A 72,089-nucleotide genomic window follows, 5' to 3' on the forward strand; every position below is an offset into this window, starting at 1 on the left:
GAGGGCACTCAGGATTTTTAAAAACTTACCACAGGGTTAAGAAGGAATTTTTTTGGGATGGCCTTAAATCAGATATTCAAAAGTTTGTGGCAGAATGTTTGGTTTGCCAACAAAATAAAGTTGAAACAATTAAGACACCGGGTCTATTACAACCTTTATCCATTTCAAGCCAACGTTGGGAGGAGGTATCAATGGATTTTATCACAGGTTTACCCAAGTCTGAGGGAAAGAGTGTCATCATGGTGGTAGTTGACAGACTTACCAAGTATGCACACTTTTGTGCATTATCACATCCATTTAAAGCCAGCACAGTTTCTACTGCATTTATGGAAACAGTTCAAAAGCTACATGGAAACCCAAAGATTATTGTAAGTGACAGAGATCCCATTTTCACTGGAAATTTTTGGAGACAATTATTTTGTTGTCTTGATACTCAGTTAGCTCATAGCTCATCTTATCATCCTCAATCTGATGGGAAAACTGAGATAGTAAACAAATGTTTGGAAGGATATCTTCGTTGCTTTGTATCTGATAAACAGACACAATGGGTCAAATGGTTGCCTCTGGCTGAATGGTGGTATAACACTTCCTTTCATACAGCAACAAAAATGACCCCATTTATGGCACTTTATGGGTATCAACCACCATCCATCACATCATATTTAAGAGAAAATTCTAAGGTTCAGGCAGTGGAACATCACATTGAACATCAACAACAAGTCCTCCAACTCTTAAAGGATAACCTCGTGTTGGCACATAATAGAATGAAACAACAGGCAGATCAACATCGCAGTGAAAGAAGTTTTGATGTAGGTGATTGGGTATTCCTACGGCTACAACCATATAAGCAAATGTCCCTCAAGCAAGCTAAGAAGGATAATAAATTATCACCAAAGTATTATGGTCCGTACAAGGTGTTGCAAAAGATTGGTACTATGGCATACAAATTGGAGCTTCCTGCAGCTTCTCGATTGCACCCAGTTTTCCATGTTTCATGCTTAAAGAAGGTTATAGGCGACAAGCTCCCAGTTCAAACAATATTGCCAGAACTTGACGAGGAAGGAAAAATTATATTAGAACCAGAAGCAGTTATAGAAACAAGAACTCGACAGCTACGAAATTGATCAATTTCAGAGTACCTTATCAAGTGGAAGAACTTATCCGTTGAAGATTCCACATGGGAGGATGAGAGTTTTATGCAGAAGTATCCTAAACTACTCAAGCGTTGAGGACAACACTTTTTTGAAGGAGAGGGGCATGTTGGGTCCCTATAATACTAGTGATTACCCCATTACTATTGTAGTTATACCCCTTATTTATATTGTTGTGCCCCCATTACCCCCATATTGTTATTAATTTGCCCATAGAATCCCTCTATTGTTATTTTTGTGGCTTTATATTATTATTGTTAGGTCGGCTGGATTATATTGTGACTCCATAGACTCCTATATATAGAAAGGAGGTTTTGTCATTTGAATCATTGAAGAATTATTCATTTATGTAATGTAAAGGAGGTTGCCCCTCGAAGAGGTAGAATTCTAAGGCGTGGATCTCTCTTTTCTATCTTTTTGTGAGCTGGTTTAATTAGATATTATCTCCATTGTCGCCTAGGTACAACTACTAATAACATGGCTGAACTAATGGCTTTGGAGCAATGCCTGGATTTTCTAAGTCAGGATAATTGTTGCAATGTGATAGTAGAAGCCGATTCAGAGCTATTTATTAGCTCAGGGAAAAGAATTAATAGTGGAACAGTGCCAGAGAAAGTCTCCAAACACTGGAAATTAATCAGGGTTTTCCAAAGAATTCAGGATCACCTACAAAACTTGTGCACTGTCAGCTTACAACATGTTTGTAGAAAGGCCAACAAACTAGCAGATATGCTAGCCAATCAAGTGGTCAACAATACAAAATTCCAGGTTTCAATGGGATGGCAGGAGTTGAGACGAAGCAGATTAAAGAATCTTTGCAGTGAACAAGAGGAGGAAGATAGGAGAGTGTTGAGACACATAGCCATGGAGGCTAGCTATTAATTTCTTGGCCTTCGCATGTGCTTTCAACTTCAAGCTAACAGGTCCTTGAGGAGGGGAAGAACACGAATGAGTGATAGATACTTGAGTAGCAATGAGGCAGTTATCATTGTTCTTCAGGGAATGCATATTTAGGCTACAAAGAAGAGCATATTTGGAAGGGATCCCTATTTCATCGGCAGCTAGAATCTTTGCTTTTTTGGCTCTTGGAGACAAAAACCACTTCCTTGTCGATTTTTGGATGTTCGCACAACTTTAACAAGGAAAGTGGTTTTAGAAATTTTGCAGCGATCCCATACATATTCCCACATGTGGTAGAGGGAGGATTTGGAAAACCACCCTTCATCGCACATTAATGTCTGGTTAACTTGGGCTATGTGATATTATGGTAAACTGTTAGATCCAGGCATTGGATCAACGGTCATGATTGGTCGTGCAGATTTGAGGAGCGGCAAGTTAAACCTCGGTTGGCTTGGCCATGTGATATCTTCCAGGACTGTAGGTTTAGGCATAAGAATACAAGGCTCAGATCAAAGTATCTCTTCCAGGGTCTATTGGGCGGAAGATCTCGCGGGCTTCTTCGGGAAGGTTGTAATGTAGAGCATCTGATTTTTGGGTCAAGATATACGATTATCTTCCATGCATGTTGTGCAGGGAGGACGACTTAGAGAGATTTCAAGTGCACCGTATGTGCGAAGTTTATTCAACATTACAGACCCAAAATCAGTTCAGTCGGGTGTCCATTTTTTCATCAGGTTCATTTTGAGAATCAAAGAATGTACCCTTCTCTGACCCAATATGATTCTCAACAGTTAGTTCTTTCCAAACTGTTCGGGGGGTTGTGGCATTGGTGTGGTTTTTCTGGTAGTTAATGGGCCCTTGGCTTGGCTCCCAAGACTTGAGTGGATGGTTAATGTTTAACCCTTAGGCCTCATTAGGTAGTTGTTATATATGTAACTTGTCTCTTTGTTTATAATGAAAAGAAGGTACGACTCTTGCTTCATAAAAAAAAAGTCTCAAATATATATACTTCACCTATTTTATTATTTTATATAAGGGGAAATGGGTCCCACAAATTCCATTCAAAGCCATCATCCCAAATGCAAAAGGATCTACTCTAAGATCTCGACGGAGTGGTGTTCCCCAATGTTGAGGTAGACATTTCGATCCTTCAATAGAAGCTAAAGAAATTGAATGATCATATGGGCAATGTTATGAACGATCTCAAGAAAAAGATAGAAAAGATAGGTCAACGCCTTAGTATTCAGCCTCTTAGAGGGGGCAACCTCCTTTACATTACATAAATTAACAATTCTTGGATGATGCAAATGACAAAACCTCCTTTCTATATATAGGAGTCTAAGGAGTCACAATATAACCCAGCCAACCTAAAAATAATAATATAAATCCACAAAAATAACAATAGAGGGATTCTATGGGGCACAATAATAACAATATGGGGATAATAGGGGCACAACAATATTAATAAGGGGTACCATTACAATAGTGATGGGGTAATCACTAGTATTATAGGGACCCAACATGCACCTCTCCTTCAAAAAATTGTTTTCCTCAACCCTTCAGTAGTTCTGGATACCTATGTATAAAATTCTCATCCTCCCATGTGGAATCTTCAGCGGATAAGTTCTTCCAATTCATAAGATACTCTGAAATTGATCGATTTCGTAGCTGTCGAGTTCTTGTTTCTGTGACTACTTCATGTTCCAATATAATTTTTCCTTCCTCATCAAGTTCTAGCAATATTGTTTGAACTAGGAGCTTATCACCTATAACCTTCTTTAAACATGAAACATGGAAAATTGGGTGCAATCGAGAAGCTACAGGAAGCTCCAATTTGTATGCCATAGTACCAATCTTTTTCAACACCTTGTATGGACCATAATACTTTGGTGATAATTTATTATCCTTCTTAGCTTGCTTGAGGCACATTTTCTTATATGGTTGTAGCCGTAGGAATACCCAATCACCTACATCAAAACTTCTTTCGCTGCGATGTTGATCTGCCTTTTGTTTCATTCTATTCTATGCCAACATGAGGTTATCCTTTAAGAGTTGGAGGACTTGTTGTTGATGTTCGATGTGATGTTCCACTACCTGAACCTTAGAATTTTCTCTTAAATATGATGTGATGGATGGTGGCTGATATCCATAAAGTGCCATAAATGGGGTCATTTTTTTTGCTGTATGGAAGGAAGTGTTATACCACCATTTAGCCAGAGGCAACCATTTGACCCATTGTGTTTGTTTATCAGATACAAAGCAACGAAGATATCCTTCCAAACATTTGTCTACTATCTCAGTTTGCCCATCAGATTGAGGATGATAAGATGACCTATGAGCTAACTAAGTACCAAGACAAGAAAATAATTCTGTCCAAAAATTTCCAGTGAAAATGGGATCTCTGTCACTTACAATAATCTTTGGGTTTCATGTATCTTTTGAATTGTTTCCATTAAAGGAGTAGAAACTGTACTGGCTTTAAATGGATGTGATAATGCACAAAAGTGTGCATACTTGGTAAGTCTGTCAACTACCACCATGATGACACTCCTTCCCTTAGACTTGGGTAAACCTATGATAAAATCCATTGAAACCTCCTCCCAACGTTGGCTTGGAATGGATAAAGGTTGTAATAGACCCGGTGTCTTAATTGTTTCAACTTTATTTTGTTGGCAAGCAAAACATTCCGCCACAAACTTTTGAATATGTGATTTAAGGACATCCCAAAAAATTCCTTCTTAACCCTGTGGTAAGTTTTTAAAAATCCTGAGTGCCCTCATAAGGGAGAAGTGTGCAATTCCATAAGAATCTTTTGTTTTAGCTGGGAATTCTTACAGAGGTATAAGCGATCTTTGTACCATAACGAATCATTTTTCCAGCTAAATGTATCAGACGTACTGGAATCTTGTTGTAACTTTCGAATAAGTTCCCACACTTCTTCGTCATTCTTCCATTCCTACCTTGCTTCATTTATCCAATCTGGTTGGATAATAGAAATGGCGCACAAAATTGCTTCCACACCCTCATCCTTTCTTGAGAGTGCATCTACCACCACATTTTTCGTCCCTTTTTTGTAGATGATTTCAAAGTCATAACCCAACATATTTGTGACCCACTTTAGTTGCTCTTCAGAGGATAATCTTTGTTCTAAAAAGTATTTAAGGCTATCATGATCCATTTTTACCTTGAAGTGTCTTCCCTTTAGGTAGGGTCGCCATTTCCTAAGTGCATGGAGTATTGCCAAAATTGCCTTCTCATAAATAACTTTGTGTAAACAATTTCCCTTGATTGGACCACTTTCAAAAGCAATGGGTCTTTCATCTTGCATTAGAACAACACCAATTCCATTTCCTGAAGCATCAAATTCCACAATAAAGGTTTTTGTAAAGCCCGATGTAGCTAAGACTGGTGCTTGCCACATTGCCTCTTTAAGATGTTCGAAGGCATTTGTTGCTTCCAGAGTCCATGAAAAAGCATCTTTCTTCAATAATGTTGTTAGAGGTTCTGCTATTCTCCCATAATTCTTAACAAACTTGCGATAATACCCTCTCAACCCGAGAAATCCTGGCAGATGCTTTATGGATGTGGGGATTTTCCATTCCTTAATGGCTTTAATTTTGCTAGGGTCTACCTTAACCCCTTCATCAGATACAATATGACCCAGATATTCCACCTCTTGGACTCCAAAGAAACATTTGCATCTTTTTGCATATAATTTTTTTCCTCCAATAGTTGTAGCACCCTGTCAACATGTTCAACATGATCCTTCCAAGACTTGCTGTAGATTAGTATATCATCAAAAAATACTAACACAAATTTTCTAAGGAATGGTTTGAAAATTGAATTCATCAAACCTTGAAATGTTGAAGGTGCACTGGTAAGGCCAAAAGGCATGACCAAAAATTCATATTGATCCTCATGAATTCTAAATGTTGTTTTCGGAATGTCTTCAATCTTCATTCTACTTTGATGATATCCTGAACGAAGATCCAACTTGGTGAAGTTAATTGATCCATCCAATTCATCAAGTAATTCATCAATGACAGGAATGGGAAAGTTATCTTTAATGGTGAGCTTGTTGAGCTCCCTATAATCCGGATGCATGTGCCATGATCCACCCTTCTTCTGCACCAATACTACTGGAGCAGAGAAAGAACTTTGACTCGGTTGAATTATACCAGCCTCTAGCATTTTTGAAACCATACGGTCAATTTCACTCTTTTGGGCATAGGGATATCTGTACGGCCTGATGTTTGGAGGAACACTTCCTGGAATCAGATGAATAGCACGATCATGATCACGCATAGGTGGGAGACCTTTGGGAGTCTCAAATACCTTGGAATGATTGTCCAGGAGTTTTTTGAGATCTGGAGAAATAGATGATTCCGATGTGGAAACATCTAGCGAACATAATTGTGCAATTACACCCCTTTGTTCCTTTTTTAGAAGCTTTGTCATAACATTAGAGCTGATTATCATTCCCGGTTTCCCTGCAATACCCCTTAATTTAACTTCCTTTCCTTCTGTAGAAAATTTGATGAAAAGTTCTTGAAAATTAAAAGCTATTGTACCCAAGGATTGTAGCCATTGGACTCCTAGTACAACATCAACACCTTCCATTGGAATGGAAAGCATTGGGCTAGTCAATACATATTCTCCCATGGATAGCTTCATATTATGGCACTTTCCAGAGCAATTTATTGTTCCTCCATTTTCAACCATTACTTGACACTCTGGTGCTGGATATAAGAAGCAATTCAATTCTTTTGCTACCTTACAATGAATAAAATTGTGCGTACTTCCTGAATCAATCAATAGTATTACCTTTTTCTTCTTGATTTGTCTTTCTATCTTGATGGTTTGAGGAGTGGTAATTCCCGCCAATGCATTACAAGATATGGTTGGATTCATGTCTTCTTTATCTAGGCTTTGTTCTTGGAGTATATCCTCTTCTTTTGACCCTTCTTGCTCGTTTTCTTCTTCCTCTTCACAATCTATGTAGAGTAATTTCTTCTCAACACACTTATGACCTTTAGTGTATTTGCTATCGCAACTGTAACAAAGCCCTTTTTCTTTTTTTTCTTCCAATTATTTTGGTGTCAACCTTATAGGTTGTGGAAGACTAGGGGAAACAACACTTCCGTCTTTATAGTTGTGAGTGGTATGCTTCCTGGTTGCTATCATTTTGCTTTCCATTTTTCTTGCTAACTTGAATGCCTTCTCTAATGAATTAGGTTCCCAAAGGTGAACATGATGTTGGATATTATCCTTTAAATACCCTATGAACACATCAATCCTATGCTCCTCTTGAATATTTTTTTACCCTTATGTTAAATTTTTGGAACTCCTCAATGTGCTCCATTATTGAACCCTTTTGTTTGAGACTTATCAATTGGCTAAAGAAAGTGTTTCTTTTTGTATCCTCATAATCTGCTATCAATTCTTCCATAAAAATTGCCCAAGTGATAAATTGTTTACGAGAGCAAAGCCATTGATACCATACAAACTGATTTGGTTCCAAATATAAAGTTGCAACACGTACCTTTTGTGTGTTTTGCACATTATTGAGATCGAAAAATTGCTCCATCTGTAATATCCATGTTGCGGGATCCTTGCCATCAAACTTCCTCATATCGATTTTTGGAATATGGTGGGTCTTCGATCCAACATTAGAGTCTATGAAATCATGATTAACATTTCTTTTGTTCTCATCATGAGTTTCCTTTACTACCCTTTCACCACTAGTAAGCATTTCTTGTAGAAACTTTGTTAAATTTGTCTTCAAATCTTCCATGTTTGTCTTCCTCTTCTTCATGAGTCATGCTAGAGCTTTCAGGTTCCTTACTAGCTGTTTTCATTTTATTTCCCGAGGCATTAGTTACCGATAATAATGCTCTACTATGCCCTTTGAATTCCTTCAAAATAAATTTCAAACCAATCTTAAGAAAAAATTTAAAAGAATCTACACACCTTTTTTCACTTTGTAGGAGCTTGTTATTGCCTCTGATGTATCTCTGTACATTCAAATCATCCAGTTCTGTAATTATGACCTGCAGTAGTCCCCTTTGTCCTCTTTCCAATTCCACCAGTCTGATTGAAATTGGATTCTCCAAGGAAGATTTATGCAGAATCTCCCACAGTGATCTGATTATAGACTAGTTCAGTAGAGTGAACTTGTACGACGTGCCACGAGTCACTGTTTTGACCTTTGGCTCTGCAAAATATATACAAGAAACTACAACCTGTCCTCTCTCTATACCTTCTTACAATATTTCAATCCGATTCTCAAAGAGAAAGTTATGACGATTTTCCCCAGGTCACCTGTTTGGAATGTAATTCAGGAGTCTGCAAAAAGACCAACTTCCTCAGATCATATCTCCACAAATATAGCGCAAAAGGCACTAAAATTCAAACCTGGGCTTCGGCGCGATGTCTTCTCAAATGGGTTTTTTCTAGCTTCTAAAACGTCACGAAAAAAAATTTATAGTGAAAATGCCATGATGACCTATTTGGAGCAGGGAAACCCTAGAATCCAAAGCTCTGATACCAAATTTTATGAACTAGCTCAAGAAAAAGATAGAAAAGATAGGTCAACGCCTTAGAATTCAGCCTCTTCGAGGCGGCAACCTCCTTCACATTACATAAATGAACAATTCTTGGATGATACAAATGACAAAACCTCCTTTCTATATATAGGAGTCTAAGGAGTCACAATATAACCCAGCCGACCTATCAATAATAATATAAAGCCACAAAAATAACAGTAGAGGGATTCTATGGGGCACAGTAATAACAGTATGGGGATAATAGGGGCACACCAATATTAATAAGGGGTACAATTACAATAGTAATGGGGTAATCACTAGTATTATAGGGACCCAACAGGCAAGATGAAAAAGGAAGACAAGATTACAACAAAAGATTTAATATCAATATAACACTAAAGAATCCTTATGTACAACTGATAAGGAGGATAATGAAAATACCATGTTCTATCTGGCGTGAAGACACAAAGACTGGTGTGAAGACACAAAGAAACTAGGAGCAAAGAGTGACTTCACACTACCACGTCATCATGTAATCCATATTATCAATCTCATGTCATGTTGTGTCGTGAGTCATCACATGCCACATCATTTTGTGGATTATGTAAATTCTATAATGGATAAATATAATGTAAATTGGAAGTCCAATATTCATTCATGTAATGTGAAAAGTCATGGAGGAAGTCAAAAGGTGATAGATAAGTCAAATAGTCATGAGGTTAGTCTACGAGTCACAAGGGAGTCAAAGGATCAATTCACTTGTTATATATACACCCTCATTTTACAATAAAAGGATCCCATTTGGCATCAGGGAGACAGAGTCAGTGCTTTTGGGGAGCAATTCATGGCTCTCATGCTCCACTATTAGAGCTAGTGATGTTCATTGTATTATTCTATCTTTGGAATTTTACTTAATACTTGAAGCCTAATGGTTAGCACGTTTTCATGCATGGATCATGAATATTTGTAAGACTGTTTTTTGAATGTTTATGCTTCATGTTTTTTTTCGCCCATACTAAAGTAGTTGAAATATTTCAGTCATGTTAGTGCTTATCTAATTGAAAATGTGTTGTAATGGTTGTAACAATCGTCACACCTATTTTGACTATTCTACTTGATATTATGTGATTCTTTTTTGCTTGTATGTGCCTCTATTAGTGTGGTACTATCACCTCTCTCTTAGAGGCTCACATTTTCCTCCCTCTGTAGTAGAAGAACCTTCGTACATGCATCTGAACATTCACCAGGAACACTTACTTGCTTTTGACAAAGGCACATACACACTTCTCTCTATTCCTAACAACTAAATACAAGGAAAATCTATAAGAATATATGGGAACCAAGACAATTCTCTTGGTGGGACTCTTATTCCAGATGATGTGAGGTCTAATTGGGAATTCACATCAGGGAGACCACCTTCGTTGATGGATTTCCAACATTGTCAATAGGTTGCAAGTTTCCACTATGTACTACTTCAGTAAATATCACCGTCACCATCCATCAACAATTTCAGCTCCCTCGCCTATCACTATTTCATTCATATATTTCAGAAATCTCATTCTTATCATCATTGTCTCATCTTTTTCTTTGAATGTCACAACAAAATAAAAGCCAAATATAAGAAGAATAATCTGGGTAGCAAAGAAAAAAAATTGGGCTCGAAAATCAATGGGTTTTGTTACGTAAATCAGGTGCCATTTTGAACCTTACTCAATATAATCTAATCATTAATTAATTTTTATTTAATATGTAATTCCCCGTCATCACATCACACATGCATGATGCATAAACCACATGCCTTGAATTCCCACAGAATAACTTTACTACCTTCTAACATTTTATTTTAAAAGAAATACTTAATGAAGTAGTAGTTGTACCTTACCTTCAACAAATGGAATATAGTTCTGCAAACAATTTAATTTTTTTCCTATGTGATGAAGCTCTACTCATGATTGTGCTCACTCATCGCAGACTCCAAATTACTATGAATTAATGAAATCAAATAATTTGGTGAATATCAACATGGATTATGGAGGTTTTAAAGGAAATGGAAGATGTAGACCAAATATTTGGTTGGTTTGGTTGATATCTTGATGTTTATAACCATAAATTCCAAATAATTTCCAATAATAGGAGAGCAAGGTTTTTGCGAAAAAAATCTTGAAAATGGAGCTATGCCTACTCCAAGTAACAACAATTACTCATACTATATTCATAAGAGCCATTATCATTTTTTGATAGCCCAAGTGGACTAAGGCATAGTCCACAAATCTGAGAAAAATAGATGTGAAAAGGTATGAAGGGATATGAGCAAAGTCTATTCCATATGTTAAGAAAGGGGGATAAGATCGAGTCTATAGGAATAGCTATGTCAAAGGAAGAAGGTTTAGTAATCCCAGTCCGAATAAATTAAGTGGAGAACCCCATGACTCATGAGGCAAAGGAATCTCAGAAAACCAATTTTTCCTTCCAACGATATGAAGAATTTGGTGAAATATAGAGATTGGGCTGCTTTGGATCCTCCCAAAGGAAATTAAGGAAGCCATAAATTTTGTTACCATGTTGAAATGATTTGAAATAAATCCTTTGTAAAGTGTATGGCTGATCAGATTGATATTTCATTTATCATTATATGAATCGTTTTTCATATCTTATATGTTATTTCAACTATACCATTAAACATAAAACAAATAGTGCAAACCCTTATTTAGATAAACACCAAAGGGCCACATGCTTTTCTTTTGAGGTTGGTATTATTTTAGTTTCTTAGTTTCAGCCTTGATTTGATATTTATTTAAATTTAAAATGAAGAAAAATGTATTTTTTTGGTATAGTATAGTTGGATTTTTCTTTTTTGGTTTAAATAGATAACACCAATTCTTTGAAATAGACCACACCAGCGGAGGAGACAAGTTGGTTTAAGAGTAAAATGAATTTTATTAAATATAGGGACCAATAATTTTTTAAAATTGAATAAATTTTATTAAATACAAACCATAATAATTTTTGAAATAATGAAATAGAATAAATTTTATTAAATACAAACCACAATAATTTTTGAAATAATGAAGATGACTAGAGAAGTTTAAAAAAAGAATAGACGTGTGGCAGGTGTCATACGAAAAGATATTAAGGAAATACTTAGTTTTAACCAACATGTCTAGATTGTCTTGGTTGATTAATGTATTGCTCCATGTCATTTGGGTTTATTAAGTTTTTTGGTGTTTTTTAATTATTTCTGTTTATTAAGATTTGTAGTTTTTTGGATAAAAATTAATGGGTCTAACATGTTCTTACTTTGTTAAGTAATTTGACTTGGTTGATTAATGTATTGCTCCATGTCATTTCGGTTTATTAAGCTTTTTGCTGGCTTATAATTATTTCAATCTATTAAGATTTGCAGTTTTTTGGATAAAATTTAATGAGTTTAACTTGTTCTTTCATTTTGATTTTGGTTTAGTAAAGTCTTTAGTTTCTATGATTCAAATTTTGACTAGGATTTAATAGATTGAACTCAGCCATATAATTTTATTTCACTTTCTTTCACTTAAATGTAAAATATACCCTTGACTATATCACTAATCAAACCTGATGTTACTCTCAATTGCCATGCATAGCCATATTGAAGTAGATGTTGCTATTACTCTATCTTCGTCAAACTAAAAGTGAAAATCTATTTACTTAAATTTAGATTTTTCACTTTTCATAATCCTTAGTTGATTTTTTTTTTATTGTTTTTAAAGTTCATCATTTTTGATCGTTTTAAATTTTTTTAAAATAATGATTAGATTTTTTTATAAAAATAACGTTCTAAAATTTATTATTTTTTATTGTTTTTAAAATTTTTGAAATAATGATTAGAATTTTTTATAAAAATAAGTGAAATTTAAATTGGTTTGTTATATTATTTATAATTATTATTAATTATAATTTAAATTGAAATGGATATTGGTAAATGTTGTTGTAAACGTATTTCATATATCAACCTGAGTGGTAAATTAAGATATACATGTAAGAGTGGTGACAAAGAATTCTGAAATCTATCCATCCATGACATATACACATGCTAAAGGGCATGCACATTGACATATATATGTAAGATTAGTGCCAAAGGATTCTGAAATCTATCCATTAGGCACTTTTGACATGCTAAATGACTTGCACACCTGACTAGTCGTTATGTTAGGAAAGGATTATCAAGATCAATCTATACATCACTGTGCTCAAAATCATTAATCAAAAAACTTTGACTTTGCATTCAGAATGTGAATGCATGTCCAGAAAAATAACTAGAAATGAATTAAATAAGTCCCTCGAAATTTAATCGATGAAATCTATATAGTAAATTCACAACTTTTTTCACACAGAACTTGGAAAACACAAAACATGATACACAAAATATGTTAATGTAATACACACACAAAATATATTAATGTAATACACTGGAAAACACAAAACAAAACATGATACACAAAATATGTTAATGTAATAGACTAGCAGTGCATTCAAAACTTTACAATACATTGGAAGCAAAACATTATTGTCTTTCAATCAAAATTGGATCTAACAATTAGAATAAACGATAAACAAAATTTTACTTCAATTCCAACTTTGTATTTTGTAAGCTTAATTCAGTTAAAATATTCAAGTTTGACAAAGGAGATGAAATGGGATGTATTGCGTATTTATTGTGGGATAAAAATTGTTCCCAATAGAAAAATGTATATTTTATTTTTAGATTAATAACATATATTAGCCCCGGATGCGGGTGATATATGAGATGGGACGGGCGTGGGTGGTAGGCCACGTGCCGACCTTTGGCCATCACGTGGCACCCGCGGTAAACACTAGGAAAGGATGCAGATGGTTTAAGGTAAAGAGGCATGGGACAATAATTGCCTGGAGAGGTAATTCGGCTCAAATGATGGCAACAGTTATGGCGGATGTGATCCCGAGCAGGGTAGGTGAGGATGATAGGGATAAAACAGGGTATGAACATGGAATGTTGATGGTTATGCAGACGACTAGCCTCTCTGTCTTCGTCGAGATATCTTCTCCGTCTGACGGGCTCATCACTCGTTCGACTCTGGTAGCAGAGAGTCTGGTTTATCCCGCGGTTTGTTGGAATTCTTTTCCCTCAATGGTGGGACCTCGACAGCGTATTCTTAGCTGTCGAGGCACTTCTAGAGGGGGAGTCTCTCGCAGGCATGACAGGGACAATGTTGGCCATTGCTGCCACTGCAATATTGCTCGCTCTACTGGAGCTAACCCCCTCCATTCCAGTCAATTCTTGGATGTAGGGGCTTCGAGCTCAACTACCTTGCCAGCCTTCGGCTCCGCCATCTTCAATTTCACTAGCTCCACAAATAATCCACGGATCAGCGCGCATGTCTCTATCATGTTCATCGAAAATGCCCAGGAAGATGATGACTCCCTGGATGAACAAAGGCAGCGGACGAATGTCAACCCGAGGCAAGTAGCGCAGGCTCCTGAAGCTGATAAGGAGCAGGAGGTAAAGGGACTGGCTTCAGACCCGGAAAATGCTAAGCAAACTTAGAACGTTCAAAGGACAGAAACTGGGGAAGGGGTAGCGACATTTCCCACCGATGCTGAAAGAGAAGCCTATGGCTGGTGCCAGATTGAGGAAGAGCAAATGGATGAATGAAGACACGTGCACACATGGTTCTTTTGGCTCTTCGCCTGGTCTACTGGTCTTATTTGATGTTTGTCTTTGGTTCAGTTTTAACCACAAAGCTTATGGTCTCTTTCGCTTTCTGTTTTGTCATCTCTGTATCGGAATTTTTGTTAATGGATCGGGTAAGGACAGTCTCCCCTGCGAGGGATGCAATGGCTGGTGCCCATGCGTGGGCTTGCTCTGGTGGTCAATATCCTTTTTGTCTGATGCCCCTGCGTGGGCTTGCTCCTTTGGTCAGTCTCGGTTTTTAGTCTGGTGCCCCTGCGTGGGCTTGCTCCTGTGGTCAGTTTCAGTTTTAGTCTGGTTCCCCTGCGTGGGCTTGCTCTTGCTTCTGTGTTTGGTACATCATCGGCTCTCAGGTGTCATACCCAGAGCCTGATTCTCACTGGTTTCACCATGATGTATTTTCGACCTCTGTACATAATTTAATAGTTTAGTTTTTCACCGAGAAAAAAAATAACATATATTAGATATTTTATATTCTATTTATTATAATATCATGAACTACTCTCCTGGTTTATCAATATTATATATTTAAAAAATCATAATTTATTTTAGAGTGAAAATATTTTATATATAATTTATTTTAATTTAATTTTATAATATGTTTTTCATTTAAATTGAAAAATTGTAAGGGAATAACTATATTTACAGTAAATCTCAACATTTTATCCATTATTATTAGATTCCAAAATTTTAATTTTGTTATCAACAATTATTAGATGTATAGTAAGGACAAGGTACTTTGAATATTCTAGAATATTATTAATAATAATAATAAATCAAAGGTTTAGATTTGTCTTGAAATAAATCATGTCATTTCTCCCAAATTAATTAAAATGATTAATTTAAGAAAATGTTATATCAATACATGTCATATCAACATGCGTTATACATGAGTTATGGACGAGTTATGGTTTTTTGGGTATGTATTATTAATAATCTATGGTATTAGTCATTGTATTATAAGAAAACCTATTTCCAAGTTAAGAATCTCCAGGATAAAGTGAGCTTGATTATTCATAGTTAGGAATCTTGTTACATATTTCTTAGATGTATTTGTTTGACCCATATATTGATATTTTTTAAATAATAATAATATAGTTATTTTTTAGAATTATCTTTCGATCATGACAATGTGAGATGTATTATAAAATAAGTATTTTGATGCACATATATCACATAAAAAAAATACATCTCATAAAACAAATTAATATAATTTAATAAAAATTTAAAAAACAATATAATTTACTATTTTTTTTAGTAAAAGGTTAAGCATACACCATCTTCATATTGCTATTATTTTTATATATCAATTATTTTTTAAAGTAAAAAAATCTGATTTTGTATTGATATACATCTAAATTAACAAAGATGTTTCAATTAAAAGGTCTTTAGCTAATATACATTTAAAAGAAAAACTCTAATTACCTATAGTTCTAAGAAAAAAGGGTAATGACTTCCAAATACAATATGCTTTATGTGAAAATTTTCGATTAAGTGTTAAATTGCGTTAATTCAGAAAAAATATCCCTTAAATCCTTATAAATTTGGAAAACAAAAAGAAATAACTTGACACATGATTACATCACTCTAGTTCATTACTTAGTTTCTATTGTCCTTATGACTGATAACAATGCCCAACATCGTCCAATAAGTTGGTTGGTTATAGTCTTAATCAAAATTCCCAACACCATTCAATTGGTTGGTCGGTTATATTATAACAATGCTTTGTCATAGTTCTTTCTGTACTTTAGGTTGGTTAGTTATCGCTTTTATCATATATAAGATTTTTTTACATCATCCAATTGGTTGGTTGGTTATTACATTTAAGGGAGCTTTTTTGTTCCCAACTTTTGGCATTTTTGAGAGGATGATTTACATAGGAGCTTAGTATTTAGGGAAATAGCAAGATGACAGTCACTTTTGAGGCTTAGGAGAGAGAAATTGAGGGTGGAAAATTCTCATCAACATTTGAAGACTTTTGAGTTTTGTTGCATTATTATTATTGTTGCTAATGAAACCAGAATATAGATGAATACAGTCTCATTTTTTTATAGAAATACTCCCCTATAGCTTGTAGGATTTGGATTTCCCTTGAAGGCACCATCGAGGCTTAATTTGATTAAATTATGAGTGTAAGACCATTATGAGGGGAAGGAGGAAGGTCATGAGGGAGGGGGGGACTGGAATTGGGTAGGGGAAGAAGGAATATTGGTAGCAATGAGAATAAACACTTTAGAGTCATGGAATTTCCAATCTGAGGTCAGCCAATCGAGATGAGGATGGTTTCATTGAGATTACAAATAAATATGTTCCAAAGAGAGAGGCTGAAGTTCTAGGAGTTGCAAAAGATATTTTGATTGTGTTCTTTCTAGAGAATTGAAAGTAAAAATATGGGTGTAACAATCCACAATCTATTGAGAATGGGATTGTCAAATGGGGAAAAAAGAAGATTGTTGATTATGTCTAGGGGGAAAGTCATCACTTGGAAGGGTTTTCTAAGGATAAGAGTTCCAAATATCCCATGCCAAAGCATAAGAGTAAAAAACATGTTCATGGCTGTTTTGTTGCCTTGACATAAGAAGCAGAGCAAGGGACCAAGATCACCCCTATAGAGAAGCTTATCCCAGGTTAATGTTTTCCTATGGAGGAGAATCGAAAGGAAATAATTTATCTATAGACAAAGATTATTCACTATATTTTACACCATACCTATTGATTTCGAGTGTGAGTCTGATTGGTCACAAGGAAGTAAGCTTCTTTGATGGCGAAGGAACCTTGTGGCCAATATCCCTAGTGAAGTTGGTCCAGATCTTATGAAAGGTGGATTCTCTAAGGTATAAATGTTTATTTTAACTATTTAAGACCTTCGACTAATAAGGGGATGTCCTAAGAGGAGGGAGATCTCCCTTGATGATAATTGGTCTCTAGAGAAACATTTTCTTAGTAATCAAACACAAGAATTTCCTCAGAGATTGCATAAGATAGTGTATATGTTGAAGATTTTTTATGAAGAAAGTTTTGAAAATTGATGCCATGAATCATCCTAAAAGTGAGTAGTTTTTCTCTTCTTGTCTTCTCGAAAGCATTGTTCTTCTACTAAATGTTTTCCTTTAAAATTTAGATTCTAGATTTTTGAGACTATTGGTAAGATAACTTTGCGGATGCATTGTTCATTAAGAATGTAGTTGTTGTATTTACTTGACCATACTTTCTTCCATAAGTCGTGACCTTCTTACAACTAGCACCACCAAAGTTTGGCTCCTTAAACAATGCTAAAAAAAATTAAATCTTGGAGGACTAGTCTACCTAACTTTTTGGAGAGACATAATTTCTCCCAAGGAACTGGTGCCCATTTTTCTCCTCTCTTTGCTCCTCCCCATAAGAAATTTTGTTGAAGGACATGGTTAAGGCATGAAGTACAAATTTAAGGAGGATGGTTCTGCTATTTATGTTATGTGAGTGGAAATTACAACTATATAATTGTTTGACAAACATTTGAATGAGCTTAGACCAAATTTTAGTGTGCAGGGAATTCAAAGCTAAAGGTTTCCTGAATAGCTAATGGGTAAGGTGCTTTCCTTGAAACCTAAGATATTAGTGAGATGACATTGAATAGTAGGGGGAGTATTGAATAAAAAGGTTTTAGAATTTTTTTAGTTTATGTCCATGCCTAAGGTAACCATGAAATCATCTAGGAATTTTCAAAAGGCTAATGCTTCTTGGATAATTGGAGCATGTATGAACATTGTGACATCCACAAATTACTGGTTCAAATATTCTCATTAGAATTGGAGAAGTGTAGAACCTTGATGCCACCAATATTAACATCTTGTTTTAGGGATCATCTTATCCCTTTGACTATCAGCATGAAGATAAAGGGGGAAAGTAGACCACCCTGAAACATTTCTTTAGAAGGTTTGAAGGCCTTAGAGGGAGATCCATTGATTAAGATAGAGAATAAGGTTGAGGAGATAAGGGAGAGAATAATCTTGGTGTAGGATTCTAAGAATCCAAACTTTATAATAGTTTGAGAAATGCAAGACTATATTAATTTATCAAAATATTTGGATAAATTGAGATCGATGAGCATACCTTATTTTTTTGAACGATGGAGGGAATGAGCTAGATCTTGAGCCACTATTATCCTATTAAAAAATTATCTTCCATCAACATAGCAAGTATGATTCAAAGAGGAAAGTGATGCAATAAGTGGTTTAAATGATTAGAAATGACTTTAAATATAATTTATTAGATAATGTTTCAAAATGACATAGGACAAAAAACACTTGGATACTCTGGATTGAATGTTTTGGGCATGAGGGTAAGAAGAGTACCATTAAGGGAAGGTAGGACAACTTTTCTTAATCAAGATTTCTCCAAAACTCTCTGGATATCCTCTTTTATGAATGACCAACATGTCTTAGATAAATTAATGGTAAATCCATCAAGATTTTCTGCTTTGTTATGGGGCATTTTGAAGATGGTTTCTTCTACTTCATCTATGATAATAAGATGAAGTAAAGATTCATTTTTTTGTAGACTAAGGCATGGATGTAGTAGGTGATTTTGTTGATGGATTTAGATCTAGAGGGGGAAGACTTCAACAAGATGTGTTCGTAATAGGAAGAAATACTAACTTCAATATCAACATGCTTTATAAATTCTATTTCCGATTCTATTATTAAGCGTGGAGTGATGGAAATTTTTATAATTTTTCTCACCTTCTTTGAGCCATCTGATGCATAATTTCTAATGCTATAGAATTTCCTCTTGTTTTCTCTAACCTTAGAGATGAATGATGAGGGGCACTTCCTTTGTTACAAGGTCTTATATTCTATCACCTATGATTATTCGTTATTACATTTCACTAGTACAAAATGGGTAATTAGTTACTAAAAACGACTAAACATTACATATAAATGACCATTTTTCATCCAGTGACCAATAGTGGCTAATTTACAGTATCTTATAACACGACCAACTTTTAGTCGTTTTTAGCTTAGTCATTAATTGGTTGTCTCAATTTTATAGTCTAGTAGTATAATTAGCCATAAATTTGGTCTTTAATTTAATAATTGATTTAGTAATTTATTGTCACAATTAATGACCAAACACATAACAAAATATACTGCTATATCATACCCCAAGAATACCAAGTAATGACAAGAGAAAAATGACCAAAATGTTGGTTGTGTTATAAGATACTATAAATTAGCTACTAGTAGTCATATATAAGAAAATTTTAGTCATCATTTAAAACCAATTAATGACCAAATAAATACAACTAGATTTGTGTCGTGTTATAAGATACTATAAATTATGTACTACTAGTCATATATATGAAAAATTTAGTGATCATTTGTAATCACAAATTTATCATTTACAATAATCATTTATATTTTTTTGGTAATTTCATACTCATTATATAAATGAATGATTTAGTAGTTTCTATTCATTTAATTTATTTTCATTAATAATCATTATAAACGACTAATTTAGTCGAACATTCATTTTATTTTTGTTCGTCATTAATCAATATAAACTACTAATTTAGTAGTCTTAGATTGATTTTATGTGTTTATTATTAATCAGCATAAATTAATTAGTGTGGTTTTGCAACTAAATTAAAAAAAATCATACAATATGCATGTTCATCTAATATGAAAAGGAAAAGTTACATTTGATAATTACAATACTAAAAAATATTAAGTACAACTATAAATAATTTCAGCCATAAATTATATTAAAATAAATTTCAAAAATTACAATATGAGTTTCCAACATAATAGTGGTTGGACTACAATTTACACATGAAATATTGTTTCACCACTTCAAAATATTATCATTGTGTTGTCAATGCATTTCAAGTGAATTCACCAACTCTATAGAGTTGACCATCAGTCTATACGTGTGTGTCTCACGAAAGATTTTAGCTATAAATAGTGTCACTAGTCTGGTTCCTTATTGGCTCCAAAATGCCTTCCACTCCACCAAGAGCCTGAATAACATTTCTTCAATAATTATTTAGATTCCACAACCTCCTATCATGTTGTTGTTGAGTCCACCAAAATGGATATTGTTTCAACACCTGATACTATTTGAATATTGTTCATACCTTCCAATATTTTTTATAAGCTAGTGTGCGTCTGTTTTTTTGAAAGGGAGTATTAATGCCATGAATACCTTTGTTCCATGAATCTTGTAATATCCAAGCAGAAGAAGTGTTTTACACAAATTAGGTTCAATATTTATAAAGAGAATCCAATAGAAATCATGCATAAAGATCTTCAAGAGTTAATCATTTATTCTGAGCATGTGATTCCTACCTCTTTAAAGCATATTCGGCCCAAGCACATTGAGAGTCTATGAATTCACTCTGCCATAGACCATATTTCTATCTTAGCACACAAATTTGAACTTTCACTTTTAAACAAATTCAACTAGAGAAAAATTTCCTACAATTACCTATATGTATTAATACAAATTTGGAACAAGTTGACCTTCCTCATGACTCATACCACTGCACAAGTGTGTAACTCCAATATCCATTTGTAGACTATAATGTAGGTCACATTGTTGGATTAAAATATGGCCCATAGATAACATTCCATTCCCTCCAATTTCCTTGGATGTATAGAAGATAACAAGAGGGAACCAAATTTATGGAACATAAATTTTCAAAATAACATTCAAATCTAACCAAAAAATTTAATTTTATTGAGTATTTCCTTTATTCATATTATTTTACCTTTCCTATGAAAATACACAGTATACATACTTGAATCTTGGAGTTCAAACCAATCTTTATATGTGTTTGAATTTTATTTTCACATTTGACAAGGAGATCAAGAAGCTTAGGTGTATGCACTATTTCTTCATAAAAATAGGTGATGATCTCTGCACCAATCAAATAAGACAAACTGGTATGTAATAAATGTCTAAAATAAGAAAATGTATTCAAATTGACAATATAAAATAACTTAGAGCATCATGCAGGTAGAGGCCTAAAAAACTAGTACAATTGAATATGAAATAACTAGAAGCACTTACCTATTAGTGTAGTATTCCATTTGTTCATGGTTTAGGTAAAGGTTGTTGACCTTGATGACATGAGGATCTACATGACACGATTCTCAAACACCTTCATGTGTTCATCATAAACATGTCAGAAAGCAACAACAATGCACTCTTTAGTCTACTCATTTTGCGAATTCGAAACTCCATCCTTCATATTGATAAATGCTTCTTGAGACATTCTTATTTTTGGTAATATTCAAACTTCAAATCCACACCTACAGATAAAAAAAACATAGAAAAAATTATCCTTCAGCCTTTTGCATAAAACATATAACTTATCAATGCATGGAAACAAATAAGCTTGATGGGCAAAGAGTACTTACCTGCTGAAAATCAAAGTAGCCTTGTATTTGCTATAAAAAATAGAAAATATTGTTCTCCTTGTAGAAAAGTAGCTAGGTTCGGTCTTCATAGCGAATGTGTAATTGTGATTTTATGTAATTGATGAAAAAAATAAAGATAAGAATTATTATTATGGTTGTCTCATAGATTTCATGAGCAGGAAATTTTATTCCTAATGGTGGCTCCCATTGTGAGCGTTTAGGATTGAGTCATCTAGTCATAAAAGTCTAACTGAGTCTATATCATGTATGAAGGACCCTTTTTAGGCATGATATAATTTATACGACTAATTATATAAATATAAACAACCCTCCAAGAATAAGCAAAATCTCCTCATGCAAGTCAACTTCAAAGGAAATTAATTATCTCCTCATAATAGTCATGTCGGCTTAACTTCTTCAGGTTGAATTATTTCCATAAAAAACACTATAAATAGAGTCATCCACATTTCAATTTGTGACAGAAGTTTGGACAATAATTTTAGAGGACAATTTTCGGTATAACCACAAAATATTGGGTTAAATCATAGAGATAACTTTGCTAAGGGCAGGACTGGAAATTATAGTGACCACAATTTTGAGCTATTATAGTTTCACTACCATTTAATCTCGTTGCTATCATAGTTCGATGCTCCCATGTTTTGATGTTATTACCATACTACAGTCTCGGTGTAAATATTGTCTTGGTGTAACCACAATATAGAAGGTTCAGTGCTACCAAACTGAGAAGGGATCAATGTTATCATAGTGGTAGTAAGGTAGCAATGTAGTAAGGAGTGTAGGGGAAACAGAGTAGTGCAAGGGTAAGAAGGTAAGGGAAATGGTAAGGACAATTGTACAATCCTCTAAGGTCCTCAAGGAAGATGAAATAAGGAACAATTATGAAGCAGTGAAGAGGAAGAAAAGAAAGAAGAATATTATCAACGAGGTTTGGTGTCTTGGTCTTGGAAGGGAAAATAGGTCAAGGGTGTTGGTCTTGGTATTCGTTAGTTGGAATCTTTATAAGAAGAATTTGTGTGGGTTTTCCTCCAGAAGAGTGAGGGGTTTTAGCCCTGGATGACATCCTATATTTTGTGTCTCTTGTCTCTTTATGGTTTATGAATTAGTAGTAATTTGATGAAGAAGAACACTAATAACCTAAGTAAAAGAAGATCCTAATCTAAAGAAGTAAAAGCACTCACAAGTAGTTACTAATAGAAGAGAAATCATCTAATATCAATACCCCAGATTTCTCAACACTCACATTCTGATGATGTGATACTACAAGGGAATTTATTCTTTATATCCCATAAAACATTGCTCCCAAGATTAAGTAAAAAATATTCAAGAGACCAGACACAGCTGATTTTAGATTTGAGTAATCTCACGTGCCTCGTGATTTTATTGAAAGAAATATAAACGAACCAAAGGAAGAAAGAACCCTTTTTTCATCAGCCTCATGCTAGCATCTCTAGGCCAACACTTTTTTTTGTAACCAACCATGTTTTCATTGTTCGTATCTAGATTTTTTGTAAGGTAGCACTGGATAAGATTCATTCACTCTTCATGAGTGAATCTAGAGATAATGTGTAGCTTGTCAATATAACAAGAATACATCCTTATAGGATGACTCGTCTCCACTTTGATATCTTGGTAAGTAATAAATTCATTTGGCATCTATGGAGGACAAACTATTTCACTAACCAAAGTCAAACCAAGGGCCACGAGATCCAAGACCAGACCATTATATTGCACAACAAAGGAGGAAAAATTAAGACCTCGAATTAACCCAGATAAAATTGGTATGGCTCATATATTGGTATGATAGAACAATTTTGTTTTTTGTAGTGACATAATCAAAAATGTTGTGGTCAAGTACCAAATTTCGAAGCCTGCGATAATTATTCATTCAAATTCTAGACAAATAATTGAATCGATTTTTTTTTTTAGTACTCGCAAACTAACAGCATAAAACAAAAAAATCACTTGTTTAACATTGTTAGACCTATTTTTTCAAAGAACTTTTAAAACTTGGTTTGAATCATCGCAACACATTGACCTTCACTAGAATTCCATATATGCTACAAAATATTGATTTCTTCACACCACTTATGTTATACCAAAAGTGGAGGTGGCTCTAAATTTGCAAGTTTGATCTAGTTTGGAAAGAGATGGTGTTTTTCACCTTCATAAGAAATATATTGACCAAGATATGCATCTGTAATTTTCTCAAGTGGTTCAACTTCATACACAGGGATCAGATATTTATACAATTCCATAAACTCACTGCCCACCTACAATGTGAAACACATCCAGTTATTAGAAACCTAGGCAGACAATATCTCAACATTGTTGACTAAGAAAATGGAAGTGATTAATTATACAACTTACTTCTTTGAACGCACGTTGTGTAAGCAGATGACATTTTATATGTGATAATGCCTCATGTGGATTATCATATGCCTTCTTGATAAGAACCAACTCTTCCCTCTATTGTTGATTTAATCAAACATCAACACTATAAGATTCTTTCAATCATTCGAGTGCTAGTATTGGGAGTTTGGTATCATGTTTATATGACAATGGTGGAAAAGGAATGGGAGAATTTTTTTTCGATTCCAACCAATGTACTGTAGTGTTATAGATGGCCACAATTTCCCCAGGTGTTACATAAGGGCTACATTTCAAGTAATTATGTTTCCATTCCTATTACGAAATCAACATAATTGATTAGTAATTTATAAACCTCTTTGGTCTTGAACATTACAAACTATCCATTCAATATAGTTTAGGGGAAATAAAATCATGTCTACACTTATTTCAACCAAGGACATGTGAACCTTCCGAGATTTTGTGACAGACTATCTTGTCCACAGTTGCACCACGCCTTATATGATCACGATTATAATGAGCAACATTAATCCACTAGCATGCTTTTGATTTTACATAATGAAGAACCATATTCTCAATTGGCACTAGTAAGCCAAGCGCGTGGAGTATCAAAGAAATTATATTATTTATAAACTTGAGATATAACAGAGAACATAAATAAATAAAATAGTCAAATTTGTCATGCTTAATTAAAAGCTCTATTACCACATGCACCTTCAATGGGATTTTTTCCTTCAAACAACATCATGATTCAATCAAATGTTGCAAAATGGTGTGAGATTTGTTTTTATTTATGCCCTCTATCACCATATGACAGAGTATGTCAGCAGTTAGATAATACAATCACTAAGAGACTTGGAAATTTCATAACACTAGAATAAACCACAGGAATAAGTAGGGATGTAGAAAATTCAAATCAAACAACCAAATTAGCCACTAGAAAATGAGATAGGAAGAGAAGAAATAGCATTCCCATCAAGGGATAAACAAATATAGAATATTTTAACTTGATCCTATTTACTATCAACATATAAGTGACTTCAATGTAATTAACACATTCCAAACAATAAAAACATCCCTTTCCTATCAGTTATCACAAAAGGAAAAAATTAAAATCACCTGGCATTACATCAAGAACATCATGCATGAAAAATACTCTAAGCTCCAAATAAAAATTACTTTCAACCCTTTTTTTCGTCACAGTGTTTGCAACTCACTTTGAATGACGACCTCGAAACTATCATGCAAGCAAGTTTACAAGCCACCTTTCTAGCAGTGATACTATACCATGTAGGAAAAACAACCATACTATCCACATTGGAACCCAAAATCCACATTCAATTCATTTCCCAACAGGCCCGGTGTTAAAGCAATAATAAATAAAATGCTTTAGATCTTTACACATTCCTATTTTCTGCATAAGCCAATACGGGTAATGATAGATACCATTCGTGTTCCCTACATGTGAAAATTTATATTGTAATCTGTTTGCCAACTAGAAAAATGTACATTTCCTAATCGAAATTGGATATTTGCATCAACAACTAGTTTTGTTAGTTGCAAAATTTCATGACATAAATGGAAAGCACTTCCTAAATATGACTTCTTACACTTCTTCATTGTGATTGTTTTCACGGGATTCTGATTAAAATTTTAATCAAGATGAAAATAATTGAAGTTATTTCAATAAATAGGAAGATTCATCATATAGTAACCTTGTCTACAAACTTAAATGCCATCTTGTACCTAATCTATCTCAACTGTCTGGAAAAATTTGGTAGCTTGTAGGGAACAAAACAAGTCTTCCTTCTTTTGATTCTTTGGAGGCTTGTGATGATGTTAATTCAACACAACATTTTAGGAGCTTCTGATAACTCACAAAAACCTGCATTGGATATGTGGGAGGACTACATGACATGAAACATTCAAGTAATCAAAACCATGGTAAATGAAAAACACAACTAAATAACATGAATATGTGTCATGCATGATAAATATGCATACCAATATTCCATGTACCAATGAGAAACAAGAGGAATATCTTATTCGCGTTGCATACAACCTGATCACATATTTAATGGGCATGGAGCAAACAATAATGAAATATCAACATTTTTTTGTATCTATGTAGAGTGGTGTATCATGCAACAAAGGTTCCACACCTTCCAGAACAAAAAATTCATCATCATCATCCTCATGAGTCTTCCATTCACGGTTATTAGTCTTGTGAAAGTTAATTGGATGAATCAGAGGATCAAAATACAATGTTGGTACATATGGATCTTCAATTTCTATGTATATCACCATGGGACCTTGATATACAAAAAGCTTAACTTTCCTAGGCATGTTATTTTAGAGATGAGGAAATGCAATTCTATACTCTGCCTGACATGGAGAGAAGATAATATGAATATTAATATCATTTAAGTCACTAAGGACTTCATCACCCTTCTCCATATCTCGGTTCAAAGGCCCAAACATTGGTCCTCCTATTGTTAAAATAGACATGTCAGTAAACTTATGAACTTGATTGCAACAATAATAATTATGAAAAGAGAAAACAAAATAGACGAACAATGATTGACACAACAATTTTCTAGCCATAGACTTCATAATACCTAGGATGCACATGTTCAATGTTTATGTTGTGTAAAATGACTCCATCTAAAAGAGAGAGAAATAGTTTTTATCACTCGAGTCAAAAAGTAGTTGTCCTATGAGATGACGCAAACTTTCCATGATGGAAAGTGATAGCTGCCACCTTCTATAAATAGGCCCATTTATGCTCATTGATGATGATATGTCTGCTAATAATCCTCTCATGCACGATGATCACACATACTGATGAGTTATATTTGAAGGATAGATGAAAATTTTGAAAAAGGTAAGGTTTGTTTCAAACTTGTTAATGAAAAGGGATTATTTGAAAGAAAGGAAGATTAATAATTAGTCAACAATAGCTCAGACTACGAGAAAAGGCCCAAAAGTGTCCAATTCTCATTTGCAACAAGTTTTGATGAAATCGAGCCGAGAAATAAAGCATTGTGAATAGGTGTAATATTAGCCTTGCTGCAGATTATAGATCAAAGTATAGCATGATATTTTCACCCTAAAGCATGCACAAAAAATGAAACAACGTCACTCTTCATTGGAGGCCCAACACCATTTGTGACAGCACCATACCAGCATCATAACAATATTTGTTGCAAGTTATATCTTCTCTTAGATTTCATATATCATAGCAACTTTTAGAGACATGACAAGCACCTTCTGAATACTTCTTTTCTAAATGACCTGATTCAAGATGAAGTGTACCTTAATGAAATGAGAGGTTGAAAAGGTCCTTTATGGGTTGAAGTAACAAATGTGTGAATAGTACTCATGGATTGATGAGTACTTATTGAGTTTTGTTGACACCTAATCCTCTGCGATTGGGTGAATTTGGAATGTGAATAGTCATCAAGAAGATGAACTGATCAGTCACATTCATGTATATAACAATAGCTACCTAATGAAATAAACGAATAAGTTTTTCTACCAAGTCTGGAGTTACTCCTGGCCTGACATGGTATCAGAGCCAGCTCCTTGTTTTAGCTATTATGCTGCTTGTAACTCCTCTGTCCTGACCTCTGCCATATTCACTTTCAGCGTTGCCTCATAACGCATCTGTCCATGAAGCGTTGTACGTTAATTTTTTTTGTAAATAACCTTGCCATACTGCCATACTGACATTTTTATTCATAATACTCTGCGCTGCTCACCTTCTGGACGTTGCCAGAGGCATTGGAGGATTTGTCAGTAGGCGTTGGAGGCAGAAAGAAGCTTCCTTCAGAAATCGATGGAACGATTTTCCTAATCTCTGTTTGCTGTTGAGAATGTGCATTCTTTTTCGATTGAACGCAGATAGAATCTATCCGATTGCTGGCGATTTCAATACTGGAAGCTGAGCCGCACTGCAAGGCTTATTCCTGCAACTGATGAAGAGACGTTGATGGTATCAAAGCCCTTCATGAGCACGTAGCTTTGGCTGCTATTCCTGTATGAGTATCGGAATGACCATAACTTTCTGGTGCTGTCTTCAAAGCTGAGCAGCAGTCCTCGTTTTGGGAACGACGGGGCTGCCGATTACGTTGTTCGCCGGTCAGGAAAGCCGTGTCCACTGCGGGCCCTTACGAGAAGTGACAAGCTGTTGGAAATGGCAGCCTGCAATTTTATTAGTGGCATCAGGTGCGAATTGGAAAGGGCTTCTCAATAGACATTTATAAAAGAAATATTTATTGTGTGATTGTATTTACGCTGCCATCGAAATCCTTTGCCTTCTGCTCATGCATCGAAATCCTTTTGAACCCTGTTCATATAGTTAGAGCATGCAATAGCGGTGGATACCTGTGGAGACTACGCTGCTTACTTTGATAGACAAACAAAACTCTATCTGCTATCTATAAACTAGAGTTTTATACATGTCTGCGGAATAAGGATGATTTGTTTGCTGTATTTAAAAGCTGACTGTTATATGGTATTAAGGCGAAGCACTGAAAGGTGGATGTTCAATTAACGGTGGATGTTCAATTAATGGTGTCCACGGTGCCCGGTGTATTTTCATATCTGTCTCTATTTAAAGTCTGGTCAATATATTGAATGACAGAGATGTGAAATTGTTGTATGGTGAATGGTGTCAAATACATTTTCAAATGCTGTTGTTTCATGTAAAAACATTGGTGGGGTGAGAGAGGCATGAAATTTTATTAAGTTTTTTTTTTTTGGCAATATGTTATATGCTTGAGAAGTGGAAGGTATAACATATATATTGTTTTCTATCAGCATAAGTAATTTCTTTTCAGAATGCATTCAATCATCTCCATGATAGGAATAGTTCTCACTGGCAAGGAGAACTATCCTGAATGGTCCCGAATGATAAAACACACCCTCATCTTCAATGAGTTGTGGAAAGGAGTGTGTGTCGGAGAAGGAGACAATGACCCAGTGTAGCCTACATCAGACAAAGAGCTCGTCATTTGGGAAAACAAGAACAGCAAAGCTTATGCATTAATCGCAGCATCTGTAAATGAAGAAGTAAGTCGACATATTTCATCATATTCAATTGCCTTTGAAGCTTTACAAAAGCTCAAAGAACTCTATGACTCACATTCTGCACTTGAAGTTGTTCAGCTCATGATTAAACTCTTCACTCTTGAACTGAAAAATAATGATCCTCTTGCTCTTGCATCTGAAGTAAAATCCATAATGCATGATATAAAATCCACTAAGGTTGAGCTGGATATCCCTCTTATTGCTTTTCTCAAGGCACTCTATCCTACTTACTCCAATTATCTTGAGTCTTTACAAGCAAATGGAAATCTTAAAGATATAACCTTTGACTCTCTTGTGAAAAAGTTTGCTGAAAGAGAGAAAGCCTTTGGAAAGAAGACAGTCCTTGAATCTTCTGAAGAGACTGTTTTCCTTGCTCATAAAGAAAAATATCTTGCTCAAGATTCTACAAGAGGAATAGGTGCACGAAGAGGAAGAGGAAGATACTTCACAGGCAGGGGGGGCAGACATTCTCAAGGAGAAAAGGCAGATCTGCATTGCATTCACTGCAAACGAAATGGATCACATGATGCTTCTACATGCAAGCTACCATGGGAAAAATTTGAGCAGAAAAGAAACCAGCAGAAAGGTAAAACTGATGATACAGACAAAGGTAAAGCACCTGAATCAACTCACTATATTGAGGCGCAATGTAACATTGGAGTAAATGAAGATTTGTTTAATGCTTCACTTGCTTCTTCGAAAAATGATTGGCTGCTTGATTCAGGAGCAACCTGTCATATGACTCATAGGAAAGATTTTTTTGAAGATTTCACTGACAATGTTGATGGAGCAGTATACTTTGCAGATCAGTCAAAAATCAAGCCATCAGGGCTTGGCACAATTAGGCTTAAACTGCCTGGTCTTCCAGACTTTCTTCTGGATGATGTTCTATATCTCCCACAGCTCAAGAGAAACTTGTTGTCCTTGGTCCACATCCACCAGCAAGGTCACTCCATTCATATGTTTGATAGCAAGCTTGAGGTAAGAAAAGCATCTGACCACTCACTTGTCATGAGGGGAGTAGAAGAAGAAAGGCTTCTCAAACTACAAGGAACCTCTGCTCATGCACAACATTTCTCATATTTTTTCATCATGAAGAAGGTACACTTCCATCAAGTTTATTATGGCATGCTAGATTTGGACATTTAAACTATGACAGTCTCCGCTTATTGAAGAAAAATGGTGTTGCTGATTTGCCTACAATTCCTAGGAAACATAAGCAATGTGATGCTTGCATTCTAGGAAAGCATAGCAAACAGTCTTTTCATGATTCAGATTCAAGAGCACATAGGAAGCTTGAACTCATTCATTCAGATTTATGTGGTCCAATTCCTATTCCTTCTGCAAATGGAAATAAATATATCATGACGTTTATTGATGATTACACCAGAATGTGTTGGGTTTATTTATTGAAGAACAAATCTGATGCTTTTCAAACATTCAAGAATTTTCATAAATGGATTGAAAATGATGCACAATCTCATATTGGGTCTATTTGCACTGATAATGGAAAAGAATATACATCAAATGAATTTGAAAACTATCTTCGCCAACATGAGATCAAACATCAAACAACTGTACCTTATAATCCACAACAGAATGGTGTAGCAGAAAGAATGAATAGAACAATTTTGAATATGGTACGATCCATGCTTTTCTTCAAAAATGTAAAGATAATGTTTTGGGTTGTTGTTGTCCTATGTGCTGCATATATAAAGAATAGATGTCCATCTAATGCTATAAGAAACAAGACTCCTTATGAATTGTGGTATGGACATGTTCCTTTGGTAAAACATCTCAGGATCTTTGGTTCCACCTGTTATGCTTTGATACCAAAGGTACATAGAAACAAACTTGGTGCTAGAAGTCGTAAGTGTATCTTCCTGGGGTATTCAAACACCTCCAAAGCATACCGTCTCTATGATGAAGTAAATAAAAGGTTTGTTGTATCTAGAGATGTCATTTTTCTTGAATCATCCAAATCTGACAATTTTGTTGAGCGGCAACTTGATCGCTTGGATAGATTCACAAAAACAAAATCATTTCAAGAGTTTGATAATCAAATTCCACATCTTTAAGGGGGGATTCCTATACTAGATCAACATGTGGAATCTTCTTCTGAAGAACAATCTCCCCTGCATGAAACTCCAACAACGGATGATGCTTTAAGTGATGTAATTGATAGAATTGGGAGCCTCAATCTTGATTCAGTCCCAACTCAATCAACAGAGCAGCCTGGACCATCTTAGAAAGGTCCCCCAAAGTGGCTGACAAAGACACTTGAAAGTGTTCATCCTGATGAAATTGGAAAAACAGGAACCAAAAATTCAAACCGACAAAATGGAAGTGATGTAGATGACTCTAATTCACCCGTTGATATGGATGTTTCTTATGATTGTGAATTGAACTTGTCTACAGATTTTGAACCAACTTCCTTCAAAGAAGCTGCTTCTCGTGATGAATGGAAAGAAGTGATGAAAAAGGAGTATGATGCCCTCATAAAGAATGGCACTTGGAAGCTGGTTGATCCTCCATCTAGAACCAAACCAATTGGCTGCAAGTGGGTCTACAAGAACAAGTACAAAGCTGATGGCTCACTTGACAAGCAAAAAGCTAGGCTTGTGGCAAAAGGTTTTGCACAAAAGGAAGGGGTTGATTATGCGGAAACTTTTGCCCCCACAGCAAAATGGGCCACCATCTGGACACTCTTTGCACTAGCTGCTCAGAACGGTTGGAAAGTTCATCAAATGGATGTAAAAACTGCATTCTTGAATGGAGATCTAAAAGAGAATGATTTTATGTCCCAGCCTGAAGGATTTGCTGTGAAAGGACATGAACATAAAGTATGCAAACTTGTGAAGTCCTTGTATGGCCTCGAACAAGCACCGCGAGCCTGGTATGAAAAACTAACTGAGCATCTTCTGAAACTCAACTTCAATCATTTTGATCTTGATGATGTAACTTTATTTGTCAAGAAAGTTGGAAAAACAGTTGTGTATCTTGTGGTATATGTAGATGATCTTTTAATGACAGGGAACAATGAAAGCTACATTGCATCCATAAAGAAGGAATTAGGGAAAAGTTTTGAAATGACTGATTTGGGCTATGTTCATTACTATGTTGGCATTGAAGTAACCCAACATCCAAAATCCATATTTCTTTCTCAAAAGAAATACATTGGAGATTTGTTAAACAGATTTGGCATGATAGAGTGCAATCCTCTTTCTACTCCAATGGAACAAAACTTAAAGCTCACATCTATTGAAGGAAAGGAATTTGAGGATGCAACAAAGTATAGACAGCTTGTAGGAAGTCAAATCTACCTCACTACTACCAGACCAGACATTTCATTTTCTGTTGGAATCCTCTCCAGGTTCATGCAAAAGCCTTGTGAGGGACATTGGTCTGCTGCAAAAAGAGTTCTAAGGTACTTGAAGGGAAATCAAGACCTTGGAATCAAGTATACACAGGTGGATGACTTCAGCTTGATTGGATACTCTGATTCAGACTTCGATGGAGACGAAGAAACTGGGGTATCTACTTCAGGATATGCTATGAGTCTTGGATCAGGAGCTGTCTCCTGGAGATCACACAAACAATCAGTTCCAGTAGATTCCACAATTGAAGCAGAATACATGGCAGCAGCTGAAGCAACGAAAGAAATTGTGTGGCTCAGGAAAATTCTTGAAGATTTGCAGGTAAAACAAGTACAATCAACTCCACTCATGATTGATAACACCTCTGCAATAAATTTGGCCAAGAACCCAAAGTTCCATGATCGTATAAAGCACATCAATACTAAATATCATCTTATCCAGCATCATGTTGAGGCCAAAACAATCCATCTCCGTCATTGTTCCACAAATGAGCAAATTGCAGACATCTTCACCAAAGCGCTTGGAAGAGAAAAGCTTGAAAGATTCAGAACGATGCTTGGACTCACCAACATCCCTTTAGATTAAGGGGGGGAATGTTGACACCTAATCCTCTGCGATTGGGTGAATTTGGAATGTGAACAGTCATCAAGAAGATGAACTGATCAGTCACATTCATGTATATAACAATAGCTACCTAATGAAATAAACGAATCAATTTTTCTGCCAAGTCTGGAGTTACTCCTAGCCTGACAAGTTTTGGTTTCACAATGACTGTTGTAGATCATAACCTCTATGATTTATATGGTATTGCTCCTGTGTGTAGATGATATGATCCTTACAGGAAATTTTCAGAATCCCATGCATGATGAAAGAACAAGTTATCTAGTGAATTTGATATGAAGAACATAGTCCTTATACATTACTTTCTAGGTCTAGATGTTTGTTAGGGTATAAGTGGGGTCTTCCTTGGACATGGGAAATACATAGCAACGATTTTGAAGAGATTTTTGATGTTGGATTGCAAACCCTTGGCTACTGGTGTGCTTCCAAATCTGAATTTCTATATTAATTTAGCATCACATTTGGTAGATTTTCTTTGTATACATATTTGATTAGTTCCCTGATGTATCTGATGAATACCAAGCCTAACATATGTTTTGCAATGAATAATTCGACCCTATTCATCGTTGAACTTGAGCAGACTAATTATAAACCTGATAAGCATGTGAATACTTGAAAGTCATAGTTACATATGGTTTGAAGTATATTATGGGAGATGGTGAGTTGGAATTTTATGCTTTTGTTGATAAGAAACAATGATAACACTAAGAACCTTGGAAATCATTATTGAATTCAACATGACTTGGATCTATACAAAATTGATTGGTATGAGAACTAATTTTCTGGTCAGAGACAATTCAACAAAAAATGTAGCATTGTTGGTTGCACTGCACCATATAGACAATTCATCCTAGATGCATGACTCTCTTTCCAACTAAAATTAAAATACCAAGTTATGTACCTTTTACTTGACAAAAACTTTTTCTATAAAATCTATATATTACTATTACTTTTAGACTCAGGTTTAGGTAGTTACTAGTACATAATTAATTAGATATAATTTCAATTATTTCTTGACTGTATATTTTCTATTGTAGAAGTTGAATGCTTCAATTATTTTTAATTTTTTTAAGTGAGGACCTGCCACTTGAATTATATTCATCAGAAATTACAGGTGGTAGAATTTGTTGGGTGGCTAAGCAAGTTGAAATTTAGAGTGTAGTTATGTATAGAGTGGGAGCCAAATGGTAATAATATCCCACTAGAATTTAAATTAAAGTTGTTGAATCTTTCTCAATTCACATTTAGATTGAAAGCATGGAACATTCTAAGGCATGGAAATGACAACTGAGTAACCTCTAGAAGTAATTTTGAAGATACAACACTAACAGAATTGCTAGATAGAGTTGCACTGATAAGATCAAATGCATTTAATTCATCCTCTAATGACCAAAAAAGTAGGTCAATGAAACTCAAAAGTGCAAGTCATAGTGTAAAACATATAAAAAAGTTTATATATATATATATATATATATATATATATATATATATATATATATATATATATATATATATATATATATATATATATATATATATATATATATATATATATATATATATATGACTGAAAGGGAGAAATACAAAAGGCATGAGCATATACAAGCAGAGGGGATCTCAACATATTACTCACTACAAGCTCTTAATCCCCTTGAAAATTTTAATAAGAAGTATCAGCATACTTGATTTAATTATAATGGAAACTGTAAAAGTGGTTGTGATATCTGATATCTAAGAGCAGAGATAACTTGCAACAAGTATTTTTATGATGCTGGTATGATGCTCTCACAAAGGGTGTTGGGCCTCCAATGAAGAGTGACGATGTTTCCGGTTTTTGTGCATGGCTTAGGATGAAAATATCATGCTCTACTTTGATCTAGAAAGAACAGCAAGTGTAATATTACACCTATTCACAATGTTTTATTACAATATCTATATTACCCTACAGCAAGGGTAATATTACACCTATTCAGAGATTGAAACCTCTTTTGACTAAGCTTTAATTCTATTGCACTAAACCCATGATACCCTAGGCTTGACTCATAAAGCTCCAACAGAAAAGAGATGTGGAAGGGTATTCAACTCTATCATCAGTCACAAACCTCACCTTGTACAACTTCTGAGAATGATAGTCACCTGGTTTGTGTTCATGTTTGAACATCAAATTCAAAAAAAAACCACCCCATACAAAGATTCAATAAAATTCACCATTAAATTCAATTATATCTATATAAAAAACTTATATATAATATTTTCAATATTACCTTGTGAATAAGGTAATAATAAATAGTGATATTTGGTAAAGCAGTGTTCATAGTGCTTTATAATGGCAATAGAGTCAATATCATTAATAATGACAAAGTATTAATAGACTTGATATAAAATACTAGAATTTGTTTTTCCAATTCCATCCATAGGATGTCCTTTTCACAACACCAGTTAATGAAAGTAAAGATAAATGAGTAGCAACAAGGTGATGATCAAGAGAAGATCTTAGATTTACAATACACAAATCTCAACGTGAACTTATTTTTTTCTCTTCTTTTTTAATTTATTATATTAGTGAAGATTGCCTTCACATGTTGCAATGCTCTAAAAAATAACTAAAACAAAACCAACATGTTCACCCAGTTAAACCCTCAAATTCACTGGACCAAATGTTGACTCAGTATCCAACTAGTTGAAAAAATTGACAAGGGTCGAGAAAACCAAAAAAGTGTAAAATAGAGACAATATTAGTAAAAATCGACAAACAACGGTTAAGCGAAAAAATTATGATTTCACTATTTATACATAATAAAATCCAGATGTTTGTAACATTGGTTGAGGTAGCCAGTTCCCAAAATAAACCATTCCATACCCACTAGTGCAGATAAAAAGGGAAATTATGAAAAGGAAAAAAATCCCTCCAAACCCTAAGTGAAAATTATATAATGATTCCCCCTATTTTCCCCACAACTTTATGTTTCATCAATTTTGAATGGATGTCATGTACAGAGCTGCAGGTGAAGATATTTGATTCAAAAAGAGACTAATCATGACAATCATTGGTATGTAGTTATTTATTGTAGGTTTTAGCTAGTAGCAAGACTTATTTTGGACTCGAGACACCATTTAGAGCCTTGATGTTTATGTATTTTCTTTCAAATATGTATTGCACTCGATGCCATTTTGTTACATTTACCCTTACATTCTATATAGCATATAGTAACAAAAATGTGAAGCCTTTTGAATATTTGGTGTCTAGTATTTTTGATTTACATTGTTATACATTATTATATAATTTATATGACAATTTTCATCCTTTATGTATCTTTAGTAAACGAGTTTATTAGATGGTTGTAATCCATTCTGACCCTTGACCATTTTCAATACCAATTCCAACATATAAAATATTGTTTGTTTGTCTTGATCAATACATTTGCAGTGCAGTTCCTTAAAGCCAATCAAATATTGCATAGCACATATCTGCTTAAATCTCATGGACCTTCTAAGCATGATTTCCTTTTGTTAGTGTTAAGCTAACATAAATGCATATATAGATAGGTGTTCTGAATGAAAAATCTTCGAAAGGAATCAACATTATCATTAGCTTGACTCTTGGGTGTTGTATTTTAAAATTTTGGCAAGGTCTTGAAAGCTTTGTTGTTGGATGAATGATATCTTTTGTCTTTAAATTTGAATATTGGTTTATTTGTCATATTTTTGAAATATTCAAGAAGAGGCATGTGAATATATCCACACAAGTGAATGTTGGAAACGAAACTACAAAACTTATGCCACAGAAAGACAGTGGAATTCATGTTGTTAGGCTCCCGCTTTCCTTTCCAGAATCCATTAGATACATAAGAATAAAAATCAACCAAGACCTGAATATAAATGGTGTTTGATTAAAGGGATTCCACCCAATACTATGCATCAAAAAATGGTGAAATCCCAAGGATGCTACTCACCCAAGATTTTCATATAAATGATGTTTGATCAAATAGATTCAATAAATTAGCATGCATTAGACAATGGTGAAATCCCAAGTCTGTTATGAGCGTTACACCCCATCTTCAAGGTTTTCATGTACATAATGCGGAGATCACTAATCACTTAAATTTAGTGATCCGAAATGGTTTTCTTATAAAGTCAAAGTGGCTGGGAAGATTGAAGCCTCTTTTGACTAAGGTTTAATGTTATTGAACTAAACCCATGATACCACATGCTTGACACAAAAATCTCCAATAGAGAATATATGTGGAAGGGCAGTCAAAAGTATCATTAATAGCACACTTCAACTTATACAACTGCCCAAAATCATAGTCACCTGGTTTGTGTTCATGTTTGAATATCAAATTAAAAAAAATCACCCCATAAAAAAATTCAATAAAATTCACCATTCAATTCAAATATATCTATATAAAAAACTTACATATAATTTTTTCAATATAAAATATATCAAATAATAAATATATTAAATTCAACTTTTATAAAACATGATACATAATTGGAAAGAAAATATTGACAAGATTTATTTATTATAGATTCAAAGATATGTTTAGGCCAAAGAATTTACAGATATAAATTCACTAAAGATAATAATTCAAGAAGATTTTATAGAATGAGCTAGAAACAAATGCAAAAGGGTCTGTCTCGATGTATAGAAAAGAGGTTTCAATAAGTGGCACATGTACAATGTAGTTCATAATCTTGGAAAACTGAAGTAGGTTAATGGATAAAAACTTTCTACGAACAACAAGAATGTAGAAAATGACTTCGATCACATCATCCCCAATGAATATTTTTCAAGAAACAAGAAGAGAAACCCCTCTTTGACCATGGATCTATAATACCATGGAACAAAAATGATAACATGTCACATGGAATCAAACTCAAATAAGAACTCCATATTGAATGGCATCAAGGGAAAGCTACAACAATTCAATATTGAATACTACTTTTTGAAATCCCTCCAAGGTTTAGAGCTTTGGTCCAAAAGCCATGGATGAGAGACAAAGGGAAGACCATGAGGGTAGAGAGGGCCCCCACCATCCCATTTCCTTGAAGTGATCAATACCATGAGGAATCTTTGGTCCCCCTCTCTATGAGGGATTAGTTTATATATTTATTTCTATTGTTCTAATAGCATATGATTTAGTGGCTAGGAGCCAAGATACATACAACACTAGCATGTCTTGCTTCTATTATATTTAGTGGCCAACAAACCAGCTATACTTAGTATTATTTTCTTTTGATTATATTACGAGACAATGGACAAGGGACCAACACTAGTGTTCTAAAACTTTGTCTGACTTGGCTTGATGGGCTAGTTTGGTAGAAAATAAACCCTACTTAGCCAGGTAGATGCATGATATTGCCATACATAATCCAAGCAAAAAAATTCATTATTTAATTAAAAAATTAAAAAAAATAAATCATTAAAATGAGCAAATTTCTATAAAGAGATATCCCAACCCTCTATTTGTCTCACACCTTTCTCACAAAGCATTTGTGAGCATTTGCAGTTTTGGAGTAGAGCTGAAATCTTGAAGAGAAATGTGACACTTAAGCTTGGTGTTGGTTTGGAATCTATTTTAGCTAGTTTGTAATGGATTTAGGCAGCTTAGTTAGGATGCTATAATGTATCTTGAAGCTTGAAGGAGTTTTGGACCAAATTCTTGTGCTCATTACCCATTATTTTAATTTCCAAGCATGTTTCCCTCTCTTTAAATTGCAAATGTAGATCCTCTGAAATTTGTCCCCGTTTTTAATCTCCTTCTCTTAAAACTTCAAGTATGTGCCTCCTTAAATTACAAATGCAAATCATTTGAAATTTGTCCCTATTTTCAATTTGAGTCAGACTTTTCAATTTGGACAGGTCTAGAATTATGATACTTTGATTTCAAAAACCTAATGTTATCTTTCAAATTGTAGATTGGAATTTTACCATGGTTTCCACCCTTAGAGTCAAAGCTCCTGCATGGATCCATGCTAATCTGGATGATGTGAAAATTTATTAGAAATAATGCAAGAAAGGATTTAAGAAGGGTAGTGGGAGTGGAAATTCATAGATTTAAAGAACACTTGGATACTGTAAGAGGCCAATTTTCCCCATGCATGGCCCCATTAGAGGAGATTGGACATATTAGATTTGAATTGCAAAACCAGCTTGCAAAATTTGAAGAAGGCAAGGGTAGACCAAAAGGAGATGGTTGTAGCATGTTTCTCAGACTCCAATGCCTATGGAGGCCATTTAGAGTCTCATTGTTGCTAATATTTCTTGGAATCAATGCCATTTTAAAATTTCTTGGTATATTCAGCTTTATCGTGTATATGTATGTGTGCTATGAGAAAAAAATTTCATATTATGTTTCAATGATTTGGAGTCTTATATATTTTTTGGTAAATTGAGTCATTGAAATAATACTAATCTAAGTCGAATTCTTCAAACATTGACCAACAAATAGACAAAATTTCCAAACTTCGTATATGAAATTATTCAAGCCAATGGACTTAATAGAGTATATAATAGTTTTAGTGTGAGGGTTTCTCAACCGAATTTTCAAATAGCATTTAAAATTTTTGAAAATTACTATGTATGAACAAATGACTTACATTATTAAGAAAAAGGAAGAAACCAATGCACCATAATTAGGAAACTTCTCACACTCAAAACAAAGATTTATGTGCTCATTTTTTCTCTTTTTCACCCTACACTGTCTAGCTAAACCATTTGTAGCTCCTAACTGAACTAAAAGAAAAAATGGTCTCTATACCTCCAATGTACAAGTATCTAACATATTTCAATTTGATTTCCCTGGAATTTGTGGAACAACCTTTGAGGAAGCAAGCTTCCCTTCCTCCCCAATCTTCGTTGCATGACATTAAGCCTTAAAGAAGCATTTATCCTCATCAATCTTGACATCGCAGCTAAAAGCCATCTTTCATTTAGAGAAAATGTAGACTTTGTTAGCCTTATATGTCTCATTGTATCCCACAAAAGTGCCCTTCAAACTAGATAGTTCCAACTTGGTTGTATTCTCTCCAACGATATGAATGTATACAAGACAACCACAAACACCAAAATGTGATACTTATGGTTTCTACCCAACGAAATCCATTTCTGGTGTCTTATCCTTCAATATATAGTAAGGTCACATATTCGAAATGTAGATTTTTTTACAACCTACTTATGCCCAAAGACAAATGGGTTGATATATGTCGTGGATCATTGCCTTGGAAGTCTCTAAGATGGGCCTATTTTTCCATTCTAAAACCACATTTTGATGTGTTTTGTAAGGCACTGTCACTCCCTCTTGATCTCTACTTCCTTGCAAGAAGTGTCAAAAATCTTTGGAGTTATATACTCCTCCATTATCTGATCTCAACACTTTAATCTTCTCACCTCTTTAATTTTTCTACAAAATATTTAAACTCTCGAAACATCCCAAAGACCTCATCCCTAGTATTCATGACATAAAGGTGAATCTTCTAAGATAAATAAATGAATCATCAACTAATATTACCTAATAATGATATTGGAGTCATGGTTTCACATACATCTAAAATTTTCCCTCCTTTACAATTTGACTCGGACTTTCTAATTTACAAAAATCTAGAGAAATACAAATCATATTTTAGAAATCTAATGTTGCAACCTCTCTTTTGACAGGATGACAAGGCCCATGCTTCCTCAAAAGAAACTTCATCCGACACATACAGGAAACAAAATTGGAGGGACCTTCCAATTATCTTCATATTTGAGATTAAAGGTAGCTACACTATCATACCAACAACATAGAGCTAAAAAAAACAAAGAAGCAACCTTCAGGAAACTATCGTAGGTCCAAAATGGATCGTGGACATCCCATGCTTAAAACCTTCTAAAAAAAGTTCCCTATCCTAGGTAGTATCCCTACTATCAATATAAATGGAATCCTATAATATTTTAGAACATGATCTCATACCATGTTAAATTTGCAGACCATGGTAAGTAGAGCTACAAGACATCGATATGAAAATATATATGATTCCTAAGAAAAAAAAACACTCTCAAACTCTTAAAATTAAACACTCAAACCTACAACTATCATCACATTAAATAAGAAAAAAAATACACAATGAGATCCAAAGAACTAGAATAGCTCACCTTACTCTCATACCCTGCTTTTATAATCATAGCAAAGGGTCATGAGTTATAGTCAAGTTTGGATTAAATTTGTCCTACTTCCCAACCTGCTTAGAAAATCATGTTAGAGAAAAAAAATCACCGCAAATGCATGCACCCTCCTACTCTAGGCTCATATGTTGGGCTACCATACCAAGAAAATTGTGTTAAAAACACTTTCCAAATATATATAATATATTTTTTACTTCTTATAAAATATCTTTTTTGCTAGTTTAAAAAAACAAACCCATTCTAGTTCTGGAAAAACCACAAATAGAATAAAACTTACTCAAGGTAGTTCAACTATTTAAAGGCTTTAAATTGTCTAAATCAAAAAAATATGCCTCACCTAGAGGTTTTTCTAGTGCACGCTCCACCATATTGGATCTAAAGTTACAAAATATATGCTGCTACAGGTACGTTGTGAAGACACTTTCAGAGAAAACAAGTAGATATTATGTTGGGTCCCTATAATACTAGTGATTACCCAATTACTATTATAGTTATACCCCTTATTTATATTGTTGTGCCCCTATTACCCCCATATTGTTATTTCTGTGCCCCACAGAATCCCTCTATTGTTATTTTTGTGGCTTTATATTATTATTGTTAGGTCGGCTGGATTATATTGTGACTCCTTAGACTCCTATATATAGAAAGGAGGTTTTGTCATTTGAATCATCAAATAATTGTTCATTTATGTAATTTAAAGGAGGTTTCCCCCTCGAAGAGGCTGAATTCTAAGGCATTGATCTATCTTTTCTATCTTTTCTTGAGCTGGTTTCATAACATTTGCTATCAGAGCTTTGGATTCTAGGGTTTCGCTGCTCCAAACAGGTCATCGTGGAATTTTCACTATAACGTATTTTCTGTGATGTTTCAAAATTCATAAAAAAAACCCATTTGAGAAGAAATCGCGCTGAACCTTGGGTCTGAATTTCAGAGCTTTTCGCGTGATAGTTTCGGAGATATGATCTGAGGAAGTTGGTCTTTTTGCAGACTCCTGAATTACATTCAAAACAGGTGACCTGGGAAAATTGCCATAACTTTCTCTCTGGGAATCAGATTGAAATTTTGTAAGAAGGTATAGAAAGAGGATGGACTGAAGTTTTTTGTATATCTTTTTCAGAACCAAATATCGAAAATTGTACACGTGGCACTTCATACAACTTCGCTCTTCTGGAAAGGTCTATAATCAGGTCATCGTGGGAGATTGTGCATAACTCTTTCTTGGAGAATCTAATTTGGATCAGAATGGTGGCATTGGAAAGATGACACAGAGAGCTACTACAGGTCACAAACTCAGAACTAGATGATTGGAAAATACAGAGATACATCAGAGGCAATATCGAGCTCCTACAAAGTGAAAAAAGGTCTATAGATTGTTTTAAATTTTTGCTTAAGCTTGGTTTGAAAACTTATTTTGAAGGAATTCAAAGGGAATAGTAGAGAATTATTATTGTTAACTGATGCCCGAAGGAAAGAAAATGAAAACACCTAGTAAGGAACCTGAAAGCTCTAGCATGGCTCATGAAGAAGAGGAAGAAATGCTACATGATATATCAAAATTACAAGAACAAGTGCAACAAATGTCATGCTCACAAAAGTTAACAGATGCTAAGATAAATGGCGTGGAAGCTAAGATAAATGGCTTGGAAGCTAAGATGGACAATTTGAAGATAGATTTGAACACAAATTTGAAGACAGGCATGGCAGATTTGAAGACAAATTTGACAAATTTTCTACAAGAAATACTTACTGATGGTGAAAAGGTAGTAAAGGAAACTCATGGTGAGAACAAAAGAAATGTTAATCATGATTCCATAGACGCTAATGCTGGATCGAAGAATCACCATATTCCAAAAATTGATATGAGGAAGTTTGATGGCAAGGATCCCGGCACATGGATATTACAGATGGAGCAATTCTTCGATCTCAATAATGTGCAAAACGCACAAAACGTACGTATGGCAACTGTATATTTGGAACCAAATCAGTTTGTATGGTATCAATAGCTTTGTTCTCGTAAACTTGGGGAATTTTTACGGAAGAATTGATAGCACATTATGAGGATACAAAAACAACACTTTTTTTAGCCAATTGATAAGTCTCAAACAAAAGGGTTCAAATGGAGCACGTTGAGGAGTTCCAAAAATTGAACATAAGGGTAAAAGATATTCCAGAGGAGCATAGGATTGATGTGTTCATAGGGTCTTTAAAGGATAATATCCAACATGATGTTTGCCTTTGGGAACCTGATTCATTAGAAAAGGCATTTAGGTTAGCAAGAAAAATGGAAAGAAAAATTATGGCAACTAGGAAGCATACCACTCACAACTATAAAGACGGAAGTGTTGTTGCCCCTAGTCTTCCACAACCTACAAGGTTGACACCACAACAATTGGAAGAAAAAAGAGCAAAAGGGCTTTGTTACAATTGTGATAGCAAATACACAAAAGGTCATAAGTGTGCTGAGAAGAAATTATTCTACATAGATTGTGAAGAGGAAGAAGAAAAGGAGAAAGAAAGGTCAAAAGAAGAGGATATATTCCAGGAACAAAGCCTAGATGAAGAACAAATAAATCCGACCATATCTTGTAATGCATTGGTGGGAATTACCACTCCTCAAACCATCAAGATAGAAGGCCAAATCAAGAAGAAAAAGGTAATAGTGTTGATTGATTCAGGAAGCACCCACAATTTTATTCATTGTAGGGTAGCAAGAGAATTGAATTGCTTCCTATATCCAACACCATATTTTCAAGTGATGATTGCAAATGGAGGAAAAATAAATTTCTCTGGAAAGTGCCATAATATCAAGCTATCCATGGGAGAATATGTATTGACTAGCCCAATGCTTTCCATTTCAATGGGAGGTGCCGATGTTGTACTAGGAGTCCAATGGCTACAATCCTTGGGTACAATAGCTTTTAATTTTCAAGAACTTTTCATCAAATTTTTTACGGAAGGAAAGGAAGTTGAATTAAGGGGTATTGCAGGGAAACCAAAAAAAATAATCAGCTCTAATGGCATGACTAAGCTTCTAAAAAAGGAGCAAAGAGGTGTAATTGCACAATTATGTTCGCTAGATGTTTCCACATTGGAATCATCTATTTCTCCAGATCTCCAAAAAGTCCTGGACAATCATTCCAAGGTATTTGAGACTCCCAAAGGTCTCCCACCTATGCGTGATCATGATCATGCTATTCATATGATTCCAGGAAGTGTTCCTCCAAACATCAGGCCGTACAGATATCCCTATGTCCAAAAAAGTGAAATTGAACGTATGGTTGCAGAAATGCTAGAGGCTGGTATAATTCAACCGAGTCAAAGTTCTTTCTCAGCTCCAGTAGTATTGGTGCACAAGAAGGATGGATCATGGCGCATGTGTCCGGATTATAGGGAGCTCAACAAGCTCACTATTAAAGATAAGTTCCCCATTCCTGTCATTGATGAATTACTGGATGAATTGCATGGATCAATTTACTTCACCAAGTTGGATCTTCGTTCGGGATATCATCAAATCAAAATGAAGATTGAAGACATTATGAAAATGGCATTTAGAACTCATGAGGGTCATTATGAATTTTTGGTCATGCCTTTTGGCCTTACCAATGCACCTTCAACATTTCAAGGTTTGATGAATTCAATTTTCAAACCATTCCTTAGAAAATTTGTGTTAGTATTTTTTGATGATATACTAATCTACAGCAAGTCTTGGAAGGATCATGTTGAACATGTTGACAGGGTGCTACAACTATTGGAGGAGAAACAATTATATGCAAAAAGATCCAAATGTTTCTTTGGAGTCCAGGAGGTGGAATATTTGGGTCATATTGTATCTCATGAAGGAGTTAAGGTAGACCCTACCAAAATTAAAGCCATTAAGGAATGGAAAATCCCCACATCCATAAAGCATCTGCGAGGATTTCTTGGGTTGACAGGGTATTATCGCAAGTTTGTTAAGAATTATGGGAGAATAGCAGCACCTCTAACAACATTATTGAAGAAAGATTCATTTTCATGGACTCCAGAAGCAACAAAGGCCTTTGAACATCTTAAAGAGGCAATGTGCCAAGCACCGGTCTTAGCTACACCAGACTTCACAAAAACCTTTATTGTGGAATGTGATGCTTCAGGAAATGGAATTGGTGTTGTTCTAATGCAAGATGAAAGACCCATTGCTTTTGAAAGTTGTCCAATCAAGGGAAAGTTTTTAAGCAAAGCTATTTATGAGAAGGAAATGTTGGCAATACTCCATGCACTTAAGAAATGGCGACCCTACCTAATGGGAAGACACTTCAAGGTAAAAACGGATCATGATAGCCTTAAATACTTTTTAGAACAAATATTATCCTCTGAAGAGCAACAAAAGTGGGTCACAAATATGTTGGGTTATGACTTTGAAATCATCTACAAAAAAGGGAAGCAAAATGTGGTGGCAGATGCACTCTCAAGAAAGGATGAGGATGTGGAAGCATTGTTGTGTGCCATTTCTATTATCTCTAGATTGGATAAACGAAGCAAGGGAGGAATGGAAGAATGACGAAGAAGTGTGGGCACTTATTCGAAAGCTACAACAAGATTCCATTACTTCTGATACATTTAGCTGGCAAAATGATTCGTTATGGTACAAATATCGCTTATACCTCTGTAAGAATTCCCAGCGAAAACAAAAGATTCTTATGGAATTGCACACTGCTCCCTTAGGAGGGCACTCAGGATTTTTAAAAACTTACCACAGGGTTAAGAAGGAATTTTTTTGGGATGTCCTTAAATCAGATATTCAAAAGTTTGTGGTGGAATGTTTGGATTGCCAACAAAATAAAGTTGAAACAATTAAGACACTTGGTCTATTACAACCTTTATCCATTCCAGGCCAACGTTGGGAGGAGGTTTCAATGGATTTTATCACAGGTTTACCCAAGTCTGAGGGAAAGAGTGTCATCATGGTGGTAGTTGACAGACTTACCAAGTATTCACACTTTTGTGCATTATCACACCCATTTAAAGCCAGTACAGTTTCTACTGCATTTATGGAAACAGTTCAAAAGCTACATGGAAACGCAAAGATTATTGTAAGTGACAGAGATCCCATTTTCACTGGATATTTTTGGACACAATTATTTTCTTGTCTTGGTACTCAGTTAGCTCGTAGCTCATCTTATCATCCTTAATCTGATGGGCAAACTGAGATAGTAAACAAATGTTTGGAAGGATATCTTCGTTGCTTTGTATCTGATAAACAGACACAATGGGTCAAATGGTTGCCTCTGGTTGAATGGTGGTATAACACTTCCTTCCATACAGCAACAAAAATGACCCCATTTATGGCACTTTATGGGTATCAACCACCATCCATCACATCATATTTAAGAGAAAATTCTAAGGTTTAGGCAGTGGAACATCACATCGAACATCAACAATAAGTCCTCCAACTCTTAAAGGATAACCTCGTGTTGGCACAAAATAGAATGAAACAACAGGCAGATCAACATCGCAGTGAAAGAATTTTTGATGTAGGTGATTGGGTATTCCTACGGCTACAACCATATAAGCAAATGTCCCTAAAGAAAGCTAAGAAGGATAATAAACTATCACCAAAGTATTATGGTCCGTACAAGGTGTTGCAAAAGATTGGTATTATGGCATACAAATTGGAGCTTCCTGCAGCTTCTCGATTGCACCCAGGTTTCCATGTTTCATGTTTAAAGAAGGTTATAGGCAACAAGCTCCCAATTCAAACAATATTGCCAGAACTTGACGAGGAAGGAAAAATTATATTGGAACCAGAAGCAGTCATAGAAACAAGAACTCGACAACTACGAAATCGATCAATTTCAGAGTATCTTATCAAGTGGAAGAACTTATCTGCTGAAGATTCCACATGGGAGGATGATAATTTTATGCAGAAGTATCCAAAATTACTCAAGCGTTGAGGACAACACCTTTTTGAAGGAGAGGGGCATGTTGGGTCCCCATAATACTAGTGATTACCCCATTACTATTATAGTTGTACCCCTTATTTATATTGTTGTGCCCCTATTACCCCCATATTGTTATTTATGTGCCCCATAGAATCCCTCTATTGTTATTTTTGTGGCTTTAAATTATTATTGTTAGGTCGGCTGGATTATATTGTGACTCCTTAGACTCCTATATATAGAAAGGAGGTTTTGTCATTTGAATCATCAAGGAATTGTTCATTTATGTAATGTAAAGGAGGTTGCCCCGTCGAAGAGGCTGAATTCTAAGGCGTTGATCTATCTTTTCTATCTTTTCTTGAGTTGGTTCCATAACATATTCTAACAATTTGGAGGAGATTTATCACTTTTCTTCCCTTGAGTAGAGTTTTCATATTTCGTTTCAATTATTTAGGGTCTTATATATTTTTTGGTAAATCAATTCATTAAAATAAGATCAGTTCGAGTCTGAGTTTTCAAACATTGACCAACAAATACACACACTTTCCAAACATCGTATACGACATTATTAAATCCAATGGACTTGATAGACTATATATTAGTTTCAATGTTAGGGTTTCTCAACTGAATTCTCAAATATAATTTTAACATTTTGAAAATTAGTATTATTAACAAATGGCTTACCATTTTCTTGTTAAGAAACTGGAATAAACAAATGCACCATAATTAGTAAACTTCTCAAGAGGATGACACACTGAGGATTTATGTGATCCTAGTTGCTCTCTTTCCCCCTACACTGTCGAGGTAAACCATTCAAGCCTCCTAACAGGAGTAGAAGGAAAAATGGTCTTTGTATCTCCACTATACTGGTATCTAATTGATTTCAATTTGATCTGACTAGAATTTGAGGAAAAACATTTGAGGAACTAATCTTTTCTTTCTCCCCAATATTTGTTGCTCGACTCTAAGGCCTATCCTCCCTCTCTAAAACCACATTTTGATGTGTTTTGTAGGGCACTATCAACTCACCCTTGATCTCTACTTCCTTGCAAAAAGTGTCAAACTCTTTGGAGGTATATACTCCTCCATTATCTCATCTCAACACTTCAATATCCTCACTTGTTTTATTTTTCTAGAGAAAATTTAAAATATCTAAATTCCCCAAAATGCTCATCGCTGGACTTCATGAAATAAACATAGAGGTTCTAAGAGAAATAACTGAATCATAAATTATTGTTACCTAATAATGAGATTGAATTCATGGTCTCTCATACATTTGAAATTTTTTGTCCGTTTCAATTTGACTTAGAATTTCTAATTTCACAAAGTCTAGAGACATGCAACTCAGATTTTAGAAATCTAGTGTTGCAACCTCTTTTTTGACAGGATGCCAAAAGCCATGCTCCTTCAAAATCAACTACAACCGACAGATACGAGCAACAAAAATTGATGGGTCTTCCAATGATTTTTCATATTTGAAACTAGAGGTAGTTACACTATCACTCCTACAACACAAAGCTAAAAAAAACAAAGCAACAAACTTTAGTAAACTATCATAGTTCCAGAATGGATCTTGGACATCCCGTTCTTAAACCTTTTAACAAAACTTCCCTATCCTAGGTAGTAACCGTACTATCCATATACATGGGACCCTAGAAGATTTCAAAAGGTTCTCTCATACTATGTTAAAGTTGCAGACCATTGTAATCAAATCTACAACACATTTATCTACAAATACATATGATTCATGAACAACAAACAAAACTATTAAACACTCAAACTTACAACTATCATAGCATTAAATAACGAAAAAAATACCATGCACCCCAAATGCATGCACCCTCCTACTCTAGACTCATATGTTGGACTACCATGCTAATAAAATTGTGCTGAAAACACTTTCCAAACATATGAAATATTTTTTCTACTTCTTATAAAATAACTTGTTTTCTAGTTTAAGAAAAATAAACATACTCTAGTTCTTGAAAAACCATAAATGAAACAAAACTTGCTTAGAGTAGATCAGCTATTGAAATAATTTCAACTCTCTACATCAAGCAAATATCCTGCACTGGGAGGATTTTCTAGTGCACTCTCCACCATCTTGGATCTAAAGTTAGAAAAGGTGTGCTAGTAAAGGCACTTTGTTAAGACACTTATAGAGCAACCAAGTTGACATTCTAACAATTTGGAGGATATTTATCACTTTTCTTCTCCTTTTCCTACCTCTATTAACTCTAGCTTACATGTTATATCCTTAAAAATCCTAATTTCCAGAATTAACAGAAATGACTCCCATGAAAATTGAGGATGGACTTGAAGTTCTAGGTATGTTTACGTGGTTCACAGTCCTTGGAGAATGGTAATTGTTACATCTAAGGAATACTTTCACTGTGTAGATCCGCCCGAAGGAGTTAGTTCCTGTCGTATCAACCATGGATCTTGACCCCAATGGTGTTGAGTAAATTGGAATCATGACCTCTCAATAGTAGATGTGTTTTACTAACCGAGACTCTACCAACTGATCTAACCCATGGGACTAATGGTGGTTTGATTTTGGTTTTTCCTTGTGGTGTGCATGAATGGTGCGATAAAATGAGATCATAAAATCATAACCAACCATTGAATGAGGGTTAACCAAAGTCAAGGCCCTTTCCTGCATTTTGTTTAATATATTGAACATTCAGCTGAATATCTAGTTTTGGAATGATATTTAGTAACTCAGGTAACTGGAAAAATAGTGTAGAGCAAAGATTGAAGGCAAAAAAAATACATACCTCAAACATTTTGATGCATGTTTGATTTCCCCTTAGCTGAAAGTGCTTCTACATTTACACACGCATGGGTTGACAATGGCAGGACTTCCCGCAAATGCCAACTATGAAAAATTAGCTTGTCGGTGCGATGATTCCATATCAAATACACAGATCGATATGTATTATTATTTATTTCCAAAAACAACCACCCTGAATTCTTTCTCCCTGTGATTCCTCGCCTTTGCCCTCTTCTTCCCAATCCACCCACCCACAAAAATAGAAAATATCTTATTTTTTCATCTATCATCACAATTCAAACCTACACCCTCTTATGACTTCTACCTTGAGTTCTTCCTCCCTGTGATTCCTCATATTTTTCTATTCTTGCCAATCCACCCACACTATCTTACGACTTTTTCATTTCTTTTTCATTCATTAATGGCATATCTGTTAATTTCAAACATAAACTTTATCATGGACCACCCTCCTCTTTCTCACTTTGGAACAAGACTCTCTTTTCACAAGTTTTGCAAATGGAGTGGTCGGAATTTGAAATGTGAGCCACCATTAAATGGTCTTTTGTTTTCTAGTTATGATATTCTGGATAATGGGTGAGGCAGGTTTTCATCTTTTAATTAAAAAAAACATTATTTAAATATAAAATGGAAATTTTGTCTCCCTAATAATAAATTTATTTTGGGATATTAAAAATGGGAAAATGTTATTCTTCTAACTCGTATTCAATTCTTGCTTACAATATATTTTTTATTCATGAATTTACTATTGATTACATTTCTCTATGAATCAACTCTTGATTGAGGTTGGCAAGGTATCAATGATATCATTCCCAGTTTTGGATTGGAGGGTGATACAAAATGTTACATGTAAATATTGAAGATTGATAACGAAGGGTGATATAAATAGTTACATGATTGATAATGAAAATGATGACAAGAACACATCTCCTTATCAACTCAATGGCATCTACCTCAAACACTCGTCGGGTTCCACCCATAGATTGCACAAGGCCTTTGGATTGCAAAGCAAAACAAGGAAGTCAATGATTTCAAGGGAGAAGTATAGAAACAACACCTCTAAATATCATATATTCTTGTTAGGTGTTTTCTATAACCAAGCTCAAAGGATTTCTCTCATGTTTTATGTGCTTTTCCCAATAAGTCAACCCCGTATACCTACTTCAAAGGCACATTATCCTACATAACTTAACAACCTTCCAATGATGGCAATAGGAATATGTATTCTGATGATGTCAGTCTCCATGTTTTTTTTGTGTATCGTATTGAGGCTGATAGACATGTGTCTTATGTTTATGGAAACTTGCATGTGCATTGCGTTGATGGTATTGACCTTATGTCTTTTATTGATATTTCATTGAGTTATATGTTTACAGTGGTGAGCTCTTCGTATGGGCTTGGATCTTTTTCTCATTGTGGCTCCTAGTGGCTTTACGTTCATTGAAATGTATCCTATTGTACACAATTAAAATGACTAACATAAATCATTGATTCATATTATTGTAGTACTTGTTAGGTGGTCATTTTTCTGCTCCTAGACTAAATTAGTCATTCACGTTAGTCATTTTGAGTTTTATTACTTATTAGGTAGTCATATATTTTATCTTCATATTAAACTAGTCATTTTTAGTTGGGTCACTTAATATTGCTCATTTTTGGTAGCATTTCACTTGGAAAGGTTGTGACAACTAACTTGTTTAGTCACCTAGTCACCAATTTCTTATTTTCTACTAGTGTTTGTTGCATGCATTCTTCTAGTGGTCCCTGAGTTTGAAAGATGTTCCCAAATTTGTTCTTATTGTAGATTTTGATACAAATTTTGAGGTATTTGAGTTTTTACTAATTGAAATTCATGTGAAAGATTCTATTTAAGGGAGCTCCTATCCACCATGTTTTGGAATTCTCCAAAAAACATGATTCTTAGATCCAAAAGCATTGAAAATGAAAGGTCAAATCATAGGCCTAGTTTTGATGTCAATACTTAGAAGGATGGTCTATTAATCATAACCTCTATAAGGAAGGATGGAGGATTATAAAAGGAGATCCTTTTCTATGATACTTTTATAAATAACGAAGCAATCTAGTCTAGAGGAAACATGGTGCTTTCCTTTACATCGATTGTTCTAGGTGAAAGTTCCATTGATAGTAACTAGATCCACTAGTTTAAGGATATGGTTGGACTATTTGAAGAAACCAACCTCCTGATCGAGCCTTTGAATACCTCCCATTTTTACAGAGATAAATGTTATCATATTAAATTTTACCACAATAATATGAAGGTTACCTTTCATAATCCATCATGGTCACTTTAGAGCACAAATAAAGTCAAATATTTCACCCACAATATGTGGTCCATAGAAATTGGATATATATCCCTCTTGATTTGAGCCTAAAATTATGAGTTTGGAGATTAAAACTAAATTATTTTCCCAAAAATCCATGATAAAAACCTCTTTAGGATGCCAACTTATAGCTATACCTCCTCCTTGACCTTTTGCATCAATGATGAAGCTTTAGGCTCCTTTCCAACAATTGGAGATAATAGAGAAGAATCATTCTCGGGACCATTTTATTTCTTGAATCGTCATTATATCAGGTTTATCGTGGTGAATATATGTCTTAAGAATCCTTTTCTTACCTAAGAAATTTAGGCCTCTTAGGTTCCATGACAAGATATTAATTGAGTAGAAGGGGAAGTTGAGACAAAGGCCTTAGTCATCTAAGTAATTCTCCCTAAATTGACTAAGAATCCATTAAATGCTTACAAGCGCTACTTGTTGCTATAGCTAACTCTCCACCTATATTATTTTAATGGTTTATGCTAGTCTTTTGGGTTCTAAAGATTTACCCCATGATTTTTAAGGGAATGGTTGGAGTGTGCTTGTTCTGAGTGTAATTTGTTCTTAGATTTAAGGAGCATTCTATGTAATATATGGACCTAAAGTTCAGTAATGGCCTTAGGATCATTTTTCTTTTAGTTAGCTTCCGTTGCTTGCAAATTTAAATAATCAAGTTCCATATCCTCGCCTCTATCTGGAATGTCTTGAGAGAGCCACTCTATCATTGAGATCTCAGGGTTGGTAGGTGGCACTGATTTGTGGAGACTAGAACGGATCAAGGAACTTGTAGGATCTATTAAGTCCTCTTGGTGTGATATAATATTTTTTATGGAAATATCTCGTTGAGAAGTCACTTATGGCACCAGTATGCATCAAAGGATGTGCTAGTGAAGGCTTGGAAGCATTTATTGGTTTACACTCCTCGATCAGTTCACTAGTAGTTGAATTCTTTGTATGATTGCAATTGGGATTGACTTGAGTGATTATTTCTTGAAGCATGGGTGGGTCCTTATGTTGTTTTGTTTTTGTGATATAAACAGGGCATTATTTAAAGATATGGCTATATTCATGGAAATGACAATAGGGGAATGTTATTTGTTCATAGTCCAATGGTTGTTTCTAGAGCTTGTCCTTGAAATAGAGATAAATGGAGGATGAGAGAGGCTAAAAGATATCCATGTAAGCACAAATATATTCATAATATTTATATCTTCCCCATTTAATGACTTCTTAAAAATTGACATAGTGACCATGGGTGTTGTCTATACCCTCTATGGATTCTTCCTCTTAGAATTCCATTAGTAGGGAGTATACTATAATCCAAATTAGGGTTGACATAAATATTTCTTCATCTTGGAAAGGAAATTAGTCCATAAATGGAGGTAAACCATGGAGAAATGAGGAAATATGGACTAGCTTAAAAAACACATGCTTGTTCCTCTAGATTATCAAAAATCACAATGAAGTAGTATTTGTCCCCTAATTTTAGATCTATTGGCCCTTTACACTTCCACTTGTTTTGAATCCAATTGATGAGAACACATTCCAAGGGGCAAAAGCCCAAAAATTTCACAATGAGGGCATGGTATTGTACGAATTTGATGTAGTAGTCTATTCGAGAAGATTTTTTTCTCAAATTAAGGGTCTTTGGATTATTTTGACAAACACTGACCTAATATACTTGCTTTCCATGCTACACCTAACTGCGAATCTATGTAATTCGAAGGAGGGGCGTTGATGTTTGTATAGTGATTTTTCAAAGATTATTTTCCCTCATATTCATTTGTGATGGCTCTTGGATTTGCATGACCAAAGACTACATTGAGTAATTAGAATGGGAGGGAGGTTCCTCAAACCTAATAAATGAAAGAAGCCAAGACTAAAGATAGCTTGAAGGGAACCCTAACTACAAAATTTCCAAACCCTAAACCATCCAAAGAGAAAAAATGTTGTGATGTTTCGTGGAGAGCTTTCAACTTATAACATAATAAGTTTCTTCCACAACTTATAACATAATAAGTTATATATGATTTATATTTATATAATTAATTTCTCATAATTTTTAAATTATATTATTATATTTTATTAATAAATATTAAATTTTTATATATTACTTTAAACCATAATTTAATATAATTTAGCACATTCAACAATATGTTATTATTTAGAAATATATATATTTCAGATTAATTTATAACGTATTATAATTTAATATATTCTATAATATTTTATTATTTTGAAATATATATTTTATATTAATTCCACTGAGAGGATCTCTTTGGCGGAGTATGGTAAAAATATTGTAATGTAATGTTTAATATTTGACTAAATCAAATTACATCAAAATAAATAAATAAAGAAATAATAAATTAAAAAAAAAATATTCATGTGTTGTTAAAAAATTAATACGGAAAACTAAAAAAAATAATAAAAAAATAACCCCATAAACATTAAATAGCAATAAAAATAAAAATGACTCATGAGATAGAAAATTTTTGTTATTGACCCATGGTATTCATCTAGAGTATAACATATGTAAAGGAGCGAATTAAACCAACCTATATCCATCTTATCTTTGGATCTACCAAGCCTCAAAGTGATTAAATCTTTTGAGATACAAACCTTTTTTAAAGTGAAAAGAGATATGATCCCTTTAGGCGCTTGGTAGAGCCAAAGTTAGATAAATCTAAATTGATTTATAGTTAATATGTAAATATATTATTTATAAACATTCCTATGTATAAATTAATTATTAATTATAATTATATTAACAATATATATTTAACATTCTAGTAATAATTTTATTGCTAAAACAAGTTAAGAATCTAATATATAACATAAAATATATAATGAATATATATTTAGTATATTATCCATATTTTATTTCCAAAACATATTAATAATGTAACTTTCGTTAGTCATAAACCTTTACAAATATAAGTTATAAAAATGTATGATAATTGTATAAACGAAAATAAACATAAAAAGATTGAAAAATATTGGTAATAATTGATATTGAAAAAATGTTGGACCTTGAAAGTGGAAATGGAACATACATCCCTATAGTATACGGTACAATTTTTCTTCAACAGTAAGACAGTTATGTGACTAAGGTCATTAGTGTGAAAACCATTACATACTTAAACCAACATGAACATGAATTGGTCCTAGATTATTCAATCTTCCTCTTGCTCGAACCTTAGTGTAATGTAATCATTAATGTATCCTTGTTAAGTTGCTACATGATAGAGCATCATTTTTCATCCTTTTGGGGCTATAATGAAATACAATAGTGATTGTGCTCGAACTTTAATGTCGCTGGTTAAACCTACATGATAGAGCATTATTTTTCATCCTTGTGAGGCTATAATGAAATACAATAGTGATTGCTCTAGGTCTTTAATGTCACTAGTTAAATTCTGATTGGGTATTGCAATGCTACCTTTGTTTCGTTCCTTTTCGCATAAATAGTAAAATGAATGATTTAGAAGCGACCCAATATGGAAAATATAATTTCCTCTCATTCACCCTTTGATTATATTTGATGTATTGTATATACGTTTTTCAAGACTTCCAAGTTGTCTCAATATTGGTATGATTTCCAATTACCACCATACACTCATGATTTCATTCACATATACTCAGACCTATGCCTTTAAATCCATGGCTGGCATAACCTAAACTATCTGGAAGGTTCTTGATAGTCCACTTGTTGAAGAATAGTATAGACTGATGGAGGGAGTAGATGGAACAGGTTTTCGAAGGTTATCCGTTAATCTTAGGGTTTTGAGATCAGATGGCTGGAATGAAACTTGGATAGTTAAGGGGGTAACCCACCCTATCCACCGCATTCGATCCATTCGGAACCCATCACTCCAGCGGATGAGCTTGGCATTTTTCAACCATGTCCTAATGGGTCTTCCAACATAGCATAGGTCGAGAACTACTAGCTTCTTCAATATAAGTTTATAAACCAGACCCTGGTATTTTAAGTGTATTGCTCGATCCATTGATCCATTCGACTTTATTTTTATTTCGGTGGCTCTGACACCACTATTATAATTATCTCGCCATTCTGAACAAAATTTCACTCATATGTGAAGACTTGGAGTGGAGAAAGATATATTTCCACCCAACGTTGAGGTACCTCTTCCTTTCGTTGATTGTTTTGCATCTTTTTCTAATGGACTTCATAAATTGATTGACTATTGACTGCAGTGCGAAATAAATTGCTTTTGTTCCATAGGATGACTCCTAGAGGTGTCGAGTCCTTTGGGTATGGAAATTTAAAAGTCTCTCTACTATTTATTTTATTCGACCCTCATTTGTTGTCGATACTTACGAAGGAATTTTATTTTTGGATTAAGCAGCTACATGTCAGATTCATTCCCATGTTAAGTTTTCAAGAGGCTGGACAACTTCATTTTCTCCTCTGATGTCTTCTCATATAACCAGGTTTTTATTTTTATTTTTTATTTACACCCTTATTCCCTATAGCTTTCAGCCTCTGGTTGTGGCTTATTACCAGATAATTACACTACCAAAATGTCGCACCATAATCATCTACGATTGTTAGGTAGGAGGTTGTTTCACTATGGAACTCATATAGCAGATTTTCTAAGATTGAACATAATTTTAGTTATTGGTGTTGGAAAGGTAGAGGATCCAAAACATAAATTGCACACACAAAACATATGAGTTTCCTCTTTTCTATTGATCACACACAAACTTGATTATTACAATGAACCTGATGAAGGGTATTTAAACGTCTTCAACTAGCGACTCGCCTAAAATAACTTCATATGCATACACACTCTTGTTGGAAACCAGAGGCACAACAAACAAAATAAAAACATAGCAGAATAAATCAAGCACATAAACACAGTTTTTAACGTGGTTCACCCAACCAATCTGAGCTACGTCCACCAAACATAGGCATCAGGAATTTATTAATCAAATTGGAGATTACATAATGAAAAACTTCATAAAACTCTCACCCTCTCAGCAAACCATCCGAATGGTTGCCTGTTATATAGCATAGAGAATCTAACAGCCTCATTAACTCCCTCACATCAAATATAGGAGGCATTAACTCCCTCCCAACAAACTGGAGTTAATCTAGGACCTGAATTCTATTGTTGTCATCAGCTGAGATTTTTCCTATTTTGCTCCAAACAGAAAATCTCAACAATCTCCACCTTGAAAACAATTCGCCTGATGCCCTGTTATTATTATTTTATCTTTTCTGCAAGCCAAGAGAAGCCAAACACCAGCGTAGCTTCTCCAACAAAACTCATTTCGTGAACATGTCTGCACAGTTCTCCTTTGTATGCACCTTTTCAAGAGAGACTCCTCTTTCAGTGATAACCTGTCTTACAAAATGGTACTTAATTGGAATATGCTTTGATTTACTATGATATTCCAGATTCTTAGCCAAATGTATTGCACTTTGACTATCACAAAGTAACCTGATGTTGTCCTGTAACCTACCAAACTCACCAAGCAAACCTTTCAACGAAAACCGCCTCTTTGCAAGCATGCGAAGCAGCAATGTATTCTGCTTCAGTAGTGGATAAAGCAACAACGTTCTGTAGCTTTGACATCCAGCTTATAGCTCCACCTGCAAGAGTAAAGACGTACCCTAAAGTTCATCTTCTCTTATCCAAATCACCTGCAAAATCAGAATCAACATATCCGCAAACAAATTCACTACTCTTATTGTAAGAAATACAATAACTACTTGTGCCTCTCAAGTACCGAAGCACCCATTTCACTGCTGACCAGTGTTCTTTACCCGGATTTGCCATGTACCTGCTGACAACCCCAACTGCATGTGAAATATCTGGTCGAGTACAAATCATCGCATACATTAAACACCCTACCACATTGGCATATGGAATTCGAGACATATAATCCTTTTCTTCATCTGTATTAGGACATAAACTCGAAGAAAGCTTAAAATGGGAAGCTAAAGGGATCGACACAGGCTTCACATTGTTCATACCAAACCTCAAAAGTATTTTCTCAACATACTTCTGTTGTGATAGCCACAGCTTACCATTGCCCCTGTCTCCGAAAATCTCCATGCCCAAAATCTGTCTTGCCGCTCCTAGATCTTTCATATCAAACGTCCTTGCCATCTGAGTCTTCAACCTGTTGATTTCTTCAATGCTTTTGCTTGCTAAAAGCATATCATCAACATATAACACTAAGATAATGAACATGTCATTATTTAACTGCTTAAAATAAACACAATGATCATATTCACTTCTTACATATTTCTGACTCAACATGAAAGAATCAAACTTCTTATACCACTACCGAGGCGACTGCTTCAGGCCATATAATGACTTCTTGAGCCTGCAGACAAATTTCTCATTGCGATGCTGAACAAACCCTTCAGGTTGTTCCATATATATTTCATCATCTAAGTCTCCATGTAGAAATGCAGTCTTAACATCTAATTGCTGCAACTCTAAATAAAACAAAGCCACTAATGCTAACACAATTCTAATTGAAACAATTTTAACCACTGGTGAAAATATCTCATGAAAGTCTATGCCAGCTTTCTGAGAAAACCCTTTTGCAACCAGTCTCGCTTTGTACCTGTCTTCCATATCATTCACACCCCGTTTCAGCTTGTACACCCACTTGCATCCCACAGTTTTCCTGCCTTTGGGAAGTTCAACCAGATCCCACGTGCCATTCTTACTTAAGGCCATCATTTCTTCCTTCGTGGCTGCTTTCCATTTGTCACTATTTGAACCTTCTACAGCTTCCTGATAACACAAAGGTTCATCATCATTAGCGATCAAAGCAACTGAAGTAACATGATCATCATACCTTCTCGGAGGGCGTTTGATCCTTGTAGACCTCCTTAAGAAAGTTTCTGGTGCTTCCACAATTGGCTGTCTATCAACTGTAGGAATTTCTTCATGATCGCCATCTGAGACCTGTTCATGTCCTCCATCTGAACCCTCTTCATAATATGATTCTGAAACCTGTTCATGACTAGAATCTGAACTATGGTCGTTATGACTATCATTAGAAATGCTGTCAAACTGAATATGCTGGAAATCAGATACATCATCCTGTTTCAATCTTCTATCTACATCTAACTGTACAAGAGAGGATTCATTAAACTTTACATCTCTGTTGATGATGATTTTGCGGGTAGTAGCATCCCACAATCTATATCCCTTTGTTCCATCACCATACCCAACAAAGACATACCTTTTTGATTTCGGATCTAATTTAGTTCGTTGATGTTTAGGCACTAGAGCATATGCATCACAACCAAACACTCTGAGTTTATAATAGTCACAAGGGTGTCCTTTCCATACCTCTTGCGGAACCTTGCAGCCTATCGCTGTTGATGGAGATCGGTTTATCACATAACAAGTTGTTGCCACCGCTTCCATCCACAACTCCTTCGGCAACCCGGCGTTACTCAGCATACACCTTGCTCTCTCTAGAAGAGTCTTGTTCATGTGTTCAGCAACTCCATTCTGCTGAGGAGTATAAACCGTGGTCTTATGTCTCTCGATCCCTGCATCCTTGCAATAGCTGTCAAACTCCTTGGAGGAAAATTCACCACCATTGTCAGTTCTTAAACATTTTATAGTTCTACCAGTGCTGTTTTCTACCAATGCTCTAAACTGCTTGAAAACTCTAAAAACATCAGACTTCTTTTTCAACATGTAGACCCATACCTTCCTAGAAATGTCATCAATGAATGATACAAAATATGACGAGCCACCATATGAGGTTGTAGGGGCTGGACCCCAAACATCTGAATGAATATAATCAAGTATCCCTTTACTAATATGTTTTCTTGTTTTAAACTTTTGTTTACTTTGTTTACCAAACAGACAATGTTTACAGAAATCCAATTTTCCGGATCTTAGATTAGGAAGTAACTTTCGGTCAGCCAAAATTTTCAACCCTCTTTCACTCATATGCCCCAATCTTTGATGCCATAAGTGAATGGAACTACTGTCATGTTCAGACACAGACACATGATCTGACCCAGTTCTACCTTCTAACTGAAATAGATTTCCTACTTTCTTAGCTTTCATAACTAGTAAGATGCCTTTGTAAATTTTCATTACTCCACCTTGAATTACAGTTTTATATCCATTTGAATCAAGTGCTCCTAATGAAATCAAATTTTTCCTTAAATCTGGTACATGCCTCACATCAGTTAATATTTTTGTTGTCCCATCAAACATTTGCAGTTGTATGCTCCCAATTCCCACAATATTACATGTTACATCATTACCCATGTACACAACACCATCATCAATTGATTTATATGTCTTAAACCAATCTCTATGTATACACATGTGGTTAGATGCCCCGGAATCTAACAACCAATGTTGATCATGTTTTGAAACATTAACAGACAATACCTCATCACTCATACCTGAACCTGATACTGAACATGTATCTGTGGTGTTGGCTTCCTTCTTTTCTGTCGAAGAGCCTTCTTTAGCAGCCTGCTTTCGCTTCCAGCAATCCTTTTTTAGATGTCCAACCTTGCCACAATGCCAGCACTTCACCTTGGGCTTCTTTCCTTTGGACTTCGAACGAGAGTCGCTATGCTTTCCCCCGGAGTGCCTCTCTCGTGAGCGACCTCTGGCCATCATTACCTCTGATGTAGAGGTGTCTGCATTCGACCTATTCCTCGTCTCCTCAGCCAACAAGGCTCCAACAACATCCTCAAACTCAAGGATGTCTGATGTACTAAAGCTTATGGAAGTAACAAAGTGATCCCAGGATTCAGGCAATGAACACAATAGAGTTATTGCCTTATCCTCTGAATCAAATTTCACATCTAGACTGTCTAATTGCACCAGTAAGGTATTAAAAACATTCAGGTGATCAGCAATTGAGGTACCTTCTTTCATCCGCAAACCGTAAAGCTGCCGTTTCAGGAGAATCCGATTTGTCAAAGATTTCGTCATATAGAGCTTCTCAAGCTTTGACCACAAGCCTGCGGCGGATTTCTCTGACACAATGTTGAACAGAACATCATCCGCCAGACATAACCGAATTGCGCTCAGAGCTCTATCGTCCATCTCATCCCATTCATCCTCTGTCATGGAAGGAGGCCTTTTATTTTTCCCCAACAGTGCTTTCGCCACACCTTGTTGAACCAGCAGATCGTGCATCTTCACCTTCCAGATCTCAAAATTATTCTTGCCATTAAATTTCTCAATTTCAAACCGGGCACTTTGAGTTTTCGCCATTTGTATCAAAAAACACAATAATCTCCAATACCAATGTTTAAATACCAGCAATTTAAAAAACAAATTGCCTATGCCTTTGTTTGTACACAACAAAAAAAAAAAATTGACTTATTGCTGTGCAAAATTACAGTCAAAATACCTCCGTGCCGGCATTAAAAAAAAATAATACCAAACCCGATTAATAACAGAAGCGCTTTCAGTACTGAGCATCCAGCAATGAATTACTCTCTCAAATGTTTCGGGCAATTAGTTTCGCAGAAAATCTCAACACCAAATGCATTCCTTACTTGCAACGATGCCCCAAACTGAAGAAAAAACCAGTTCTTTGACACGAATCAAAAAAATTCATGCCAGAAAATCTCAACACCATCGAACGAGAAAGTTTTTATTTTCGCATTCAGCGATGCTAGTGATTCAAGTATTTACGTATTTACAGCTAACAATCCTTGTAGCAAATACGATTTTGGCTACCTCAAAAAAGGATAGCCTAAAATACGAATTTTCTGTCTGATACAACGCTTGCTTTTATTTAGAAATATATTCAAGACCACTGCTTATAAAAAAGACTATATAACCCTCCCATCAAGCTGGATACTGTTGGACAATATGAAGTGCACTGCAATTTTATAATCTATCAAGGCAGACATTAGGCTACACTATTCGCATTTTCATCTTTATGCATTCTTTAATCCTGAAAAGCCTCGTGGATAGGGATAGCAGCAAGGTTTCTAAATATAAATTCCGTCCTTTCAGTTTTAAGTACTCAATACAGTAGTTCAGAACCCCGATAGCGTTTGAAACAGAAAAACGTAAAAGCCAGTCCGCACACTTTCCCACCAAATATTTGTTGTAACAGAATAAAAAATAGACGATGCCAAGACTGAAGCATTAAACGAGGTCATAAGATTTTTCTAAATTGCATTCAAAACAATTAATATCACCACCGCAGGAGAATGTAATCACCACATACAGCATTCTGTACGCAAACCCAACAGAGCGCCAGACATTACCTCAGTTAATGAAGAGAAGCTTATTACGAACTGGCGCATCACCTCCAGGCAGCAATCGACCTGCTCACCAGCATCCAAACTCTGCGCTCCACCTCCAGCAGTCCGCTCCTCCAACGTGCTCTGATACCACTTGTTGGAAACCAGAGGCACAACAAACAAAATAAACACACAACAGAATAAATCAAGCACATAAACACAGTTTTTAACGTGGTTCACCCAACCAATCTAGGCTACGTCCACCAAACATAGGCATCAGGAATTTATTAATCAAATTGGAGATTACATAATGAAAAACTTCATAAAACTCTCACCCTCTCAGCAAACCATACGAATGGTTGCCTGTTATATAGCATAGAGAATCTAACAGCCTCATTAACTCCCTCACATCAAATATAGGAGGCATTAACTCCCTCCCAACAAACTGGTGTTAATCTAGGACCTAAATTCTATTGTTGTCATTAGCTGAGATTTTTCCTATTTTGCTCCAAACAGAAAATCTCAACAACTCTAAATTCGAATTTTCCGAAAATATTACTTAACTCGAACTCACTGAACTTGACTTAGTTAATTTACTCTCCTAAATTTAACCAACTCTGGCATGCCGGAGTATTTTTATTTTTTCTAACACTCCCTCTTAATTACGACCGTATGACTCAACATAGCTCAACTATGAATTAACTATCCGTGTTAAGCTTCCAATATAAATTGACTTAATTATCACTCAAACATGATTGTTGGTCTATGTCTCAGCTAGTCTTATAATGACAGAAAGCTTTTACAATTTTTATTTTTATTTTTCTTCTCTTCCAACTTCTATATCCTTGAAATTGTTTCATTCTCTGTTGTGTGTTCTTGTTGTAAACTCCATATTTTTTTACTTGTTTATGTTGCAATGTTTCTTTGACTTGTCTTGAATTTGTGATGAAAAACAATAAAATATTGTCTTCTACAAATTCCTATTCAAAGACTCGTTCAACTATGGACTCTTGCCATAACTCTTCATCTTTAAATTGTCTTCTTTTCTCTACTTCTTGTGCTTCATATGCCTGACTTTCTTTCTACCATATTTCTTGATAGAAGAATATTATCTCTTCTTGACTCCATCACTAAAAAAATTGCTTCAATGCTTTCATCTTTGTCTTCAGAAATGCCTATCTCTTTCTCTTCACTTTCATCATCACGTACTGTTTCTTTTTTCTTGTAATCTGCACACTCAAGATCATTATTCACCATTTCATTCAATTCTTCTATTCTAGTTGTTTCTTTAAGACTCTCATCAATTTGTTTAATTGACTTCTGAATCCATTCTTCAATGAGCTTCAAATCTGCATCAAACTTATTAGCAACTTTTTTTCCAACTTCTGCTCCCAATCTATTTTAGACACCTTCATATTCAAGAACAATGTTAAAAACATTTTTATTATTCTCTTCACCAAGAGATTCTTACTCTACATCTTCCTTCTCTTCCTTCTTTTGTTTTGTCATTGCATCATAATTTTCATTTTCTTCTGTTTTACCAACCTATGTCACTGCAAACTTGTTATCATCCATTTTTCTTCTCGAAACAAGTGGGCTTCTCTCACCACATAACAACATATGAATGAGGGATGTATGTTTCATCATGTGCAACCACTCATCACCAGTTAGTGGTTCTTCATCAAATTTAACATCAACATAATTTTGATCCACCATATGGTGGGGTATTTGAGTATGCATGTGCTCATTGTCAATTACATTGATAATTTTAGTCAAATTCGTCAGTTGTGACTGGATTCACTAATGCACATCTCACTTTGTAGTGATCATCCACATGTGTTTTTCAACAGTGGGATTCGCCATCATCTGAACCATCCACACTACAGTGGATTCCTAAAAAATTTATATGCTCTTGCTCTATTTCACACAGAGAGGCTTCAACTTCTCTCTTTGTAATCTTCGTTGCATCTTTCTCGTCCATATGCATGCCTACACAGTTGGTTTCAATTTTATGGTGTTGACAACCATCATCCACTTTTGGGTGGGATTCTCCAAGCTCTGTTGTCCTCTCAGAGTCTTTCTCATTTACTCTCAACTCAACAAATTGTGACACATCTTGCTACTGCATGTCACTCCCCCTTGCAGCAAATTCTTCTTCCAAGATTTTCCATGCTTCCTTGGAAGTTTTAGATTTTTCTTCCTTGCACCTAATTGTTTCATCCATTGCTTGTTGAATGAAACTTAAAGCTAGGGCACCATTAGACATAGGAGATGGTAGCAGATCAAAGCTACACTAATCACCCTTGATTTCTCCTTTATCTTCTGTTAGACTTCTCAATTTCTCGATTGCGGCCTAAACCTCTCTAAACATGACAACTATCTCTACCTCTTCTTAATCATTTTCAGTCGCATTTTGCAATAAAAAACTTTTGTCTTTCCTATGTCATATAGTTGTTTTCCTGATTGCATGAGGCTATTTTCCATATTATCCTCGCAAAAAAAAATATGATTTTCAATATACACCCCATAAAGCACAATCTTCACTCAAAACACTGCCATGCTTGACAAAACAAAAATAAATTATAAAGTATCAAACTTTACAAAACCCTAAACTCTTTCCAATAAAACTCTTTGCTTTTTCTTTTATTAAAAAAATTTGAAAAAAAAAAAAACTCCTTATCTTGAGACACCCTCTTTATAAACCTTCATATTCTTTTCAAAGTCCTTTTATTTTCAAAAATCTTTTAATAAATCCCTTTAATTTCTCTCATACCATAATAAAAATTCTCACATATTAATAAAGAACTCCACCCAAGAAAAAAAAAAGTGACTTTAAAGTCTCAATGAATAAATCTATTGAGCTTTCAATCTTTGATCAAAAACACCTTATGGACTTTACGTTGAATCTTCGCGTCTTTCTTGTGGTTGACGATGATGTCTTTTCCAATCGACTAGATCCTTGACAATGGACTTATTATTCACTTATGACCCACACGGTGTGGTTCTGCTGCAGATTTTGAGTGCTTTGAATTTTATAGCTTTGATATTAATTTGTAGGAATGGCAAAGGATTTTACATAAATTTCACATGATGGGTATTTAAATTTTTTCAATTAGCTACTCATCTAAAATAACTTTATGCACACGGAATCTAAATTCGAATTTTCTCAAAATATTAGCTAACTAAAACTCACTCTACTTGACTTAGTTAACTCACTCTCCTAAAATCTAACCAACACTAAAATAAGACAATAATTACAGCTTCTAACAATTGGTTAGTCATACTCTATGTAAGGAGATCAGGATTTGATTGTTAGCTTGCACTGATTAAGCCGATATGCATTTCTTTTGAATCAGTTCACTTGACTGGATTGGATGGTTAGCCTCCTCCAAAAGCACTGATTAGGCCGATATGCGTTTCTTTTGAAACAGTTCACTTGACCATTTCGTCTACCCTTCTTCTCTGAGTAACAACTGTGGCACGACCACCCTGTCGTAAAATGGAAGCCATGCGATGAGAACGAGCGGAGAGAACACTGAGAACAATCAGAGTTTTTTGAGACCCTTGGAGTCAATTATTCAGTCCATGCTTAAGGCTTGCAGGGCAGAGGACTATGTTGTGCGTTTGTGATTTGATTTGATTGGCAACTCCAATATGAAAATATTGGGAGTGTTATGAGGATGGATTTCATCCCCTCAATCTTGTCAACAGAGGAGTTGCCAATCGGCCAGGAGCCGTCCGGTAGGGTGTGGTCAGGGGTCATTATGGCAGCTTTGTTCAAAATTCAAAAACCTGGTGGTTACAACAATTTTAAAAAATTAGGGCTCCTGGCCTTCAAATGACAGTGAACCCTCAAACCATATATATCATAAATTAAACAGTATATAAACAAATGCGATGATTTTAGAAAAATATTTCAAACGATGAAATTAATGGCAGAATCGTAAGATTGAAAACCAGAAGGGAATCTCACTGTGAGAATTGAATGCATTGCTTTTTTTGAGGTGAGGTGACACATATTTAAAGTGTGCATTTTAATGGCAGAGTTTAAGACTGAAAACCAGAATGGAATCTGATTGTGAGAATGGAATCCATTCTTTTTTGAGGTGAGTGACACATATTTAAAGTGTTTATATATGTTAACATAAATAATATTAGTTAATCATATTTTTCAATTTTTTGGTGATAACATTCAAATGTTCAATTTTTTTTTTTATTTTTTTATTTTTTTAATTTAATTAAGTTATATTCAAGCTAAGTGATAGGTATTAACTATTATGTAGCCTTTGTTATTTTTAATGTTTTTTATAATTCATGTCGTGTACTCTAATATTTTTTTTTTTATAATGCAATTTTTTGTTTTTTAATTTTTTCATTTTAATGTGTTTTTTTTTACATTCTCAAATATTTTCTTTAATTTGTTTTTAATTTTTTCCTTTTATTCATTTTTTTAAGTTGTGCTTAACTATATATATATATATATATATATATATGGGGTAAAAATGGTGATTTTTATGATTTTGTTTACACCATTTATGATTTAATAGACCATAGTAAAAAAATGTTAAATTTAATCCATCATTGTAAAATGGGTCAAGTTGTCTTAGGGGGATTTCAAATAAAGTATAATTTTAATTAAAATATTAAATTGCTTTTGGTAGAATTGATTTAGGGAGTAAATTTTAAGATTTTTGGTAGTCATAATATTTAGTTTTTAATGCTATAGTTGAAAAATGTTGGGATTTTAACCCTGGGAATGTTGTATCACCACTTTTGCATTTTGGTGTGCTTTTCATGTCTTTTATAGTCATGATATTTGACTTTTATTCCGATGGTTTCAAATTGTTGGAATTTTAACTCAAAATGAAAAAGGGATGATGCTGCATTACAATTTTTGTATTTCATGATATTTTTTTCATGCTTTTAACCCAAAATACAAAATTTTAAGACTAGAGTTTTAGTTAAAATGGTAACTTTGTTAAGAAAGGGTGTTGTATATATAAGAAAAACTAAATAAATGATAACATGATTAAAGTTAAATTTGTGACAAAGTTCTTTGAAAAGGGGGAATATATAACACTATATCTTATTAAATAAGTAGTGATAACAATAAGAGAGAAGTAAATAAAAATAATATCACCACTTTTATGATTTAAATTTTTTCAATCACTTTTGTAATGGTAAGTGTTGTGAACTAACATTCAAAATTTATATTACATTATTTTTTTAATCAGATAAACCGCTTTTGATTGAAGAGAGTGTGAAACACTATACAATAGGAGGTTTACTCCTAGAAAATGCTTGTCTATGACAGTGCAAGTGAATGGTATATACATTGTAGTCATTGAGGAGTTACACATGGTTTCATTCACAAAGATCTAAATTAACATCAACGACCACTAGTCACAACTGTATATATTTTGTAGTCATTGAAGGCTTCATCCATAAAGATTTAATAAACATCAAGCACCACTAATCACAACTGCTCTATGTTACCATAGAACCTATGGTGTTGCATTAACATGACACACACATCAGAGATATATGGCAATACGATTTAACATGGGTGACCACTTGGGGCAAGAAATCCAACTTTACGTTAAACCACAACCCAACCCAATAGTTAGATTCATAGTTAATACTATATGATATAGTGCTTTATTACATTAGCTAAATAAGTAATGATTAGGTATTATTGTTTTACACTACTAGCTTGGGTACACTACAAGGATGGCCTTGATATCTGAGTATCATCAATATCAAGATGAAACTACAAATGAAGAGGGAGAGAGATATTTTGCTGACAAGGAGAAAGGGATTCATAGATGTAGTTTAGTGTTCTTTCTGTATCACACCATGGGTAGTGCAACAACAAACTGTTGTAGTTGTTGTATTTTTTTTTCCATGCTTTGTTTTTCTTGTATAAATGGGCAACTCATAGAACAATATAATAGATTTTAGGAAAAATTCTCTAATTTTTTAATCTGATGATACATATTTTACTCTTAATGTTGTTATTCATTATATTTTATTATTTACCTCTTGCGTTATTGACATTGACCTTATTTTACAAGAAAGTGAATATATATTGATTTTTATGACTTTATTTCACAACAAGATGACCTTATATTGATTTTTATGGGTTTCATATAATTGTCGAGAGTGGAAAGCCATAACAGAATATATTATTCAAAAGTTAAATTGAATCCAAAATTTGTAACTCTGATCGAAAAATAAGGATATTACAAATGCAGACAATTTGTTACAAACCCCGTTTAGTGTACTTCAATCCCATATTTCATGGTCTTAACTTTATAAATTAAACCCTCAGATATGAAATTCACTAAATAAAAACAACATACGGCTTGAATTTTGCTCAATTATATATATATTAAATTTTTTCTAATAACAATTTAATATAATAATTATTTGCTTCATTATAAAAATCCAAATACAATTTTCCCAATTTAACAAATTTATCAAGCTATCTTTGCACATTTTAGAGCCATGGCTAATTATATCTATGGAAACAAAATTGGGTTCACCCTGCATTAATCGTTATTAGTCCCTGCCATCTGGCATCCGGCAGGGACTATAGTAACCGTTCGGAGGGCACTTAGCATTAATTTGCAAGGTTTTTTAGCGTTATTTGCAGTTATATTCTAAAGTTTGGAGTTCAGCTTGCGTTCGCCATCTTATTTGGCCTCTTCCCGAGGCGGAAGAGGCCGGACCATAGCCTAAACTGGTATTTACGCACAATGAACTGGCCCTGACCGTGAGCGGTTTCCTCTTAATGCTAACATTAATTCGTTAATGTTTAATGTTAATTCGTATTATGTGCGAACAGGCATACATATGCTAAGGTTTGCTTGCTGTTTTGCAGGTGTCGGTTTGCTTGCTGTTTTGCAGGTGTCGGCCGTATGCTAAAGGGTTGCATGGCGGGAGGTGTCCGCCTACCGGCTCAGGAGAGTCCCCAATATCAACAGCTCCGTGCCCAAAACCCCGTTCGGTTCGCTCGTCTCCTACACAGGTCACACAGGGCACCAGTTTCATTCGCAGTTTCATTCTTCTGGTTTCTCTGTGAAGGGGTCAGGTCTCATGGCATGCTTTCATGTGGAGGATTTCTGGAAAAGGGCTATTCTGGAGCTGCAAGAAAAATTCATACAATGTGACATAAATTCAATCAAAAGATTGAGTTTTTTGAATCGGAATCTGTTCATATTTGTTCTTAAACTCAGGCTCTACAAACTCCTGCCTGCCTTTCTGTATTTGCAAATTCTTCTTGTTCTAATGAGCAAAACTTGTTGGTTGATTTCAGAGATGATTTTCTCTAATCGCTACATGCGGAGGCTTCTCATGGGTCGGGCTTCTCATGAGTTTTCAGTGCTCTATAATCTGTACAGCAACGGTCAAGTCAGAGGGCCTGCGATTCCCAAAGAGTTCGTGAAATATTTGGAGGATTCGATGCAGATGCCGGGGGAAAATCCAGCAGGAGGGTGGATAGCAAATCGAAAACCCATTCAAAAAATGAAGGCGCGGCTGAAAGACGGCGAATCCGATGGCAAGAATTGCAAGGCACTGATTTCCTTTCTGGAAAAAAAGACCACCCAGGACTTGAGGTTTGCAGTTCCGTTTGGAATCTCATTTCCAAAACTACCGGTCGAAAGGGATTTCAACGTGGGGAAAAGCTCTGCAAAAATGACTGCAGTTTCGCTGGTCGCCATTAATTTCGAACTGTCTGGATTCTATGAAGCATATGACGGGTTCCCTGCTACCGATGACTGTATAAAGGCCTGCTGGGAAGCATGGGAAATCATGGAGCTCGTGGAAAATTCAGACACAGAAGCGGCTTTCGTGAAGGGTTCTCTTTCTGTCTCTTTCTGTTTCTCCATTGCCATCGCAAAATCGAACACAGGGCACCCCTAAAAGCTAGAATTCTCTGTCACATCTAAGCCCAGAAGAAGACGCCTTTTTGAGCGGGAGCCGGCAGTCTGAGATACTAATTATTTCTGGAAAATGAAGGCAGAAAGACGCGCAGGAAAGTTCTCTGGCTTTTCTGTACCGTCAGGATCAACACAGAGGCTGAAACATCCCAGGTATTCCTATACGGCATGTCGCTCCATCATGGCGATCTTAGGGTGATCCTACGGTGCAGGTAACGTGACACTTGGTATCCAGGTGTGCTTGACTCTAGCAATTTGTTACTTAGCATGCAAGCAATTGCTGTAGGATAATTTCTCTACGTTGAGCAAGTTCCTTGGGTTAATTTCAGTGCATACTTTGAACTTTAACTTGATGGAATTTGTTATTGTGCCTTATACTGTTCTGAATTTTTTTTGAAAGCATTACTGTAGCATTTCTATTGACCGAAATTTGACTAAACTTCTGTTTTGCGGTTGTGGCTGGCAGGCTTACATGTTTAAGTATGATTCAACTCATGGGGTATACAAAGGGAGCTTGAATATTGTTGATGATACGACTGTTGAAATTGATGGTCACAGTATTACTGTCAATTCTAAAAGGTATGCCCCTTAACATTAACCAATGTGTAAATAAACACTGATAATTATGATTTAGAGAATAATGATGCTATGACCTCTTGGAAACCACTGCTACAGGGATCCTTCAGAGATTCCCTGGGGTAACTATGGAGCTGAGTATGTTGTAGAATCATCTGGAGCTTTTACAACAACCGAGAAGGCTTCTGCACATCTTAAGGTATATTTTTTGTGGTAATTTTTGTATTTTTTCTGTTTGCATCTATAGTTTTCCATAAATGTACTTAAGATTGTTTAAGTCTCCTTCATTCTAAGATGGTTCACCTTGGTGGGAAACAGCATAGCTCCAATTGCTATTTTGATTTATTTGATGTCTTTTGGTGGCAGGGTGTTGCTAGCACTTCTTAAAGAAGCCTAAAGAAATGTTAGGCTTGAGTTTTCCGGGAAGAAAACCTGGTTGAAGGCCAAGATGCTTATTTGCGTTCAAACATCAACTCTGAATCTCCTTCTCCTGATCTTTTTTAACAGTGATTGACAGATTTTTGCCAGCAATTTTGTACATTGTTGCTGGGCAACTCTTTAATGCAGTGGCACTAACTTGTAAAAGTAACTTGGCAGGGACTTGCTGCGATGCAGCTTCCCTTGTTTCAATTAAAAACGGATATACTTCATTCCCATGCTTGTATCGCCATATTGATAGTACTCCTTTCCTATTTTCACAGGGGAATTTCTTGCCTCGGGTTTAAATCTTTTCCATGAATTTATTAGGTAAAATAAAAACTTATTTAGAGTTCAACTATGTTAGAATGTGATATATTTTGGTGTTTCTTGTATACCTTCCCTTGTCACAGTTCGTTACGTAATTCGTATATACAGATGTGGGATTTGTCGTTCTCCAAAAATAAATCATATATAAATTGCTCTTTTAATGTTCTAGATTAGACTTGTTAATATATTACTGGTTGACTTAGACT

At 34.8% G+C, this 72,089-nt stretch overlaps 1 protein-coding gene and 2 pseudogenes across 1 annotated transcript; 1 reads left to right on the forward strand and 2 right to left on the reverse strand.

Moving 5' to 3' along the window:
• Positions 1-20,226: 20,226 nt before the first annotated feature.
• On the reverse strand, positions 20,227-21,786 carry LOC149139061 (pre-mRNA-processing-splicing factor 8A-like; annotated as a pseudogene).
• A 1,309-nt stretch (positions 21,787-23,095) lies between these two features.
• Positions 23,096-26,908, reverse strand: LOC149139062 (pre-mRNA-processing-splicing factor 8A-like; annotated as a pseudogene).
• Positions 26,909-69,198: 42,290 nt separating this feature from the next.
• On the forward strand, positions 69,199-70,543 carry LOC149139063 (uncharacterized). The gene is made up of 2 exons (XM_089450574.1): positions 69,199-69,362; positions 69,501-70,543. The coding sequence occupies exon 2, from the start codon at positions 69,716-69,718 to the stop codon at positions 70,541-70,543; it is 828 nt and encodes a 275-aa protein (XP_089306700.1). The 5' UTR covers positions 69,199-69,362; positions 69,501-69,715.
• Positions 70,544-72,089: the final 1,546 nt, after the last annotated feature.

Source organism: Pinus tabuliformis, chromosome X (genome assembly GCF_031772625.1).
Source record: "Pinus tabuliformis cultivar Carrire ecotype Pingquan chromosome X, CPIR1, whole genome shotgun sequence".
In the NCBI taxonomy this organism is placed as follows: domain Eukaryota; kingdom Viridiplantae; phylum Streptophyta; class Pinopsida; order Pinales; family Pinaceae; genus Pinus; species Pinus tabuliformis.

Excerpts from the sequence above, each read along its gene's own strand:
- LOC149139063 (XM_089450574.1), top strand. The coding sequence starts at position 69,716 with ATGGCATGCTTTCATGTGGAGGATTTCTGGAAAAGGGCTATTCTGGAG.